The sequence below is a fragment of the Homalodisca vitripennis genome, chromosome X (genome assembly GCF_021130785.1).
Source record: "Homalodisca vitripennis isolate AUS2020 chromosome X, UT_GWSS_2.1, whole genome shotgun sequence".
In the NCBI taxonomy this organism is placed as follows: domain Eukaryota; kingdom Metazoa; phylum Arthropoda; class Insecta; order Hemiptera; family Cicadellidae; genus Homalodisca; species Homalodisca vitripennis.
The window spans coordinates 107,977,922-108,050,010 of NC_060215.1; the positions used below are offsets into that span (position 1 = coordinate 107,977,922).

The following is a 72,089-nucleotide window of genomic DNA, read 5'->3' on the forward strand; positions in this document are numbered from 1 at the left end:
CAATTTGTAGCTCTATTTGTTTGTTTGTTTGAATTTTGTTGTTGATTATGGTCCAGGCAGTTTTTGAAACGTTCTTCGACGTGAGCAATGCTTTATTGACATCGTAAGCTTTCGCAGCTTTGATGACTTTTCTATATATACGTTTGTAATTTTTGAAAAAGATTTTGAACTCTTCATTAGTAGTGTGCTTCTTGATTTCGGAGTAAAATAATAATTTTGCTCTCGAGACCAGGATACCTTTGGTAATCCATTGGCACTTCTGTTGCTTCGGTTTTTGTTTAACTGTTTTAAGGGGACAGCTCACGTCTAAATGGAATTTGAAAGTCTCTTCGAATTTCTTGAACTGTACATCAACAGGATCCTTAAAATTTAGAAAACTCCAACTTTCTTGCGAAAGCAGATAGTTAAGGAGCGTTATGTTTGTGGGCCTGGTGTCTCTAATTGTTTTTTTGATAACTGGATCCATCTTTGGCTCATGATCACTAATAGTAACCTGTTGGCCGTAGTGATCAGATATGGCGGTGTTGATCACCTTCACCCTTACGTCAGTCATATTCGTAACATCGTTGTCAATGGCCGTTGCTGAATGGTGGGTGACTCTCGTTGGCGAGTTCACCGACCAATCAAGACCAAACGACCTGAGTAAGTCGTCAAACCGTTTTACCATGGGGCTGTTTACGTCTAAAACGTCTATGTTGAAGTCACCCATAATAATGAAGTACTGACTTTTTCTAGTCAGATTTGACAACAGTTATTCAAATTTGGAAAAAAAGAGGTTTCGTTTCCACTGGGAGCTCGATACAATCCGATGATTGTAAGGTGTAGTCGGGTCATTTGGAGTTTTACCGCGGTAATTTCGAAATCTGTGTCAGTAGAAGCAGTGAGTATGTCAGAAATGTAAGATAGATTGTTGTTTACGAGGATTGCTGTGCCTCCTCCTTTGGTGGAGGCCCGGCAGTGGGAGTTAGCCAACTGATAATTTTGAATTTGGAACTGGTTGATATTGCCGTTGTTGAACCCGTGTTCGGTAACAACAAGCACGTCGGGATTGAGTTCCTCGCACATGAGAGTTAGCTCATCCCGCTTGTTCGTGGCCATTTGTGCATTTTGATGCATTATTGTCACTTTTTTGTCAGATATGTTTTTCAGATTTTGAATTTTTGAGGTTTTGTTTTTGTTGGCTAGTTTTGTGTCATGGTTGAGAGTGGATTCCCTAAAAAAGTATTTATGTCATTTGTCTGTAATGAGTTAGTCTGTCGTGTAGGTGAGGCAGCTGTGTTGGTTTTCACGGCGTCTGCAAAGGTCTCGTGAGGCAGTGTTCTCGGTGAATCTTGGGTCGGAGGAGACTCACAATCAGCAGCAGGCTCGGGACCGCGAGGTGGAGTCCGGACCCTGGGCGCTGCCGGAGCCGGGGGGCGACGTGGTAGAGACATACCGGCCAGCCCTCTCACTATGGCGTCAGCAAGCAGAATCTTTCCGGAAGCTCTCAGGTGAAGTCCGTGCTGTGTGAAATGGTTGCGTCTTAAGTGTCTGATGTCAACAAGCTCCGCACCCTTGTAGCGAACACACAGCTCTTCTAGGTAGTGATTTACAAGGGATACGGCGTCATGAATGTGGCTGGAGGGAGGCAGATCGTGTCTATGAGGCAAAGGCGTTACCAGAATCCTGGAGGTCTGCTCGTGCTGTTTTATGATTTCCTCGAAGTGTTGGAAAATGTCGGTCTGTCTTCCTGCAGTCACATCATTTGTCCCCGCAAGCAGCACAAGGCATCCCTGTGGGTCCGGTGGTGGGATGGAGGTGGAGGAGACAGTGAGAAGGCCGTCTCCCGGCCTGCAGACCCCGTTGACTCTGGTCCGGTGAGATGTTCTCTCGGAGATGAGAGGCGCCAGGTGACGGGCATGACTGTCTCCTACCACTGACACGTTAAGGAATGGGATTTTTGTTGGGTAAATTGTAGATTTTGTTGTAGATTTTTTTTTTGTTGGGTAAATTATAGTTTCATAATACAGCCCTAGGATCTAAAATTTACTGGACATTAACAGGTACGTTCGATGAAGTTGAATAAAAGACTGATTTATTTATATAAAATTATAACTTTTCTCTTTTTTTTCTGTTCAACAATGTACTTTTTACCAATAGAATATTTTTAGTTATTTTTTTTACTTACTTTTGCAACAATTAAAAGAATTATATATTTTATTTAAGTTATTTAGTTATTTATCTTACACAACTATCGTTTAAACTGTTGTCATTTCAGTTAAGTTAGATTCGTTTATATGCAGTTTTATTTTTCTATGACAAGATTTCTTTTCTCTTTTATAATTTGATATATAAGACAATTAATTGATATTAAATTCTTTGCATTAATCTTAAAAATGGCCAGGTTAATATACACTTTAGTATAAACCAGCATAAGAAGTAGAACTTTTGAATACGTTTGTTGCCTAAGCAATACTTTATAATTACCTTTTCATATTTAAATTGTATTTATGCTTTACTATTAGATTCCAAGTGTGTTTTTGATTGTGTATGTATATGGATAAAATGTACTTTAACAAGTGTAAACCATGAGTGTTAGTTTTATTTTTGAGCAAAGGGGCTGAATTTTTCAATGACAATGATACATTTGACGTACAAAAATGAATTGATTGTGTTTGAGTATTGTATGTGTGTGTGTGTGTGCGCGCTATTCTGTCCTCTGGGGTCTGCTCCTCGCTGGCTCGTCGCTGCGTCGTGGGCTGAGGGGCCAGTATGACTGACCCTCACAGTGATGGTTGTAACACGGTGATGGCTCCTTCCTCTCCCTCCACAGCTGACATTCTCTCTGCCGCCGCGATCCCTATCCAAAACATCTCAAAATTGGTCACATAAATTCCCAATCCCTTCTAGGACATATTGATGAGGTCAATTCAATATTCCGGTATAAATATTAATAGGTAATAGGACTTAATAGGTATTTCAGAGACTTGGCTTAAGCCCGGTAGTTTTGTCTCATGAAGTAGCGCTCCCTGGTTTTTTCACTCTTGCGGAATGACAGGATTAATTAAAAAAAGGGCGGTGGAGTTGCGGTTTATGTGCGGGTGGGTTTGAAAATACAAAGTTTTATATTGTTCACCTTCTGAGTATTCAGCTAAGCCTGAATTTATGCTAGTTGAAATTTTATTTCCAGGTTATGAGCACCTCCTGTTAGGGATCTGCTACCGGCCCTCCGAAGGTAGGATTCGTGGTCGATTTCGAAAAATGCTCTCTTGCACTACATGCCGACCTACACTCGTGTCTTGGTGATGGGGGACCTGAACACAGACCTTCTAATGACTAGACGCACTATGACTACAATCAACTGACTACTATGTTTGACTCGAGCAATTTGACTATACTGCTATTGAATCCCACACATCACACTGCTACTTCCCATACCCTACTCGACCTTATGGTGGTCAGTGATCCTTCCGAGGTCCTCCTTTATGGGCAGCTTCCAGTCCCTGGCATCTCACATCATGACCTCATAATACTGTGTTCTAAAAACTAGTGGTTAAACTCCTAGTGTTAAGTCTTTGTTTATAACCTACAGAGATTTATAAAATATTGATGAATGTTCTTTTGCTTGTGATGTTGAAAAATACGCCTTGGGAATCCATTACCCACCTTGAAACAGTCGATGAAATGGTTGACAGGTTTAATTCCTTTGTTCTGGGTCTATATGATAAGCACGCTCCATTAATTTTAGGCATGGGCAAGCAGAAAACGGATATTCACTGCAATATACCATTAAACGAACTTAATGATTTTTTTTTATTACTGCATCACAATCAACTAATCCAAATGCTATTGAATCATTTCTGCAAGAACTAGACAACCAACCTCCACACCCATCTTCCCATATGAGAAATTCACTTTTCAACTCTCCAGGTTGACACTCTACGAGCTATAAACAGGATTAAAATAATATAAAAGGCCACCGGAACTGATAAAATATCTATTAAGATGCCGAAAAAGGTCCTTTATGCCGTGCTTCCTGTGGTGACTGTTATATATAACAAATCTTTAACCACTGAGTTTTTCCTGAACATTGGAAGTCTGCCCTTATCCGTCCAACAAATAAAATGTCTTCTCCCACTGAAGCAAAAGATTTCAGGCCAATCAGCATTCTCCCTGCTCTTTCAAAGGGTTTGGAAAGAATAGTGCACTGTCAAATTTTCAATATTCCCTAAAAGAAAATAATATTTTGAACAAGTTTAAATCAGGATTTCGATCAAATCATAGCACTGAAACGGCGCTTCTCAGTGTTACTGATGACATTCGCCAAGCGATGGATAGAAGTCAGTGCACTATTATGGCAATGTTTGATTTCTCCAAGGCATTTGACTGTGTTATATTCGGTTTGTTGTTGAGAAAGCTTTGTGCTTTAGGATTTTCCGAGGTTAGTATTACCTGGATTAAATCTTATCACTCAAATCGGCGGCAGTGTGTAAGTGTAGCTGACACAGTATCTGACTACAGGATACTCACTGGTTCAATACTGGGACCTCTTTTATTTATACTCTACGTAACTGACATTTGTACAGTACTTAAATTCAATAGATATCACATGTACGCTGACGATTTACAAATTTACGCCCCACTGTGGGGTCCGTGATGTACAAACGACAATACGCAACATAAACTTTGACATTCAAAAACTTGTGCAATGAACAACGAAACACGGACGGAAGCTTACCGAAAACAAAACCCAAACGATTATCATCTCTCACTCACGACTATAGAACTATAGAGACACAAATAATATGCCCAAAATTACTGTAAACAACGTTTCTCTTCCGTACTGTGACAAAGTGAAAAATTTGGGTCTAACTTTGAACACAACTCTTGGATGGTGTGATGCTGTTTTGCTTCAGTTCACTCACTAAAGAGGATGCAGCACTTCCACGTGGGAAACTTTTACTGGTAAAAAACACAGATTTTTTCCTCATTTTTCATATTGTAACTCTATAATCAATGATATGACTGTGGATCTGGCTAACAAATTTGCAGCGATGCCAAATTACTGTTTACGTTTTTGTATTTGATCTAAGACGTGACAACCATATAACGCATATCTATATTCAAAATTCCATTCTAAAATTGGCAGATACAAGATTATTAAAAATTATTATTTTGGTGGATTCTAGTCTTAACTGTGGAGAGCCTATATATCTGGCTGACAAATTCAAATTGATTTCTGAAACAAGCGCAAGAGAGACAAGAATGGCCTGATCAATTCTTCTTATTCCCCGCCACCGAACCTTAACTTACAACAATCATATTTGTCGTTACTGCTTGTCGAGCTTTGGAATTCCCTTCCTAACCATATTAAGTCAGTTGGGAGTCGAAACCGGTTTGCAGCCTTACTGAAAGCTAAATTGCTAGAAACTATGTCAGCGATGGGTTAGTTGGAGTAGGTTTTTGAGGACGGGTAGGGTGCTAGTGAATGTGTGTATGAATTTATTGTATGAATGTATGTGTACTAAATTCTTAAAGATACCTTTATTATATAATTTTGTTTTATTTTAAATGTAGTAGTTTTATTTTACTTAAGTTCTATATTATTATATTAGGGTTAATTGTAAGACAGGGCCTTATGGCCCTAAATTCGCCCTTTTGTATATATAATACAAATAAAGTCATTTGAATTTGAATCACATTACTCTCCCTCTCCCATTCACGTATATATGGTCGTGAAACTTGAGACTTACGTTGACACAATAGCCATCAACGAAATTGAAAATGAAAACGGACGACGCCCTACCGACCCAAAAAACTAAATTTTTTAGGCAGGTTTGGAGAAACTTTGGATCCAGTTTTAAATTTAAAAATACACCAAACTCAAAAATTTGCTAATTATCAAAAGTTTTCACATTTTAATTTAATTGAAAAAATTTATATTGGTTTATCTAAACTCCTAATGTACAACGAATAATTACATGCGCTAATAATAATGTGATGTGAGCTCAATCCGGACGTGTTTTTTGTCTCGAAGCACGGTTTCAGATTAAAAAAAATCTTTTTATTTAATTCAAAATTTTTGGCAAAATGAATAGGCATTACATTTTTGTCGAACACATCTTAAAGGGGGTGGTGTGGCAAATTTTTTCAAAAACACCATTGAAGATAGAAGCATTTAAAATCAATCACATTACCGATCTAGACTTTGAAGCCAGTAGTATCAAGATCCTATCTAACACTTTAAAAACATAAGAATCGTATGGTTGAATAAATAACCCAATGGATGTGCCGATTCTTTTTGTACGAAACTTAATAAATCTTATAAATTATTTTTACTAAAACTCAATTAAATTTACTACAATTGGTGATCTAAATACCACCTTGTTGATCCCACTAACCTCTCCGATCCAGCGGCTGCGGGATGTTTATGATCATTTAATCTAAATTGGTCCATGAACTCCTATGACGAATACTACCATCTGTAATGTTGTTACAAACAACCACAGCGTCATGGTTTCTGTCTTTAATACTGTTATCTCCGTTCACTTAGTGCCAGAGATACATGGATGTAAAATAAAAACTGAAACATCATCTTCGAAATTACAAGAGGTCTCTATTTTCACAACACTTTCCATTCAGACAAATTATTAAAATGGAAAACTAGAACTTTTGAAACAGCTTTGATAATATCAATGATATGTATCAAGCTTTTAATGACAGTTTCACTTATTATTTAGACGTTTCGTGTCTTTTTTCAAAAACCAAAAGCTATTTTAGACAACAATAATTCCTGGTTAACTAAAGGGATTGTCACTTCCATAGAAAATCTAAAATTGTAACACTCAATATTTGTCCAAACACAAAATGGAAATGGAAATTCTTAAAACACTGTATAGACTATATCTAAGGATCTATATAACTCATTGGAGCTGATAACGCTCATGTCGTCAATTGAGCCCTGAGAAATTGTAAAAGCTGTTCTAAAACTTTTTGGAAAATAATCTATGAATCGGAACAAAAATCAGGCTTGAACGATTAATGACCAGTTATAGTTTGCCAACAAATTCAATCATTATTTTTCTTCTGCATCCTCAACTAATTCCCGATTTCATGCAACTCGCATTAGGGCACCGGTTGCATCCATGTCTCTGGCCCCTGTGTACTGTGAAGGAGGTAGCCCGTGTCGTACAGAGGCTGAACTCTTGTGATATTAACGGGATAGTGTGGTTACTCAAACGTTACTTCTGCCAAATGTTGAGGCCACTCGCAAAATTGATGTTTTCATTTCTGCAAATTCTCGATGTCAACTTAAAAAAAACTAAGGTCATTCCGTTTTTTTTAAATAGATGATTCTTGCATAACTAGCAATTATCGTCTAACTTCAATTCTGCCAGTATTCAGTAAAATTTTGGTAAAATTTTTCTATAAAAGACTTGAAAGCTTTATAAAAAGAAATGAAATTATAAATCCTGAGCAATTTGGCTTGAGGGAATAAGATAAAAAATTGACGCTGTAAACAATCTTTTGAATAATGTTAATGGTGGCTTGAAAAGGCGAGAACAAGTGCTCAGCATATTTCTTGGCCTATTTAACGCATTTGACTGTGTGCATCATGAAACACCGTTGTACCAATTACAAAAATGTTGGAAACCTAAGTCTGTCAAACGTGTGGCCTGCTTCTTATCTTAAGAATCGACTGCAATGCGTACAGATTTCGATTGTCATTTCTAGTAAAATAAAAATGGCCCACGTTGTCCCTCAGGGTTCTATTCTTGGGTCTATTCTGTTTTAGATTACGTCTTCAAACTCAACTCAGTGATCCAGCAGCATCGTGATCTGATTCATTATGCCGACGACACGTGCATTCTGTATTTTACTGACATGAATTTCAAAACGTACCAATCAAAATTAATTGTTATCAGTTTCTGCTTAAAACCGCGGGAATTTGCAAAGCAACCGGCTGTATTTGTGGATGATGTAAGAGCAAACTAGATCCACTAAACTCCTGGGATGTAAATTGATCGAGGTCTGACCTGGAACGATCACGTTGATGATATATGTACCAGAGTTACATCTGGCACATTTGCCTAGCGAAGTCTAGCAAGATACTGTTTTCCTGAAGTCGTCTTCTCGACGGCATACTTTGGCCTCATATATCCGCACTTTGCGTATTCAAAATATTATGGGGGCTGTGTCAATCACAAGATAGGACGCATTTTCAGACTTTAAAAAATTCGATTCGAATTATTGTAAAGTTGAATTACAAAGAGTTGTCAAGGGATTCTTTTAGGGAGGTGATGACATTGCCTGTCTCTATATGTTTGACGTGATCCTCTACTGCCAATCGAAGTACGCTTTGGTTCGGAACAGGGACTTTCATCAGTGTGGAACTAGAAGCAAGGACAACTTTAGAGTAAATAACAATAGAGTGGTAGCTCAGCACTGAACCGCATCAGGTCGGCGCGGGGTCAGTTTAATCAACGAGCTCCCTGAAAGTGTAAAAAAGGCAAAAAATCCAAACCCGTTCTAAACTTGTCTCTAAACTTGTTCTAAAAGGCTTATTGAAATCAAAAAGATATTATTCGCTGGAAGGGTTTATGATGAGTAGCCGGGATATCTAAGAGTATATATGAAATTATCAAAATTTATAAGCTTATATATATATATATATATATATAAACCAAAGACAGTGTGAATGAGCGAAATATAAGTCTAGCTGTGTGTGAATGTGTAGAGTGTTTGCTGTTTGAATATTCATATATTGAGGACTGCTATGCAATGTAATATATTGTCAAAAATCAACAAAAGATTATTATTATTATGTGATGAATTAGATTTTTCTGTCCATCTACTTTATTCCAATTCTTGTGGGTCTATTTTAAATCTTTTCCAAAATATTTAACAGTTCCGTGACATTTTGGATACTCTGTATATAAATGAATAAATATCAATTTATTCATATTTCTTTAAAAAAAATACCTACTAATATTATGATGAATGTAATAATGTAAATTAAATTGTAATATTAAAGTAAATTTTGTAACATTAAAGTAGGTACTTTATGTGATTTTCAAAATATTATTTAAGTTAATCACAGCCTAAAATGCCTAACAAACATAAAATGTAGAATTTTGATACTACTACAGAAGCTAAAATTAATTAGGCACTGTTACATTTTCCTGTTTATTTTTTATAGGTAGACACGAATATTTTTCATGCTAACATGACATATAAATTTAGCCTACATTAACTCTATTTAGAAGATTATTTATTCCTAATGCAGCTTTTAGCAGCAAGGAATCCTTCGTGTTTTAAACTTCTTATCGATGTAGAATTATTTAGAAATGAAATTTATTTTAGAACTCGTTATTCTTGTATCCTACATTTATAAGTTTTATATAAATTACTCTATGTAATTCATGTTTTCCCTTGCATGTATTTCAATTAAATTGCTTTTCTAATTTATATACAGTTATATACGAATTAATATTAAAACAATTTATAGTAATAATTATATAAATAAAAACTATAACAAAAATACATTACTATAATGGAAACACGATGAATCGTTTTACATACACACGCTCCTTTTTAATAATATCCCACATGTAATGAATGAAGTAATTTTTTATGTGCACTTAAAGATTACACATAATTTATGCTTACAAACAGATATGTTATAATATGCAGAAAATATTATATCAAAACATATTATGAGTACCTATGTCACTAGTCAAAATTTCTTTGGAAATATTCCACTTGTAGACAAAAGTTACAATACAACCATCACTGTAAAAAACCTACTTTTAATGCATACTGTCAAATATATTTATGGTATATTATCATTGAATAAAAATTAATATACTTACGATTTAATTATGTTATTGAACCACTGTGATACAGAATGCCTTGTCCTGTTGTTGCCTTTGCAGACTCCACTTTTTATCACAAATCCGATTCGACACTAAACCGATGTTACAGTACAGTTTATGTATTGTTTCGACGATATTCTAATTTGACACTACACTCGAGAAGTCTTTAATTCAATAATTTTAGACACTAAACACGAAAAATACGTTTGAACACTAAGGAAATTCGGCACTATTATACACCTCCCCCTTATATTTCTCCGTAAAGTTATAAAATGTATTATCACTGTCCTCAGGAAGGTTATTTCAAAGAGCTGTACCTTAAAAATAAAAAATAAAACGCAAACAAGAATTAAAATTAGAGTTCAAAAATCACATAAAAACTATTAACAATTAAGTAGTTAAGAAGCTGGTGGATTAGTTTAGTAATTGTTGTTTTTAATCGTAAAAGTATTTAAACATTATTATTACAAGATTTTCGATACTGTTCAATACTGCAGTGACACTCCAGGCAACGAAAATAACTCACTAAGGATATCTCACCTTAGTATTGAAACACTAAAAATACGAGCCAGTAATATCCAACGTGTAACTAAAACATAGTTCAGAGGATAGAGTACAAAAGAGAGGTAACCTTAACTGAATACTACCGAGGGAGGGCGCCCGTGCGACTGAATATGTTACTTGTTACTATAGACAACTAGGCGCGTACTGCTTCGGTAGTTCGAAACCGAAGATAGCCGAGAGGTACCGAAATTTAACGAAGTGTTGTCCAGTAGCACATGCATTCAAACACTTGCTTACAGTAACTTAATGATCAAGTTCTGTTAAAACTATTCATTTTTCTATTTATTTATCTTTATTCCTTAACTATTACTTTTTTTTATTTATACTTGTAAATTATCAAACCGAGTAATGAAATACGATTGGGATGGCTCACAATGCAGTTAGCTAAGAAGCCAGTTATAATGTAATCATAGTATAATTATTTACTTCCCATATGATACTAAATACAAATCATTCAAACCATGTATTTAATTCTTGTTGGATCAGATTTTATAACAAAATCAGTTCTTTATTCATGACTTAAGAATATGTCGATTTGACGCAGGTAAACCTGAAGGTTCTTATAGTTATATACACCGATGATTGCAAGGCTATCTATTGGGTTATATATCATAGCACATAAATAATTCATAACACGACATGTAAAATATTATTATACGTTGATCAGTGCAGAACCTCAAATATTTTTCTAATACAAAATTTTATTCAATACAAAAATAAACGTTGTCAGAATTTACTGTATATACAGAAATAAAATAATTGATTTTTTTAAATACAATCTTATACTACTTCGTGCAACGTAAAAATGTACTTTATTCTTTCACAAAACACACTTTACAAGTACAATAAATCAAACTTTTAGAAAATGACTCAACATTAATTGTTTCTTCCTCGAACTAGTATAACTTATATGAATAGAGAAAATTAACTAAAATAATGATAACTATAATTATTATGCCTTTTTATGTGTAGGGAACATATTCTAATCAATACTTATTAATTATATGTTGAAGATTGTATTACTAAGTTCGTCAATAGAAGAGGTCCTTCTTAAATTACATAGTATTCGTTAAAGTAAATATAAAAATCATTGACAGGAAAGTCAGTTTTGTGACATTGTTTTGCTATTAAAATGTATTATGAATAATAGCAATGAATCGTATCTTATAAATAAACAAAAACAAAACATTACAGCAATCTCATTAGAACTTTTGCATATAATACTAGCTCACATTTATTTATATTCAAAACTAAACTATGAACGATTACACCCTTACCCGTATGTAATAGCGAGATTACATTTAATCCCAGTATTTTGGATGTTAAAGAGAAATACTTTAATGAAAATTTATTATTTGGAAATTTATTACTACATTTAAACTCAATTGTATATACTGTATTGACGCAATCAAAATAATTTTTAATTACAATAAAAAATTATACAAATAAAAATATATTGATTAAAAATATATAAAATAATGTTATATATAATTATTTAGTAAATATTACATTACTCACTCTTAGTGGAGTTATGTTTATAATTTAATCATATTTTATGAAATACACGTGTATAGAGATTCTCATATATTTACGATTTGTACCTCATCGGAAACAAATCATGTGTATGGAAATGAGGTGCAAGGCAAAGGTTAAGAAAATGAGGTCCGCATACTTGGTCCCCAGACAAGAAGGGTTAATACATGGGTGATCAATTAATCCACAGTCACAGTATGGTTTCGAAAGAGTCATCTAGATCAAACTGTTAAAAACGCCCACCACGTTCGTTACAAATCTGACAGACATGGAGGTTTTAGTGATTGATACCGTCTAGTCAAATAAACAAAAATAAGATACACAAGGCGAGACAACACGTGGGTTCTACAGCAAGGAATCCTAGTGCGAGAAATCTCATAGCGAGAAATCCCATGACGAGGAATCTCATGACGGGGAATCTCATCATGACGAGGAATCTCATGACGAGGAATCTCATGGCGAGAAATCTCATGACGAGGAATCTCATGGCGAGGAATCTCATGACGAGGAATCTCATGGCGAGGAATCTCATTGCGAGGAATCTCATGGCAGGTGTCTCACAACGAAGAATCCCATAGTGAAGAATGTCATAGGTCGGCGTCCCATAGCAAGGGGCCTATTGTAAAAAATAATATCCAATAACCGATTTCATAAGGGTTTACAAATAATTTAATAACACGTTTAAATATTAACTTAGAACTCTCAATTTTTGGTATGTTGTTCTTCAAGAGACATTCAACTAAGGTATGAGAATTTATTTGCGGTCATTACATTTGGAATACTGATGAGTTAAAGTGGAGAAAGCATAAATTTCAAACAGAAAAACCTTGTTTTTTCCATATTTTTGGTAACAATAATTCACAATAACACATACATTTTATTTTTACTCGAATACAAGGGTGAATACCACACAATCAGTAAAAAATGTTACAAGAATTTTGGAGGTAATATAGGTGTATATTTCAATGTGGTAGACGTTTGAAGTTATATGTGTAGTGTGTGAGTGAGGTCGCCGGGACACGGCTCTGTTAGAAATCTTCTGAAAAAAACTATGGCTGTAGGAATCTTTCGTGAGATGACTCACTATGAGACTGATTGCAGTTAGACTCCTAGCTATGGAACTGATTTTTCCCTTAAGAAAGAAAATTGGTGGGGAGAATAAGAATTGAGGGCAAGGCTAGATTAGCTTTGTCAACTTGGGGAGTTTCTCTCTTATGGGAGGGAAATTGTTTACTCGTGGAATGAGGACGAGCTACTATGGTGTAAATATTATTACATTTCCTGATATTTAGTGCAGTTTCTTTGTTGAACAACTTAATTTACCCATAATAAATTTTATTCATCCCTAATAAAAATCAATTTGGATTTTTATTGTGATAAGTTCTTGTTCTTTGTCTCCATTTTGATGAAACGTCTTATTTTTATCTGGTCTGGGATATTAGTATTAGCTTGATACATGTATGTAAGATATGTAATTTAATCTAATTCAGGTGCGACGATCTGCGAACCACTAAGTGGACTGGAGTATTGCTAATATTTCGCAAGTTGAGCAAGCGTATATGAGGAAGGTGGTGCCTACACTACCTTAGTAACCGTAAAGGTTGGCGGGTTCCTTTGTTAAGCGGAGGAAAGCAAGATGTCTTTCAACAAAACCGAACCACTAAGTGTACTGGAGTATTGCTAATATTTCGCAAGGTGAGCAAACGTATATGAGGAAGATGGTGCCTACACTACCTTAGTAAGCGCCAAGGTTGGCGGCTCCCTTTGTAAAGCGGAGGAAGGCAAGTTGACTTTCAACCAAACCGAACGCTTATTCTTACAATTAATTTGTTATATTTAATCCCGTAAGTCCTAATAAGTTTCTTGAACCAAGTGTTTATATGAAATTTATATATATACAGATTTTGTGATACTTTCCTTAACATGTACAGAGTTTGTAAAGTTTCTAGTTAATGGAATTTTCTTATTAAGGATATCTTAGCGTCGAGAATCTATCCCAAAGTAATATCGCTTGCGAACATATCGGCGTATACTACTGCGCAATTCAAATTATATCGCTCATTTATTTTGGTAATTGCACAGTCGCAAGGAGTATATTAAGACATAAAGCAGACTGCTGTAACGTCATAAAGTTATAGTAACCCGTTTAGTTGCACAACCGGGCCTAGCTGCAGTTCGTGCCGCGAGGTGAGCCAACCGTAGGCTCGATGCACACTTGCGTATTTGCAAGTAGCGTGCACGCCGCGGGCAAGCTGCGTATGACCGCCGGCGGTTTAGCAGTAGTGAGTTGTTAGTTAGGTAGTGCACACTCGAGCGGAGCCGCAGCGTGCACGCGACTAACAAGCGACTTGCAAGCAGCGTGAGCTCGGAAGGACGCCACTACTGCTACGCCGCGGCGTGCACGCGGCTTGCACAACAAGTCTGGCGACTTGGTAGTCTTTGCTAGGCAATCAGCGAGTACACATTGACCGCGCGATGGATATCAACGTCGATACTGAACTGTTTATTGCTGCTGTCAAAAACCAGCCTGTCATATGGGATACGACATCAGAACATTACCATGACAGGATTAAAAAGAGAGGAGCCTGGTTCATCGTTTGTAAGGAGTTCTTCGAGGGATTTAATGAGAAATCCGACAAATAAAAAACTGAAATAGATAAGTTTTACAAATTTATCCTTAAAAAATTTAATGTACAAAAACTTATGTCATATTTATGGTTTGGATCAATATTCTATTTTTACAGTTTTCTACAGAAATATCAAAATTGGGCTGGGCGCCGAGCAGTTAATATGGTGGCACTAGGGTTAAACAGATAAAGTGACTATTTATCCCATCGTGGTATTTGTTCATGCCACGTAAGGCAGGTCTTAATGTAATATACACGTACACCGTAAGCTGTTGTAATTAGTTTATTTATGAATATGCTAATGCTAAATTTACAAAGTGAAGACTTAACAAAATATTTTTCAAAAATATTAGTTACCCCTTATAAAAACAGGGATACATAAAAAAACCCCTTATGTAAACTTATATGTACATATCTTGCCATGGTAGACTTCCAACACTGCTAACAAAATAATCTGCTAAAACGTTTCTTCTAGCATTTAGTGATTTACCCCTTTGTACAGCCGGAACATCATTGTTTATATCAAACACGCCTTGCAAGCTTAATGTGTCTTCAAAAATGACACCATCTCTCTGACGCACAAAATTATGAAGCACGCAACAACACTTGACAATGAGTATTGTCAGACTCAAGTCAACATTCATGGGTCTGTGAAATATTCTCCATTTATTGGTGAGAATGCCGAATGCGCATTCCACAAAACGTCTACCTCGACAAAGACGATAATTGAAAACCCGCTTCTTGTGAGAAAGAGAAGTACCAGTAAATGGTCTCATGATGTGTTCAGACAGACTAAATGCCTCATCACCAAGGAAAGTGAAAGGCATTACTGGTTCCGCTGTATCAGGCAGACTAGGTCTTCCTTTCGGAATGCAAGCTCCATTGTTATTCAACAAAATGTTTAATTTAGACTTTTCAAATATTGTGCTGTCTGATTTCCGTCCACAACATCCAACGTCAACGTAACTGAACTGGTAGTAAGCATCACCTACAACAAATAGTACTATCGAGTGAAAATTTTTGCAGTTGAAAAATTGTGATCCAGATAAGTCTGGTTTCACGATACGTACGTGCTTCCCATCTAACGCGCCCAAGCAATTTGGGAAATTCACCTCCTTTTGAAATCCTTCGGCAGTTACCAACCATCTTTGCTCTGAGAGTTCCGGAATACACTATTTCACCAAGACTTTCCACACTGCCCCACACATTTTCTGACAATTTTGCAAATCGTTGAGTGTCCAAGCCTGTACTGATAGTGAAGGTCAATCATTGTGCACCCACTGCCTAAGTATCTGAAAATAAAAGAAACCGTATCAATTATGAAAACCCCAAATTATATATCGCATGATTAAAACTAACAATCTGAGTAGCCATAATACTATTTTTCAAAAGTATAATGACATTTTCAGTATAGGGTAATATAGTCTAAGGAATTTTAAAACACCAATGTATAAACACAGGGCCCCTAACGAACCAAATGTAATTGTATTTTTTTTATTGTGTTTGTTTTAGGCAAAAAGCTAATGAAGCGCTGGAAGAATATTATCGACAACTACAAGAAAACAGAGAGAAAGAAAGATAAATCTGGACAGGGAGCTTTGTCCGGAAGACGTTATCTGTATGCACGACAGCTGTCTTTTCTACAACAGATAATAGAAGCGGTACCAACTGAAAACAGCATAGTGGAGGAGGAGGAAAATGAAAATGACAATAACGATGACAGTATTTCTCCACACAAAAATTCTTCTGACCAAGCGACAAGTGAGACACCTACAGATGATCCTTCAGATAATTTAGAAAAAATACCAGCAGTTAAACGACGGAAAATAATTGAAAAAACCTTAATTAAGTTTATGAATAAGGCACCAACTCCTACTGTAGAAGTACCTGATGATGACAAGTCATTTTTTGATTCCATCATTCCTGCCGTTAAAAGTCTGTCCCTGGATCACAAACTGGAATTTAGATGTGAAGTCATGAAATTGATAAGTCGTTATAGATTACTTAAGCGTACAGGAGCCTATCAAAATCATCCACCATTTTCTGCAGCTCCAACAAGTTGTTCTTCTATATCTCATTTGTCAGGTACAGGATATGGCAGCAATCCATCTGGTTCTCCGTCAGGTCCCTCTTACACCACACTTTCACCTTACGGGTCTTCGTCAGTGAACTCAAATTATGGAGACTCCATGGACATTTTTGGTAGCGATTATTCAACAAATTAGCCTCGATAGAATATTTACAGGCTAACTCATTTGTAAAACATGTTGTAAGTAAGTGCAGTATTATTTAGTTTAACAAATACTAAATTTTTGTTTTTACAATTTTCAATAAAAGAAATATTTCTTCACGATTCTACCAATTTATGTCCATTCATTTTTAAGTCCCTTAAGTTATATATTTTTACCAGGAAATGCGTAGTAGTTCTCCATTTTCCATTTATACATCAATAAAGTGTGACAACTTAATTAAAAGTAATTTCACTTATAAAATGAATTGAATAGTTCCGAATTGAATAGCAGACGACGTAGACTCTTTATCAATCTATTGCTTTAGCTTATCGAGTTACATGACAGTATTACTACTCCAGTTTGAATAGTATATTCAATAAAATGCTTGGTTCTACAATCGCCTATTAAATTAAGTCTTTCTTAAAAAACAACAATGTTAATTTTGAAATAAAAAGTAGTTTTTGAACATTTTCTGTTTAGAGTAATTTGTAGCTTAAAATGACAGTTACACATATTTTAATCATACGGTAATGCAGTACAACCTGTCACATCCGATATTATATTATATGCCTAAAACATCATAAACGTAAATAAAAGACTTAAAACCAACAACCGTTAGCTATTTCAGGCCTCTAACAGGTATTTTTAGATGGTCTGGTGATGTACGGATTTATTCACACCCGGATCGGTCTGTCGCCACGTTGATCCGGATGTGACAGGTCGTGCTGTAGTTGTTATAATATTTATTGTTATGCTTACCTGAGAGTAACAGCTAACATTTCAATAGGAGGTATTGATAGTCTGCATCTAGTATTTGTATCTAGTATCTTTACTTTTGATTGTGTCGTTTAGTTTTGCTTCAAGTTCATCAAATGATACTACACTCATCCTAAAATAATTGAAAAATTTTTTCTCATCTCGACGAAGATCTTGGAAAAGCGTAACAAACGCCTCTTTTAACAAACGAGCACTAACTAAGGGATGCACCCACATACTTCGCTTTTTGTCATTGTATAAATAATCATACACAGCAAACGCAAATGCAACACGTTGTCTGTGACCATCCATGCTGCTTGGGAGGTGCAAAGAGACTGAAGACGCCGAAAAACCGCTGTAGTGGAAAAAAAACAAGCCAAGCGCACGCAGCTTGCCCGCGGCGTGCACGCTACTTGCAAATACGCAAGTGTGCATCGAGCCTACCTAACGGAGAAATACCGAACTAAAATACACACAGTTCCTCCCATCACTGGTAGGTGGTGCGTGCATTGGCCTGTACTTAAACATATGCTAATTAAAGAAATATTCCACACAAATAAATCTAGTTACTGGTGACTTATTAAATACTAATAAGTTTATAAGATTATACTATTATTTATGCTCCGCGCCATTTATAATTCGCGAGAAATACACGGTATATGATAACCCACATGAAATTTTAAAATAGTAAAACTGCAATATTGTTCCAAAATAATTATATTACTATATTAATTATTAGAAGAATTGTTAAATTTCACTTAACTTTAAGTTGTTAGTAATACAAAGAAAAAGTAATGCATTAATTTTAAAATGCAAATTCAAATTCCACAAATAATTTAGTTTTAGCTGACACTTTAATTACTAGAATACAGCATTATTTATGCTTATATATATATGTATGCACCATGCCATTTATAAAGCACGAGAAATACACGGTATATAATAACCCACATGAAATTTTAAAATAGTAAAACTGCAATGCTGTTCCGAAATAATTACATCACTATATTAATTTTTCATTAGAAGAATTGATAAATTTTACTTAATATAATAACCTACATGAAAATTAAAAAATCGAAAAACCGCTGTACTATTTTAGTAGAACTACATCATTATAATAATAGTTCATTACAAAAATTAATGAATTTTACATAAATTAAATTTATTAGTAGAATATTAACAGTGTAAATATACAAACGCAAAGGTAATGAATTTATTTTACAATTCAAATGTAAAATACCCCTCAGCGTATTTCAAGCACCCTACCTTTTGGAGAAATACTGAACTAAATACACAGTTCCTATTATCACTGGTAGATGGTGCATCACTACCATCACAAAAATAGTAAATCCGCAATACTGTTCCAAAATAATTACATCACTATATCAATTGTACACTTCAAAAATTGATAAATTTTACTTAACCCTATTAGTGCCAGATAGTTTTTAAAAGTTCTTTCGAAAATGCCAGGCCAATTTTGCAAGTCCGTGTTGCTACATTCACTTCAATGCTTTATTGCATAAAAGACGATTTAAATTGCACCCCAATCATCATAACATGTAAAAATTAAAATTTTGCATTCATCAATAAAGTGGCTCTCATTCAGACTTACAGTTTTTAATTCACCCAAATTCTCATTTATTACATAATTTTCCCACTCTAATCACATGGGCAGCCAATCAGGGGTCCCGCAATCGTTTGCCATGAACTCTGCACTATAAAAAGCTTTCGAGATCAGCGTGGTTATCAGATGAGTTTTAAATGCCTTAGGCATTGTAGCATTTTTATATAATTTGACAATTTGTTGACGAACTGAACTCATGCCTGCGAAGGCAATCGTCCATAAGCTACCGTCCTGTGTCTTCCAGTACGGTAGTTATTGACGCCTCTAGTGTCATAAGAGTGTACGTCACTCCCTCTTATGACCTCGCATTTTGATTTGAAAAAAGAGATGTTTCCAAAATATAGAAGCGATGAAGCGTCAACAGTCTGAGATTTTTGATTACTGGTCTGCACAAATCTCTCTGTTGAAGTTTTGAAATTATTCTCGCTGCTTTTTTCTGTAGAATGAACATTTTATGAAAATGTTTGTTTGCACAACCTCCCCACAAGATCACTCCGTACTAGAGATGAGGGTATATTATTCCTTAATACGCAGTCATCAGTACCTGAATTGGGCAGCTACCACAGATATCCACATGTAGGTGACTAGACAAAGTTGAAGTAAGATGGATACTAAGGTCCCTTTATTAACCACACCTTACCAGAAAGACTCCATTGGTTGTTTAGTTGTTAAAAAATGTGTAGTTACTTCTGCTGAACGGTATTAATTTACACGTATCAACATTTAGAGACATTCGGTTGACTTCACAACGATGTGCAATAAAATCAAGAGACCGTTGAAGAAAACCTCAGTCTAATGGATTTATTTGGGTAAAACAGTTTAATATCATCGGTATATAACAAGAATATAGATTCAATCTTCTCAGTGATATCATTAATGAAAACATTGAAGAGATAAGGCCAAGTAGGGAACTCTGAGAGACACCAGATATCATAGAGAAGGGGTCTGAGTTACCAGAGTTAAATTTCAATATAAAGAATCTGTCACTCAAATAGCTCTGGATCCATGCTACAAGAGGGTCGCACACGTTATGGGATTTCACCTTTATGATCAATTGTTTATGGCATACTTTGCCAAATGCCTTACTGTAAACTAAGTAGATAGCATCAGGCTGAATGCCCTGTTAGAGGCAAGTGTTAATATAATTACTGTACAATGTCAGGTTAGTAATAGTTAAACAACCAGGCATGAATCAATGTTGCTTACCAACAATGATGTTACCAAAATTGGATTTCAGCCTCTCCCAAACAATAGCTTCAAAAACTTTAGAAGTTGGGGGTTGGATAGTGATGGACCTATGATTCAGAGCATTGCTTTTTTCTCCAGTTTTGAAGATGGGTATTACATAGGTTATATTAAACATTGATCTACTACATTAGAAAGATTTGGTAGTGTTCAATGAGCAACAAGAAAGAGAGTGGTCAGACGACATAAAAAAGCTTGATGAGTTTTTTATGGTTTGTGTCTAAAGGATCTCCGTAGACTTGCTTTTAAATTTTGCTGAAGGCTATAAAATTAAGCATACATTTAAGCAAGAATCTAAACTTTCCGTAAGAACTGAAAAAGACATAAGCTATCCCTAAGAGCTCCCTTTAGTACAATCCTTACCCGCGTAATGTGCTTTAACACCCAAGTAGACCTGTTTTTTCAAAAATATACAGGATCTGATGACTAAATACAAATTTTCACCCTCACAAATTTGTAATATAGAAGAAACAGGCATCAGTACAGTACCTAATAAAGCACCTAAGGTAGTGTCTTTAACTTCTTAAATGCTATGATCTGATTCTGGTTATAGTAACTCAAATATATTTCCTATCTGGCTTCAGCACTTCCAGACACATATCCAATCATCCGAAAGAAATCGTTTTGATACTTGACAACGATAGTGCCCACATTAGCATTGAAGCTATTAAGTTTTGTAGGGAGAACAGTATCTATTTGTTGTCACTGTCACCTCAAATTAGTCACAAATTGCAGCCACTACAGATATGTTTTTTCAACCCCTTAAAGAGTACCATTCTCATAAACCTATGATTCGACTGTCACATATGGTTAGTTAGAAGGTGCCTTTACTTGTGAAAGGTCAGCTAATTAAAGTAAAAAAGTTACACGTAGAAAAACAAAAGCTACATCTACAAAGTGGACATGTAAAGACATTGTTCGTTTTCCTAAAAATAAGCCCACATGAAAGAATAAGTAAAATCAAAAAGTTTTCTATTCAAAGTACAGTTGTTGGAAGTTACAAGCTAAAAATGAATGTCTAAAGAAACAATTGGCTAAGTTCTTGGCATCTGAAGGGATTCCAGCTTAGGAAGAGAAAAAATAAGGCTTTGAAAAAACTCTCCATAAAAACTGAATAAATAAATTTATTTCAAATCAATATAAACATAATAATAAACATTATCATTTTTATAAATTGACTGACCACTTTTACAAGTAGTGTGGCCTGTTAGTAAATTGAAAAAACAATAAGTACACATTTGCGAGAGTCTAGCATCTTATATTTCATTGAGCCGCCATATGGGTATCTACAAAAAATATTTATGCAATAAAACAATTCAGAAAATAAATTAAATAAATAAAAAAATACACAAAATATATAAATTATGTACCACAATACATACACAAATATAATTATCAATAAATACTAATAAATTTTAATACATTACCAATAAACAATGATAAGAAGCAATATACAATATATACATAGACCATGAAACTATAAAAATACTTTACACCTTATCACATCACAGTACTCAAATAGCCAATGTCTTGCTGAAAAGTAAGCAATTACTTGATGACAATTTTTTTTAATTTGGAATATTTTAAATGTGTAATGGAATGTGATTAATTGCTTTGGTCCCAAATACTGAAAAGAATGGCGAAAATGGATTTATTTACTTTGGGTAGTCTACAATTATTTCTATTTACATTCTAGTATAATAATGTATATTATCATTGCCTACATTCCCAATTTTTTCATATAAAAAACAATCTTAGGACTTTGTACACAAAAATATGTCGAATAGGTTTAGTACTTATTTCTTTGTAGAGGGGAAAGGAACTTTCCATTTTTAGTTTTTTTAACATGACACGTAAAAATAGTCTTGGTGGTTTTTAATTTATATATCAGATACTTATTGTCCCGCCCCAACATATTATACCATTTTGCAATCTAGAATTTATCAAGCTAAAATAGAGGGAACGTAGAAGATCGCTATTACAAAAATTTCTTAAAAAGTAAAAAGGAATTTACCTATAATAGAAGAATTTAATTATTTTATTTAAACTATTAATATGTTTATCGTACTATCACTAGTATAAACAAATTCAACATTTTCCAATATATAATTTTTATTCTGTGCAAGGCCTTTCTGAATCAAAGATTCCATCATCAGGCACTTCACAAATTATCAAATGTTTACATTTTTAAATAATAATTAATTTTATAATAACATATGGTTAACAATTTGGATGTATGGTTAGCCAGTATAAAATATTTAATCAGAATTACATTTTTAATTTCTTTATAAATTGAGATGAGAGTAAAACTGAATTTTGAATTGGTCCGTCTTCATTGTTGATAAGTTTTTCTTGATTTGTGTTAATGTAAAATGTTTCCCAAGCATTTAAGTGTATTGTGTTAGTAACTTCTTTTAATAATCGTAAATTTTTATTAGAGATGGTGTGTCCAGATTCAATACAGTGATTAATATGTTGTTTAAAATTCATTTTTTCATCCAAAATATTCCCCAGATACTTAAAATTGTTTACTCTTTCTAAAGGTAGACAATCACACACTGTTAAATTACATAAAACAGAATGGTAGGTGAGAGGAAGTGGTATTTCTAAACCATGAAGATCAAAATTGAGAAATTTTGTTTTGTTTACATTTACTTGCATTTTGTTTTGGAGGCACCATTGTCTTAGCAGGAAGAGATCTTGATTGATTAATCACCAAGTAAAATAGAATCCTTATTTGAATAAAATAACGCTATGTCGTCTGCAAAAGCACTGATTTTTCCATGAAAATTAAGTTCCAATAAATCATTTACGAATATCAGGAAGAGAACTGCAGATGCCACTGAGCCCTGTGGAACACCAGATTCAACTACTTTAGGAGAGCTGCAATTACTTAAAACTATTAACTTTTTTTGTCTGCCTACCAAGAAACATCTAAACCAACACAATGCTGTTCCCCTAATACCTATTACCTCCAGGTTACCTAAGAGAATCTCATGATCAACTAAATTGAATGCTATTTTAAAATCTATAAAGAGTGCCGATGTTTTACAGTTAGAGTTAAGGCTGTTGTAAATATTTTCTGTAACATTTAATAAAGCATCTTTGGATTTACCCTTTACATATCCAAATTGATTACTGCTAAGAACATTTATTTTGTTTCAATATCTATGCAATCGTATAACCATTAGTTTTTCAAATAATTTGGAAAAATTAGAAAGTAAACTAATTGGACGTATATTGTCCAATTTTGAGGAAGTTTACTTTTAAGAATTGGTACAGCAGAACTCAATTTTAGGCTTTCTGGAAATATACCCTGACTAAAACTGTTATTTATAATATAAGTCAGTACTGGCGCTACATCATCAACAATAAATTTTAATAATTTCGCAGGAATAGTATCATATCCAGGAGATCTTTTATTTATTAGACTTCTTACGACAGACTTTATCTCGTCCTCTGTAGTTGGCGCAATAAAAAAGGATTGTTGGGAAGTGCGTATTGTAAGTAGGTTGGCAGTTGGGACTGTACTAGGACGGTCAGACTTTACTGAGGTAAGGTAGTCATTTACCTCCTCCCCGATAACGCAAGGATCTGTTACAATAGTATCGTCCGCCAATTCAATATTGTCAATACTTTTGTCCGAGGCTTGACCTGTTAAACTATTCATTATTTTCCACTGCCGAGATACGTCTTTATCAAAGTGTAATAATAATTTAAGATAATATTAGTTTTTTACAAAAGCAATTTTCAGATTTAAGTCGGTGCAAAACTTATTGAAATATTTTTAAACAGTGTGTCATACAATCTTCTTTTACTAATCTTGTAAAGCCTCTTACGCCTATTAATACCATTCAAAATATCAAAGGTCATCCGTGGACTTAATGATTTGGATTTCTGTAATTTATTACCCCTGCTTATCTTTTTACAACTTAAAGCTACAATTGTACACAGAATATCATTACATTTACTATAACAACTATTTAAATCATTATCACTGTAGACTATAATTGAATAATCAGACAATCCTTCGTCGCAACAACATAATATGTCCATCATGTGAGGAGGACTACAAGGACACTCGGATAAAGATTGGATTCAGTGTTTAACGTGTGAGGAGAGGTGGCATGAAGTATGTTCCGGTTACGAAGGAAAGGGCAAATTTACTTATGACTACTGTACAATTTTTATATTTTATGTAATTTTCCTCATGAACAAAATTTTTGGACTCATTAAATGACAAAAATTATTTGTATTTGCTAATGCAGTTTAAATGCACATTGCAAACTTTTGCCCCATAGTATTTGTTCTTCTATCCCACCTTGATGCCCCACTTTCATGCAAAAGATCACTTTTGCATGAAAAAAGTTTCTTTGAAATGGAAAATTCTTTAAGCGTTAAATTAAACCTAAAGGTCCAGTAGTTGTTCTGAGAAAAATTAAAAAGTTTAACAAACTACTTTTTTTGTTATTTGTGTACCTTAAGTGTATACTCTTGCCCCACTTTACTCTACCTAATTTATCCTTATGTTTTACTGTGTTACGATTAATAGTATAATCGAAACAGTAGCTCATACTGTCTTTTTAAAGTTTATTAGGAACTTCCTTATAAAATTGTTATATACAAATCCTTTCATTTGTAATAAATATTTATCAAAATCCAAACATACAATAAACAATTAATTAAATAGCACTGGGATGAATAAAAGCCTGCATTGGCTTCAAACTGACACAATCTCTTTTACAGGCATGTGAAACATTAAAATATTACTTCTAATTTTTTATGTTTATAATAACCGTATTGTGGATTAAAATGTATATTTTATACATAGGATGAGTCTTTTTACTGTTATTCAGATTAATAAAATAACAATGACGCAAACGTCTAGATAGCTACGATAATACTGGACCTTAAACTAGTTAGAATCAGGTTAAGTACTTCTATTACTGACACTTTCTGGACTAAAACAACATATATCAACATTTACCAACTCAAACATAGCAAACTCTTGTACAGGTGCGGTAATAGTAGAGTCCAGACAGGATTGTAGAATTGAGAACTGACGTTAATTTTAGGGAGAGGTCTACTTTGAGCATAACACAACTCCCATTCCAAAAGTAATTCGTCTCTGTCCTTTTTTAAACCTTAGAGTGTTCTTTAGCGTTCATACTTTCTTAAGTGTAAGTTGTATTCTGTTAAGCAAATATGGTTGGGTTTGCCTTAAATGGTCGAGTACACTTTTAACAAAAGCTATACACACTGTTGATCGGTTATCTTATGGAACAAGGAGAATTTATCTTCCAAAACTTTTCATAATTTGTATATTTTACTATCAAATGTTCTCTTTATTTCACGAAAATTTTTTTAGGATGAGTTTTGAATAGTTATTTCAGGATTATAAAAATATAATCTTTTACTTTAGTGTTGACTGTAATGAATAAGATGTGGATTTAATCCCATTAATCTAGATCCAATTGCAAAAATCATTAAGTGTTATGGAACTTAAACCTCTAGAATTTATTTGTTATTATTATCAATGCGTGAATTCAGTTATGTGTGTTTAAGATCTGAAAATTTCTTGCTTTATGCGATATTATAGCCAACAAATAATATGTTATGTTACAGTATCAGGGATTAACTTCTATTCCTATTCTTAAGCATGGAAATGTTTAGTCCCAAAGATCATAAGTAGCAGCTTTCTCAATTGATGAGTTTCAAAGCCGTTAATAAATATTGATATTTTATGCTCAAATACGTCTAATAACCATTTTTCATAAGTTTATATATACTAATTGTCATAGGATATTTTTTAGTTGTATATACATTCAGACCAATGTTTAAAAATAATAAAGAAAAATAACTATATACAAGGTAAATAAAAACATACTACAAACATTATGGTATTGTTCAATGAACCTTGGGGACTCGAAACCTAAATGCAAGAATGTTTCTTTGAAAACTTACATAAGTATGAATAACAATAATAACTTATATTATATGTAGTTTTACTGAACATACATTTGTAGTCCTAGAAACTAATGTTCAACGAAAATGTTTTAATGTTACATTTTCAGTCAAAATATCTTTGAGTTTTTAACTTCTAATGATTTTTAAAACAGTAGTGCAATAAGTCAAAAGCACGGGTCAAAAGCACTATCTATGCTATCTCTGATACTGATTTGGCAAAAATGAGAGTGCCTAGATAAGCACGTATGTAAATGTGATTTCCATCCTCGTATACGAGAATAACATCTGTAGGCATTAAACAACCTTATTTTACAATCCTAAATTTACAGTCCTCCTCTTTATAAATTCCTAACTTTATATTATCTGTTGAGTCCTACTACCGTCTTTCTGAGTAAAACACCTTTGCAATTATCATAACTCGGATTGAGGATAATTATGGTATATAGGAATGGAAATTATATGTTGAAAGGAAACCGGTAACCACAACGTTATCCCTGTTTAAAATTGACCTCTGCAGGTAAATTTAGTTCAAATGCTGCAGTTGAGATAACTGCCTCGTTGAACACTAGTTTGTCATATCTGAAGCAGCTAAGAAGTTAGAATCAAACAAATTAAAATCCATGCTTTCTAGGAAGCTACAAGAGTTCTCTGATACAAATCCATCAGCACAGTTATTCTTTCCTCAAGTGTAGATAAAGTATATGACATCACCTATACTCTTCTCATCTTAGATACATGCTCCTATACCTTGATACTGTATACTGTAGTAGTGACACAACAATACAGTGACTCAGTAAGTGTTTTGTTATATATAGTGCTCCTACATGTCAGACGCAGAGTATGAACACAGTTATCCTTTCCTCAAGTGTAGATAAAGTATAGGACATTACCTATACTTCTTTCGTCTTAGATTACTGCTCCTATACCTTGTTACTATATAATGTGGTAGTGAAACAACAATACAATGACTCAGTGTGTGTTTTGTTACATCTAGTGCTCCTACATATTAGATTGGAGTATGAGCACAGTTTGTATGTACAGAATATAACATTGTTTGACTTCATTATTAATATTCAAAAGAACCTTATAAACTATTGCCTTAAAACTATTATCATTACTGTAATGAAAGAAATGTGCACTAATATATTCATATAGTGTATTGTGTTACGATTAATACAGTAACCCCACTCTAAAGCAGAATGTATGGCCTCCTCTACTTTACTTTATTACAAGTGCCTACAATAGCTTAAGCATTTCATACTTGTTATACCTTGTACGTATTGCTGCAATATTTTCTTTGTTTCAATGTTCACCATAGCGAGGAGTTATGTAAGGAGTCAACAGTAAACTCCAGTTCTCATATGTTTGACTGGACCACAGCTACTGCGGAGTTACTAATAACAGCTGTTCTCGTCAGTAGTTAATTGTTATTATTACGGGTAATTTTTAAAAACAGTTCAAATTCACTGAAAATGCGGTTGTGGAATTTGCAAGGGATGTCGGCCTACACATTAGTTTAATGTGTGCCAGTAAACGTACTACAGTAACACAAATAAATTTGCATAGTATAAATATCAGTTTTAATTTCAATTCTTGTATAAACTTTCATTTTGCTTGTTTGTTTATGAATAAAGAAAGCAATAGAGTGTATTTTTATATGCTAGACAGTGTAGTCAACTGCAAGATATTTCTGATCCAAACAATCTTAAATGTAAGTAAACCATAATTTATTTATAGTTCCAGTAACAAAATATATTTTATTGGCATTGTTAAATATATTTGTAATAATATGCACTTTAAAAATATATTTATGTATAGCAGTTGTAGATTCTAGATAGGTTTTGTCGAAATTAAATACAATTAAAAATATTCACATATAAGTTTATTTTATTAAATATTTGTTTTTGGATTTATATTAACATTTATCTTTTTATTTGGTAGATTACATTGTTTGCTTAAAATATAAATACTAGGTCAATACCTTGCTACTTTATGTTGATATGAATGTTCAAGTAAACCTCTACAAAACTGTCCGTTTAGCTTAGCACTTTTGGGATACAATCTGCCACGAAACCCTATCACTTTACAAATGCAATATCAAAAGATACTTAGCACCAAAAGAGTAAAGGCAAATCGACAATTATTAGCCTTGTTAAGTATACCATAGACCAAATACATGAATAGCAATTTATTTCTGACCTCTTTCTAGGTTTCAGCAATGTGTTATTTTGCCTTGGTCATGAGCTGATTGTAAAATGACATGAACATGTTGGGATGAATGGCTTAGCAAATAAATGTTTTGCAAGTTACCTTACTGGACAATCTAAGTGACATCATTTACACTACCAATGGAATAACCATATTTTGCCATTGTAAACCACTACCAATGGAATAAACATATTTTGCCATTCTCTAACCACTACCAGTGGAATAACCATATTTTGCCATTCTCTAACCACTACCAGTACTAAATGTGCCTCAGGGATCTGTTTTGGGCCCAATACTGTTCACGATGTTCACCAACAATTGCAGATTACATTCGAAATTCTAGTGCCAATACTAACAGATTGATGTATAAGGAAGGCACAGTTACTTAGAAACAGCAACACACCAGATGGTCTTCTTACAAGTACATCAAACAGCTTAAAAGCAGTTTCAGATATTGTAGAACTAGTGACTTAGTAGTAAATCATTCCCCCTACACTGTAAATTAATTTGGTTAACTTTGCATTCAGAGCATAAATATATGTGTACGCTGGGTACATGTGTGCCATTTAATGTGAATGTTGTGAAACACTTAAAACACAATTCGTTGCAATTAGTTTGTACTTTTCAATTAATTTAACTACTGAAGTAAATATTTATTCTTGTTGTCAAAAGCCTCCCTTTGAGGCTACCTAGTTTGTATATATGGGTAATTATGGTACAGTATATTGTCTGTATTAGGCAAAATTTATACTATTCTTTTAATAAGATGAGATAAAGGAATTTAGTTGATTAAATGCTGCTGCAAAATGACTTTGAAAATCATATTTTGGCTTAAACATGCTAAGAGGATATTGTTAGAAAATAAAATATTATTGTTTCTTGTATGGTTAACATGATGTAAAATGGTGGTTTGTGATTAATTAATTTATTTTATAATTTTAACAATAAGAAAATAAAATTTTCCTTTATAACATTACAGTAGATCTATTATTAACAGCTTCAATAATGACGAGACCTGTACTAAAACCAATGTAATAGAAGTAAAAAACAGTGTTGAAATAGTGTTAAATGAACTGATACATATTCAGAAAATGTGATATAACGTTTTCTTTACTCTTTTTTTGTTAAGGTTATAAAATGAATTTTCATATTTCAATAACAAGCACTTACGTTATAATGATATATCAAGAGGTGGTACTGGAAGAAAAATCATACTTACTAACTAAAGAATTCACACAGAAACGTAGAAGATGTACTACTATTTTAAACAGTAGTCTATTAATAAGATAATGTCATAGAAAATACAAGCAAACAAATTAAAACTCAAATTATTTCAACTTATTTTTAATTTTCTTTCTCGGGTTGCAACTCTGCCTTGATGCAGGTCTCGACTGTTTGAGTGTTGGACTGTTTTTGAGTTGACATTGAGGCAGAACAACAATGGAGCACATCCTGTGAACAAGTAATGAGTTGAATCTTAGACTAATTATAAAAACAGTGGAGTATTGATTTGATTATGGAACATTGAAAACAACTGTCTATTTTTTATCACAAGTGTTGTAAAGAACTTTGTTAGTAGTCAAGGATTTTAGTAACAATATTTCTTGGTTTTCTAAATGCCTACTTACTTCTAGTGAAAAGCTGACTGTTATCTCATAAATGTCTAAAACATTGGTTAATATTAATTGCTTTTCACTCAAAATGGATAATGAACCGTATGCTCATATTTAGTCTGATAGTCTAATTCAAATATCTATTAATACTTTGTCATATCAATACTGCATTACAAAATGTTGTGAATTACCATAGTGAAAAGGATTGGGACGTCTCCCAAACCAAATCCGACAATACTTTACACTAGTATACACTGATGTTAGTGAAGGAGAAGTACGAGTCATCAATGATGTTGTCCCCTCTCGTGACCTTAAGCCTGTCTGATTTATCCTACTCGTTGTATATATTAACAGTAATTGAAGTCACTGAACAAAGTTTTATTAAAGGTAATAGATTAGAGATGTTTTCTAGTAAACAATGTAATGTTCATGATAAAGTGTATGTATATATATATATATATATATATTTCTAGTAAACAATGTAATGTTCATGATAAAGTGTATGTATATATATATATATATATATATATATATATATATATATATATATAACTTTATTAAACTTTGAATCAAAAAAGTACTTGCTCTGCCAGGACTCAAACCCAGGAACCTGGGGATCTCTCACTTGTCAGGTGAGTGCACTACCACTACACCACAGACCCATTACCTTTTTATGATTCAACTATTTTGTGTTTTTTTTTTACAAAAGAATTAATAAAAGCAAATACACGGTCCTGTGGATTACTTCTCACAATCTGTTACAGACCCAAAGCGAGAGAGGGGAGGTGGTGGTACTCAATGGTGAAAGTTTGGCCGATTTAATAGAGTTAAGACTCTTGGTGTCATGTTGGATCGTGGTCTCACTTATTCCGATCACATTTCGCTTCTTACCCAGCGTGCAATCAGCAGATTGAAAGGTTCGTGCAGATTCAGATTTTTACTGCCAGAGACTGCGAAATTGAGGCTTATGAAGACGTTATTCCTCAGCCTTGTACTACTGTCTACTTGCTTATGGGAACATCATTTTGAGAGAGGTCATTGGCAAAATCCAAAAGCTGCAGAACTCAGCCCTCAGGATCATTTTTAACCTGATACAGGTTGATAATATCTCTCCTTACTGGGATGCTGTCAAGTTACTTCCCGTAGAGGCAGTGTGCTGACGTGTTACACGGTCGACAAAGTTCACAAATTTAGTCTAAAGCATTCATTGATTTTCTACAGCAGTTGGAGGGATGGGGGAAACTGTCACCAAATGTGCACCGATGGGGGGATAATTTAAAAATAATCGATTGCCTAATATTCCTAATTTAAATACTCTTTTCGAATAATCATACCATTTATTTTTAAACTTTATAATTAATATTATAATTAATTTATAATAATTATTATAATTATAATAATATTCAAATATAACTACATAATTATTTAAATTTACAAAGTACAAGGCATTGTATATATAATAATTAAACTTTGTTCAAGTTCTAAATATTTTAATTTCACCGTCATGCAGTGAGGTTAATTCTTACTATTACTTGTGGCTACTACCTGTACCCAGTACTTTCAGTATCCGAGTACATAAAGTGCTAGTACTGATTTAGGATCATATGTTACAAAATACTCATAAACTGCTACAGGTTCTATTTACTGTTACTGTTGCGGGGACGGTTAGCGGGCTACCCGAGTGGCAAGATAACCCGTAACAATGTTCCCCTTGAATAGTAGGAACTCAAGAGATGACTTGGTACATCGGGTTAAAATAAGTTTAGTGAAAATAGTCACTTGGCACAACTCTGTTCACAACATGTAAAATGAAAACACCTGTATAAAATTACTACTGAGAATAAACTATTAACACTATACTTTGTGGTACTTATGTTTCACAATTCCAACATCTAACTATTCTGCCTACTACCGCGACCGGTTCCTCGCTGTGCAGTCTGCGGAGACTGATGACTACTGCTGTGCCTCGCAGGGCTTAAATAACACAACCCATTAAGAGCGATTATCGCTCTGTACATATCATTGTCCAAAGTGCTAATGATCTGTAGATTGCTGTGTGAGCAGTGACAATTTGTTAATGATAATGTTGTATATCTATTACTTATCTAACGTCTACTCTTCTCACGCTAACATTATTCCAGTTATTGGTACACATTAAATAATACATACAATCATGGCTACATGTTCTTACATACTAATATGATTACAAAATAATGTTACTATACAACATTACTGGTAAACGGGTAGGAGTGGTTTGTAACATAAACAGCAGTAAATGTGTAAAGTATCTGTGTCATAAAAGAACCTGTAACAGTAATATGTAACGGGTACTTTTAGTTTGAGGTAACTTATACTCTCAGGACAGACAAGCACTCGGTACAAAGCATGTTTTGCAGTAGCTGTTGCAAAGCAACGTGATCAGTTGTAACAGTAGTGAGTGAGTTGCAGAACTCGGAGCAATTCTGCATTGTGTGAGTGGGGGACTTAATAGTCGATGTCTAGATGTCAAACCCAATAAATCACAAAAGCACGATTGTCTGTCAAGCTTATTCTAGTCAGAAAGACTGTAGACAATTTGTACTTGCATTCACAAACACTGATTATCAACCAAAACTGTAGTGAGAGAGGATATTGTTACTCCTACAAACACCAGTCTTTTGTAGTAGGGTTGTACCACTCTACACAATTATGGTAGTTTTTTGAAGATGTGATATTGTTAATGGCATGTGTTAATTTTCCTCAATATTTAATGAACCTGCGTCCAATTAGCTTGATTAGTGTCTTCTCTAAAGTGTTAGAGAAAATTGTAAGAAATCAACTCACGGATTATATTGAAAGACTAAATATTCTGACAGACCGCCAGTTCGGGTTCAGGAGATCTAAAAATGTGGCCGATGCGCTGTTCTCAGTAACGAAAGATATCAATTTGGCATTAAGCAAAGGTAACCGATGTTTATTAATATTTCTAGATCTAGCAAAAGCATTTGATACGGTAGACAGGAAAAAATTACTTCAGAAACTTCATTTGATTGGCGTACGTGGAACATCATTTAACTGGTTCCAAACATACTTGGCTAACAGAGAGCAGTTTACAACTATCAATGGTGTTAATAGTAACCTGAAACCCGTCAACTATGGTGTAATCCAGGGGAGTACTCTTGGACCATTATTATTTTTAATTTACATGAATAATATTTCAAAAATCAATATTTCTGGTAGCTTGTATCTTTTTGCTGATGACACTGCAATTTTATTCCAAGCGGAAACGTGGGACGATATTTTCGTAAAAGCAGCTCAAAGTATGTCAAAAATAAAAAAATGGTTTGATCAAAATTTGTTAACCTTGAACGTTGCTAAAACAAAATTTATGCCCTTATCATTACGTGAATCCAGCGACACTTCGATTAATAGTATTAAGCTCCACGTATGCGACGACTTCACTCGTAATACTGATTGCCCTTGTGACATAATTGACCGTGTTAATGAGTATAAATATCTTGGCGTTATGTTTGGTAATCGATTGACGTGGACTGTACACGTAAGTTATATAAATAAGAGATTAAGGAAAATGATTTTCGCTTTTCAACAATTACATGAAGTGCTGACAATTAGAGAAATTAGGATGGCATATTTCGCATATGTGCAGTCAATTATTGAGGGGGGGATTTTAGCATGGGGAGGGTGCTTACAGGACAGTTATAGATCGGCTTCTCGTCACACAGAAATCTATTATGAAGGCGGCATTGGGGAGGTGTCGAAGGTACTCTTCGGATGCTTTGTACAATGAAATGCAAGTTTTGGATGTTAGACAGCTTTACATCAAAGCACTTGTTATTTACGTTTTTAAACATCAATCAAACCTATTTGACTCTTTGCCTCATGAATATTCCACAAGATACGCTACTACAGGACAGACTAGAATTCCGAGATTAATTAAAACCTTCTCTACTACTAATACATATTACATAGCACACATTATTTTTAATAAATTGCCGGATTCCATAAAAAAATACTAATTATATAACAATGTTTTCTTTAAAAAGAAGAATTATTAATTGGCTAAATTTGGTGGGAAGAGATCGTACTGAATTCTTAATTACATCAAATTATAGACAATAGATGATGTGGGTTGGGATGGGAGGCGGAAAAATGAATATAAAGTGTTGGTGTAACAGGCATGTAAGGATGTAAGCGTGAGTATGTTTGAAATATACTGGAAGCATTTGGGTTTGTTTGGAAGTATATAGCTAATAAGATTGTATGTATGTTGGCTTGTAAGTAAATATTAGAAAATAAGTAATATAGTGTGAGCGAGTTTTTAGTTTTTGTGTAAATATGTGTGTGCGAATGTGTGTGTGTGTGTGTGTGTGTGTGTGTGTGTGTGTGTGTGTGTGTGTGTGTGTGTGTGTGTGTGCTGCACGCGAGCGTTTGCGCGCGCGCGCGCGCGCGCGTTTGTGAACTTGAGTGTGTGTGTCTTCTGGGGGAGGTCATGCGAGACTAATACGTTGATGCCATAAATATAGATAACAACCCTCGATGATAAGGAATGGTGAATTTTTGTACGCAGTTTTTCCGATGTCCGTCTGTTAACTAAGAGTTGCACCAAGGCCTGTCCGTGGTCTTGATCTCCGACAGTTGGTCGTTTGTCCTTCTAATAATTATTTCTATTCACTTACTTCATCTAGATACATTCTCACTTTAGTTTTATTTTTCATTCTACAAAACATTATTTTTACTTTATTTTATTTAATTTTTTTACTTAATAAGATATAACAACATTTTTAAGGTTTGAAATACCAATCAAGTACTTTGTGGTGACTCGTTCTCACGCACAGGCTTTAATAGCCCATGTGAGAATATTTCTCAAATAATTAAATTAGAAAAATATAAATTTATTTTACACAATATACGTTAAAACCCAAATATTTATGGTAATTGTATATTTTTAGACAATGAATATATTAATATAATTATATCATTTGTAATTTTTTGGAGAATAAACGATTTTTGATTTTTTTTTTTTTTTTGATGTACCTATAGACTATAAAACATGTGCTCTGTAGTATGACTGTATCCGGTATACTATATTAGTGGTACTTAAAATTCAACATCTAATTTAAAAATGATGTATGTATTAAACCAAGACCTACAAGAATATAATTATTTGTTTAGTATATATTAAATACCTCCGATAATGTTGAGAATTCATCTTCAGCAACATTGTTGTCAGGCAGGTGAATTTCCTCAAGCGACGGTTTTGCCTCTTCATCCATATGTTATAAAAGAGTTAAAATGACAAAAAGTACCTAACTGTAGATTATTGCAATAGTTAGGATACATAATTCATCTAATAATTACTACAGGTTATGTGTAATTGTGGGATCGACTCTTCAATTCATAGAAAGTATAAACTAAATAATAATGGAAAGTATATATGTTTGTTAAAGTTGTATACATGTTATGAAATGCTTGAAGTAATGAGACAACCTATCACGTCTTATACCATGGATGCATCTTATAATACTTATGATGTCCAAGCACTGCTGCATGATTTGATAATTTCAAGTAATATTGGATATCATAGAAACCATGTTTACGTCGAAAGAATATACCGTATTGTTTTCTATAATAGTGGGATGATGGGAAAACTATCCCACCTCACCTTATACATAACAAAAATTTAAACTATTTCAAAATCAGATTCTAAAGTAAATAAATAAGTAATAATAAACTATAATGCATTTTTTTATCTGTTTTTGACTGCATATTAAATTGTTGGTGTTTGTCCTCTGTTGTGTTAATGGCTATGAAATGGAAATGTATTTCAGTTGAAATAAATTAATCTGTATCTCATTTGGACAAGATATAAACTTCTTTTATCAAAATAGATAAATACTGTTGATTAACAATTTAAGATTGTTGACACTAATTTAAACAGGAAATACCGTAACTAAAGCATTATTTAAATGAAACAATCAGGAAAGCAGGATTTCGGATGTTTGCCATCCTTATGGTTACAAAAGGTACAAAAAAACTTTTGAAGATTGGAATCTATCCTCAAACGTTGTGTTATAGGCTACCTTTTGTAACCATAACGAGGTGAAATATCTGAAATCCTGTTATCCTCTCAAACCTTCCATTGTAACAAACAAACTTTAAACAAAGATTAAAGAAAGTACAATTATCAATAAATACAAATATTTCTGTCATAGAAAAAATATACAGAGTATAAAGGAGTTTACTGGTTATCTATTGTAGATACTGTTGATTTAGAAACTACAGTTCATAAATATAATGTGACTTTTTATAGAAAAAAAATAGTTGAGCTCAATATTAAAGATAACAATTTTTGTATTTATAGGAAACATATTAACTATGCCAACCATGTAACAAGGATAAAGATATAGGTAATATATTTTATGATACATTGCCTAACCATGTAACAAGGATAAAGATATAGGTAATATATTTTATGATACATTGCCTGTCTGTCTGCCTAGATTTTCTGGAAGATCATAAAAACTTTGTTCTTGCATATAAATATATTTATTTTCTGCAAACATTGGTGTGAGGGGGAGGTTGTAATCCTGAAAACATCAGTGTTATCTAGGAGGCTTATATTATTCCACACAAAAATGGACGTTCATAGAATCCATACAGTTTTCAAGTTGATTTTCTACTACAGATAGAGTTTTTGGGAAAACTATCACTCCTAAAATAAAAGGTGTACTGTAAAATGATTTTATTACAAATATAGTATATTATTGGCATTGCTTTTTGAAATTTATTTAGTTATCAAATTACGAAATACAGGATTATATATTCATTCTATTGTATATATTGCATACCTGTTGAATATCATCAGAACCTATGACTTTGTGTATTTCTTCTTCAGGAGCACTCTTGTTCAGAGGAACCTCTTCACCTGACAGTGTTGCCACTTCACTAGTCTGTTGCAAAGAGTTTAAATTAGAACAGATCCGAAGCAGTAGATCATTTTAGTAGGCAGAACAATAAACAAGTAGTAATTAGAGTATTTAGTAAGGTTAGTTCATTATTTTTTATATTTATTGGATTGATTCATTATTTTCCTACAACATATAAATTAAATCCAAATGGAAAGTATAAATTCTTGCTCTAGATGTATCATATATTTTCTAAAATGCAGTGAAGAGACAACATACATCTCTAAAACTGTTAAAATATATTAGTGCATTAATGTATCACATAACAAATGCTGTAAAAATTAATTTCCTCTGTGAACTGAATATAATATCCTACAAACACAAAGTATTTGTGGTGTGATAGGATTGTTAAAGTTGGGTTGTTTCTAAATATAATCTGTACAGCAGTTGATGAAATAGTAAACAACAGATTTTCATAAAAGGTAAGTTTTGTATATTACTGAGAGCATGTAAGTCAAATAACTTTTAATACAACTCTTGTAATTATTAATATATTATATACAGAATATACACATAGGTTATGTATATTTTTATAAATAGTAGTGGTTATCTAACATAAGACAATCTAGACGGTACATTAGTGTATCACTAGGACATCACACCATTGTGTCAACAAAAAAATAATCAATGTAATCTGCTAAACTGATGAGCAGATGTCCCCTTTTCCACCATAAACAAATATGCAAGTTTGTGTTTATCTTTTAATTTGTTTAGTTTAAAAAATATGTCTTCCTTAAAAATATTTATACATTTTAATATCACTTAAAATGTTTGACCGTTGGTAAGGATGGTTTCAAATGTTTAGCTGGCTGATCCTATTGGCCAGATTTGCCTTACAGTAACAAAACAAAATCATTTATCATTTCACATTCTTAGTTTAAAACACTACAGGATTCTGCATCGATTCAGAATCAAAACTTTTATATTTTTCTAACCTACTTTACATATGACGTTCTGAGGAAAGTGTACAAAGGGGGACCTTGATATAATGGAGTGCACGGTAAGAAAGAGGCCTTTCACAGCATGGCGCACACTGCAAAAACAAAATTGCAAAATTCTAAAACAGTTTTAAACAGTGTCTTAATTCGTTGTGATATTGGTTACAAAGCCCTCTTTGACTTTAATTCCCAGATTTAAACTCCAACTAAATCTATCTCGGTATGCAAGCAACAGTGAAACAACTATCTATAGCACATGGGGAAAAGGAGGAACATGTTTCAACACATATAAACAAACTGTTCAAATTTCTATTACAACAGCCTCTAACACCACAGATTCAACATCAGAAATAACTGTAAACAAGACCCAGGCCTTAATTCAAGCAGCAATGAAAGAACAATAGTAGTTGTGGAGACAAACAGAGGGATTCTTTGCTAAAGAAGTTTTCTGAGCTGTACAAAACAAACTCCCTAAAATAAAACTCACTATCCAATCAAGAGCTGAAGGACAGATTTCACATTAAAACATAACTATGATGTAATCGACCTCACTACTAGGAAACTTCTGTTACATTGTAATACCAAATAACAGAACAGTTATATCTTTGATGGGATGCGATTTGTAGTGCTTACCTATGTCAAGCTAAAGACTAAATTTGAAACCAATACAGAGACTGCAAATACAATTATTCTACTGTCAGAGGAAACGGAGGTAATGAATTAATTAATGCTACACAACAGCATAAAAAGTCGATATTGAAAAATTCCTGACACCCAACTCCAGCTAGTGCAAGGTGTACCTGAATGTGGCAAAACAATATTTATTATCTCTAACCTCTCCAACAATAACCTGGTTCTCTTTCCAACAAAAGAAAGCAGCAATTGATTTCCGATGCTGATTAAAGCAGAAGGACCAGGATGATAGCCACAAGTCACTTAAGGGCTCTTGTAGAATAATGAATTCCTTCTTATTAATAAACTCGACAAACCCTATAAAGGAAGAGGATAATTATAGTAGGCTCATAATAAATGAAGCTTAAATGCTACATGCTGGGGAAATCCTTTTTGTCTGTGTTCTTTCTGGAGTACAAAAGCTTTGTTGGTCGGAGACAAGCACCAAATGTACTACATAAACAGAACAACCTATCCCATGTCACATTTCGATATCACAAAACTAGCTACAGTAACAAAACCCCCACAGTTTCTCTTGCTGATTCACAAATAGTAGTGTTGCCCTTCTCTCACCCAAAATATGAGCAAGTTATGGTAACCTGTAACTCATTGAAAAATTAAGCCCGCCTGATTCTTTTGAATGACATAAATTAGTTGCAGCTAGACAGGGGCCTGTTCAAAGTCCTTGTCTCAAACAAGCTGGAAAACATGTTCACAGTAATTTGGGTTTACAATGCATCTAAAATCCATGAATACCAGTGAACAAGCAAGCCATGTAGCAGTTGTGCGAATATCAAAGACCAATGGAAATCGAGATATACTGACAGTCATCTACTACTTTGCTGTGGTGGATGATACTCTGAGTAAGTGGTTTTACTAGGTCTCAATATCAGTGAGTTTAGTAGATCACTAGTAACATGAGTTTCTGTGGTTCATGTGGTATCATGGAGTTATATATGTTAACATTTGTACGTTAGTGGCAGTTACAAACATATAATTAGTTTTATATATAAAAGTTTAAATAACGTTTTCCATATTTAGATCACACAGGTAGCTTTGATATGATTTTATACAATGAAATAATCTTAACCAACTTTAAGAAGTAAATACTTACTCTCTCAGTAAATGGAATCACACGTTTTCTTTATACAGTGAAATTTTTTTATTTAATAAAGAAGTACTAATAATTACGAGAAATTAGATTAAGTTCTTGACCTGGATAGTTTAGTATTTTTTACTTGATGAACAATGCGGTTAAACATTTGTGATCAACAGCTGTAACTCATTATGATTTAATACAAACTTTACCCATATGCAGAATTCCAGTAACTCAACACAACTACACCAATCCTTGGAACAAGTAAACATTATCAACGCTTGAATGTTTGTGACTAAAGTTATAGTATTAACTTCTTGAGTCCTGAGAGCTACTGTTATTAATACCCCTCTTGGTCCTGGTAATTTCCTGCAATAGTATTTTTAGCAGTGCAATTATATAACTTTACAATGGCAAAATACTTGTTCCTAGTCACCATCACTTTCACTTTTGAACTTGCTTCTGATGTGAGAATAAAAAATATCAAATGGTGAAAGCTTAAAAACATTGAACTATTAAAAAGTTCCCTGGAGACAGAAATAAGCAACTTCATAATGAAAATGTGCGATTCTTCATGAACAGTTACAAATGTGATATATTCCAATATTCCATAGAGGATTAAATCTATTGTTTTACTGATCATCAGGATGTGCTGATGTGTCAAAGTACCACTAGCAAGTACAATGCACACAATGGCACACCCATTGGACCTAAAGAGTTGACAGCGTCACAATTGTAAACAGTGATATTACTAAGTGTGGGTTTAAAGATGAACCATGTATACAGTATTGAATCTTGTGGTGGTAGTTATGGTTCAATTGCTGAAAATTAATAGTTCCAACTTTACAGATGAGCAACTTACCAATACATCAGCAATGCATCCAACATTTTAAACTACAAGTAAATGAAAGGAAGGTCCATATCTTAATGCTAACCTAAGGAAATTGTATGGTTTCCTTGACTCAATCTATGGTTAATCATACAATCCCATGTAATAGAGTAAATTATTTAAATTCTAATTGAATATTCTCAGTGAAACAATATAAACAGATATTTTTAAAATAATTACCTTATCTTCTAAAGGATTTAAACATACTATCTGTTTGCAATTTTCTGTCACAAAGTGTAGATCTGATTACAAGACAGATTTATATGGTTTTACTAATAAAATTTAACACGTTACACAATTAAGTGCCTTGGACACATCATAAAACACAACTGGAGCACTCTGTGACCTGTCATGGTCTCCACAACTTTGTTTGTGAGATTTGAGTCTGTTGTATTAGTACTATGGCCCAATGTGAAGCTCTGCTGATCATATAATTATATTCTTGGTTTCAACAAAGTTCATAATTAGGATGTATGCAACTTTTTAAAACATTTTGGAGAACAAACTAAAATTTAATCACAATTTAACACTCTTCCTATCTCTTCAATCTCTTGGTATAGGTTTTCCTTAATAATAGGCTTTACTTTAGCAAACTTAAGCTAGGAAGAGAATCTACTTTCAACAAAGCAGTGATTAATTATACTGATTAATAGTTTACATATATCACAGCCTAGTTTCTTCGTTGTATATACAGGGTGTTCAAAAAAGTATGTCAAAAACTTCTGTGGCTGATAATACTTATGATTTCAAGCAAAACATGTCTCATAAACATAGGTTGAGAAATTAGTTCTTTAGCCTCTGGCCACCATGTCAACATTTCAAAACAGCTGTAACCTCAACCGACAAAATATTTGTTATTACCGGCTTGTGCAAGCATCCCTTCACAGTGGTCTTGTTCTCAGGGGCGCATCAACGGGGGGGGGGACGACCGAGTCCTGTCGCCCTCAGGGAGCATTTGATTAAAATAATCAAAATAACCGATTGACTAATAGTGTCTTTTCAACAGAAAAAAACTTAGGTTGGAACTTGTAAATAAATCATAATCTAACATACCTGTATAAATAAAACATAAATTTGATAGAAAGAAGGAGGATGCTTCACTACAAGCAACTTGCTTTGCTTATGTTTATTGACTTGAATTGCCTGACTTACATTGGATGCCCCAATGTTGAAAGAATCTGATGGTCCATTCTTAGGTCGACTCATGCGATCGCCTCTAGGATTTCTCTTCATCCTTCGTTTACTCTGATTTTTTCTGATTTTTCGTTTCATCACTCTTTTGTTATCTCTTGGCATTTTGGCAGGAGTTATAAATTCTGAAATGCATAACTTTATTTAATTCAAAACAGCATGAACAACAGTGGATGAAAGGCTATATTATGGTATCAAGTGATTTCTAAAAATATTTTTACCATGTGAACTGTATGTAGAAGATAGTTTAATCAAATTCACTTTGCATATTTACAAGGAATTAACGTTTTCCCACAAACTCTTTATGTCATAGTATACGATGAGTATCAAAACAGACTTTAGGGGATGCATGTAGTGACTATAACATTCCTTCCCCATTAAGTCAATCTTTACACTGGATAAAGTAGTTACATTATAATATTGTATTATAACTACAGAGTAAACACTAAATGACATTCGGAACCAGTCAGGTCTACTTGCGACTCTTCAGTGGCATTGTTTTAGTTATTGTGGGATAGTTTGAAAAATTTATCTAAACTACACAGAAAATAAATAAAGTTTTTGTGACTGATGAACTAAAAAAAGATTAGATGGTTTTTAAGGGATAAGACATTATTAAAAAAATCAAAACTCATATGACTAAAGAGAACAGAAGTGGGAGTAAACAAAAAGACGGGTGTGTGTGTGCGGGAGTGTGATTCGTGTGCGTGAAAAAGAATTAAGGCGTAAAAGTGTCTTGTGTTAGTGCCCAATAATTATGTAAGTTAAGAATTTTGTATATAAATATTAAGAAAATAACATTAGTATCAGTGAATAATCACTTCATATTAAATCTGTTATCTAAAGTTTCAAAGTATGTAACGTTTATGTTTTATGGACCTCATTTTCGGAAGTTGGATTGATCACCCAACTAGACATTTTCACTGCGGTAGCTAGCCGCAAAGTTGGCCGATGCATTCCCTAAAGCTGAGCGTGCAGTATTTGCTTATCAAAGTTATGTAGGCGCTGAGAAATTGCCGTAAGCGCTGTCGCCTAGCCAGAGCCACCACTTTGGACCTTAGACCGGTGGTGCGCCGGCAAGTTTAATCCTGAGCGGGTGATATGGAATTGTCTCGACAATTAGGCTTGTTGTGGATGAGCTGCCGACCTGTTCACTTGGATTGTGGAAGCCCTCTTCACGTCGTGGATTTTCAGCATTTTCTTCAGGGAAAATTTGCTTAGAGGTAAGGCAGACCGTCATTTTCTATAATTCAAATCTTTGTCAAAAGCAACATTTAAAAGCTTCAAAATTTAAATCATTATTAGACTTTTGCAATCATTAAAATAGGTTCTCTTTATTCATGCTTGGACAATCCTAAGTAAGGCACGTGGCACATTAGGAACGATGTTTAATGTATGATTACTTATTTTACAAGTAATTAGGGTTTCGTTTATTGTGTTGTCAATATTCTATGTTGTGTGATAAACTGCCCAATTTGCATTTTATTGGGGAAAGAGCTGAATATGAAAATAGTTACTGTCTGTTTAATGTGTATAGCGATATAAAATTCACTCATATAAATCTAACTGTGGCTTAAAATGAATACGAGCCAATTATGCAATATTAATTTTGATGGAAGAAACTTGGAGTAGAATTTAGGTAGTTAAAATTTGTTTCAGTAATATTTTGTAGCCTTAAAATGTCTAATGTTAAAGTAAATGTATATTTATATAAAAAAATCAAGTACGTTCTTATTTGTGAATATAAATGTCTCATTTGTTTTGTATGTTTAAAGAACGGTGTTAATTTGTAAAATGTAAAGTTGTAAATTTGTCAATTTTGAGACAACGATTGTGGTTTGTACACAATTGTTCGATGACAATGAATATTGCAGTAACCTTATTGAATATTGCCAGTAACTTGATTTTATTTGTGCCACAGAATATGAGTGTGTTGTTATCAATATATTTATCTTGAAAAATATTTACCTTTCGTCGTTAAGAACAGGTTATTAGCTGCTCTACTAGCTAACTGTCCGTATATAATATTTAATTATTGCCCACTAAATAGTGGGCAATAATACAGAGCCAAATTTATTAATGTTTCATATCTCGTAAATTTATTAATGTTTCATATCTCTGATATATCTCGTAGTAATGATTTTTAAATGACAATTAATGATTTTGTTTAGTAAAGTTCTAATGTGTCTAAATAATAACCTTATTTTATACTTGTGATTTTGTACAAACTCTGTCCAATACTAGATTATCATTTATCTTTTACATGTTATTTTGTGAGCTCGGGAGATATGATGCAGTTAAGCTGCACAAGTATTATTTTATATAAAAGGATTAAAATGTTTTGAAGTTACTGAAAACAATAATATACTGTATATGTGTGTATATATATATATATATATTTATATATATATAATATATATATATCGATATTATAAAATTAAACACATAAAAAAAATGCTTTAGTAAATAGATTTATTAAAATGTTTAATATGAATCTGCAAAATTATTTGTTTTATACCATTGTAGTTTAATTATTTGCCTACCAAAAATACTATATATTATTGAATATGTAGGGTTTATTTTTACGTTCCGGACATCGTCAAGCGAACGGAAAACGGTTGGTTGACAGCCACAGCCATCAGCATCACGTCGCATCGCCGCTCCCGTGTCGTCGCCGCTGACCGGTGGCCGTGGTGACATTGGCCCTCCCCACCCCCGCACCGCACTGCCTCTGCCGCGTGCCTACTCACTGGGACTTCTATTCACTCACCGTATCGCCTGTCATGAACCGATAAGTGATAGAATAGTCATTCTTTTCCACTTGGTGAACTTGAATCAATATTATTTTGGATTTGGCTGGCCCAGCACGGACTTAGAGACTGTGATAGTCAAAGTTAAATACAACGATTCTATTTCATATTGGTGCGGTTATGAGACTTCTGGACATTTTCAGGGGACATTTCTGGACTCTGCCAGTGATGCAATTCGTCGCTTCATTTGTCAATTATGTTAGTTATTAAATGTCTCACTGTTCATTTTAATGTTTAATGTTTGTTTTCATGAGTACTCTTTTCAGCGGTGGCCACCTGCTTTGTTGTTTATTGTCATAATTGAATATTGATTATAGCTTTTAAGTACTGATCATTGATTATTGTGATAGATTTTTATTATTGTCCGCCATGGTGATTTCTGATATATTTCTGGGGATTTATCATACTCTATTGAAATTAATTGTTGTGAATACTTGTGAATTTGACCTAAGGTCACTGATGAAGAATATTTACTTCCTCTCATTGAGTTTATTAGAAAGTTGAACTGATACTTATCAGGTTGATGAGCTGAATATGTTTCCTGTTTTTTTTTTTTTTTTTTTTTTTTTTTTTGGAATTTTGAAATGGGTTCTTAATTTGATCATGTTTAAATAAATCCAAGATTTTGTGATATATATACAGTATTTTAATTTTCCTTGATAATTTAGTATATGTTTTGTGGAATTTAAAAAATATAAAAAGCACAATTAGATTGAATAAATTGATATATGCCAATTCAATTTAAATAATTATGCTGGGTAAATTAGAGTCCCCTCAGGACTTGATTACAATTAGTTATCAGCACTTCACACTTAAGGATGGAGTTGTGCCGAGATACACAAAACATAGTGGTTTAGTAAAATTTGAGTTTATCAAGGTGAAATAACTTTAGATGCTATTAGTGGATTTCCAGGAAACTAATAGTGTAGTATTGGGGTTCATATCATAGCTTGTGAACCGAGCATGAATAAATGTTAGGGCTTTGGGTCTGCCTTACTGTGTGCTTTTGGAAGGGTTTCTTCCCCGTCGTTACCTCAGCAACCTTACCAACGGAGGGGTGGCGCCCATTAAACAAATAAATTTTCAACAACAACTCGAAGAACACAGTTAGGTTAGAGCCTTAGTACCTGGGACACAAGTATTATCAGAACCTACCCTTCTCCCTGAGTCTGAGTCGGAGCAATGTTGCCTCATGCTTTTGTGGCATGGCAAGTACTTATATTTAAAAGTAATGAATATAAGGATTATTTGCATAGATAAAATTGATACGTTTTTTATAGAAAAGAAATGTTTAAAATTTCTTTATAAGATATGTACATTGTTCCTAATTTGCACAAGAAATGCATACCAATTAATTTTGTTAAGACAAAATGTAACCGTTGATATATTTAGAGAGAACACTCTCACCTTCATAGTTTTATAATTGTAATCGTTTAGATATTTAAACAAAAAAATCTCTCTTCGAGTAGTTTGTAAAATATAATTGTTTGAAATATTAAAATAAAGACATTTCTGTGCTTAATATGTTACGGAATTTATCTGAAAATTAACAGTTTGAAGCATAATATTCAAGTACAAATTTAATCATTAGAATCATTGGAATCTAATTTGTTATTAAAAACGATTATAAAAGTTTTTGTTTAAAATCAATGGTTACGTAACCAAGATACTTCTGATTTTTAATAATGTTAAAAACTATCCAAAGAAATTAGATTTTGAAATTAAATAAAAAATATGTGTTACTTCATGTGAGTGTCTTGAATTACTTATCGAACCTACTAATAAATTCTCACACTATAGCTCATCATATATATATATATATATATATATATATATATATATATATACATATATATATATATATACATATATATATATATATATATATATATAAATTTCTTTATTGCCGTAATAACAATTTTTACAACATTGCATGGCATGCGTCAAGTCGTGTAGGTATTTAAATAAAATAATATTGTAATGTTTTACAAAGTTATATGTAAAACTAAACAAATAAAAGAAAGCACTTAAAATTGTATTTCTCAAATAAAACAAAATTAAATAGAGAGAACATTATGGTTTATCGTGTAGGCCTAAAGCCTGGCACCCCCCACTCAACGGTTGTACCATCTAACCTCCCCGGTCCACGAACTCGCCGACGGAGTAAAAGGCCCCTTGCACCAATAGGTTCCTTAGCTTCCTCTTAAACAGTGGTTGCCCATTTTCAGCCTGTAGCTCAAGAGGCAACTTGTTGATAAGTTTGGCCCCGACCTCAGATGGCAGGGCTTCGAAAGCCCGGAGCCTGTGCTGCGCTGGTCTTAATTCATCCCTCCCTCTAGTGTTGTAGTCATGGACGTCTCTGCCCCGCGGTACTTCACATTTGTAACGACAGTACAGGACAGTCTCGTACATGTAGAGGGATGGGAGCGTTAACAAATCGAGACTTTTGAAGTGCTCCCTGCAGGATTCCCTCATTCCTATTTTCGAGATGATTCGGATTGCTTTCTTCTGCAGGACAAAGCACCTTTGGAAGTGGGTGTTTGCGCATCCTCCCCACAACGTTATGCCATAAGACATGTGTGGGTACACAAGGCCATAATAGGCCATTTTTAGAATAGGAATTGCACAAAATTCTGCTAACTTTCTCAGAGCAACGATGCCCGAGGACATTTTGGCGCAGACTGCGTCTACATGATTGTCCCACGTTAGAATTTTGTCAATGTGGATTCCTAAGAATTTAATGCTGTTTAGTTCCTCAATGACTATGTCATTTAGCACAACTGATGGACCACAATCATGGGACACTCTCCGCCCTAAGAAATAGATGAAATTGGATTTTTAATCATTTGTCTGCAGATTGACCTTAGATAAGAACTGCAGACAAGAATTTGCACTTACAAAACATTCCACTACCAATGAGGCTCTGCATTTACTCTGAAAACAGAGAGTTGTGTCATCTGCATACTTAATCATTTGGCCAGATGATGTAGATGACCTGAGGTCATTAACATAAATTAATAAAAGGGGCTGGGCCGAGAATTGATCCCTGTGGGACCCCATATTTTACGAGGGCGTTGTTTGATGAAACGCCATTTATATGGACTTGTTGCAGGCGGGAACTCAGGTACGAATCAAGCCATAAGAGTGGTGTACCTCGTATCCCACAATCATGTAGTTTTGAAATGAGAGTCTGGTGGTCCACACAGTCAAACGACTTAGACAGGTCAAGAAATACGCTAAGCGTAGCTATTTGCCTGACCAAGCCCTACACAACAATGTCGATCAGTTTAGTGACTGCATCAATTGTCGATATTCCCTTCCGGAAACCAAACTATTCCTTACAGAGAATATCATGCACGTCCAGAAAGGAAAGCATTCTAATAAGAAATAACTTCTCAAATATTTTGCTGATTGTTGGAAGAATGGCAATGGGCCTGTAATTGCTTGGAGATTTTGAATCACCTTTTCTGAAGAGTGGAATGATTTTTGCATTTTTAGGCCGTTTGGAAATTGCCCAGTTTGGAAAGAAAAATTAATCATTCTGGCCAATGGTTTCAAGATTGTGTGGAAACACTGTTTAAGAAGCCACCCCGACAACCCATAAACATCCCTAGAATGCTTGGCCTTTAAGTCCCGGATCACCGCAGCCACCTCACCCTCTGTAACAGGTGTTAACATCATCGACACTGCTGGGCTGCATGACCCCCTGCTGCTGTTAGAACTTGACCATGGGACATTACCACTCTTCACCGCCATATCTACAAAAAATTTGTTTAGCATGTCCGCGATCAAGAAGGGGTCTCTGATGGCATTTTCTTCAAATATCAGCTCTGAAGGAGAGACTGGGTTTCTGTAATTACTTTATTTGTTTATTATATAGGCTACCAAGCGGTTTTTGATATATTATTAGAATGTCTCAGTTTTTTGTTTACATAGTAATTAAGGCCTTAGCTGCCTTAATTACTTTTTTGTAGATTTTTTTAAAATTTTTAAAGAATGTTTGGAAATGCTCATCTGTTGTTGTTCTTGAAACTTGGTAATATTCTTTTAACTTTGCTCTAGAGACTAATATTCCGGTAGTAATCCAACTACTTTGACAATTTTTATGTTTTTGAACAGTTTTTTTCTGGGGACATGCAACATCTAGGTAATAGTTTAATACCCTATAACGATATAAACATGCCGTCAGCTCCAGAACAATCATCAAGACAGTCCCAAGTTTCTTTTTCTAATAGCTTACAGAAAGCAGCAATATTCTCAGGTCGAGTAGCTCGGGAGACGACTGTCTGTAGCGAGAGAGTAGCATGAGCAAAATCCGTCAAGGTGACCAGCTGGGCATCATGGTCCGAGATGGCTCTGACAATCAGGGACACCGCCACAGATGGCATGTTGGTGATGACGTTGTCAATTGCGGTGGCAGTGGTAGCTGTCACCCTAGTCGGCGAGTTTACGGACCAATGCAGATCAAATGTTTTCAAGAGATCCCCCAATTTCCTGGTTTTCATGTCTCTTACATTGAGTACATCAACATTAAAGTCCCCAATTATGATAAATGATCTATTTTTCTGAAAAAGAATTTGCAAAAGAAAACTCATTTGGTCCATGAAAACATCGAAATTACCATCAGGGGATCTGTAAAGGCCGATCAAAAAAATTTTGTTTTTTTGCATTAAAAGTGAAATGGATGCCGCTTCAAAGTCCTTTTCAGAACAATTCACATTACGTCCACTTTCATACTGAATTCCCTTTTTGACAAACAAAGCAATACCCCCACCTTTAAAATTACTTCGAGCGAAGTAATTACTCAAGTAATAGTTTTCCAGTCGAAACTGGTGAATGTTGCATTCATTGAAGTGATGCTCAGTAATAACCATCACTTCGGGCATGACTTCGTCTGCCATCAAATTTAAACAGTCAATTTTATTTGTAGCGGCCTGAGAGTTTTGGTGCAACATTTTTAATTTTGAATTTGTTGCATTGTTTTGGCAGGGGGCGCCGAAGTCGAAAGTCTACGCCCTACTGTACAATGTTTTTTTCTAAAACTTGGCTTACTGCTAAAAAATGTCCATGGTCGGTTGGAAACTCGCTTACGCTCTCGGTGGACATTCGCCGGTCAACGATCACAGAGTCCGGGTCGCCGCTTCCCACGTCCCTGGCCGCCGCTGGTGGCGAGGATTCAGGCTGATGTCTCTCGCTGGTTAACGTCCGCCTCAAGTTGTCGCTCTTCACAGCGTCCGCGTAGGTGTCAAATGGAAGTGTGACAGGTTCTGGCTCTGGCCTCTCAACCGGTAGTGGCATCTCTCTTCCGAAGTTATTGTGTGGAACTCCATTCAGCTGAGTTAACTGCTGGTTCGCCGTTGCAGCATTGCTGGAAGACTCGCACTGTTCTCGTCTCAAGCTCTCGATCGCCAACAGTAGTTTATAACAAAGAGCTGCCTTGCCTTGCCCGTTGAGATGCTGGCCGTGTCTGGTGAAAAGACGCCGAAAAATCTGGTGACATCTACAACACACACACCTTCTTTTTCAAGTTTTAGCAGTTTATTGTTAGTTTGTTTTATTTCCTTATTGATGTGGCAGTTATAAGGTAAGTCGTGTCGGTGAAACAAATTAACCACAATGTGAGATTGATTTTCTTGTGATGTGACGTGTTTTTCAATCTTGTCTGAAAAATCAGAGTTTAATAAGTTGTTCTTTTCATCAACGATCCCCATGTCATTATTTCCAGCAATGATTACAATCGGATCTTGTCCCTCAACATTTTTTTTGTCATATCTGCGCTATTTTTAAGCACATAGTCCATACGCGCTCCTGAATTTGCACAAGCAAAAAAAACTGAGTCACCGTCTTTGATTTTTTTCTGAATAATCGACGACAGGCCTTTAGCATGGCTGTCACCGAAGATGTTAATGTTGAATCGGGTATTGCTTGTTGTTCTGGATGTCAGGCAATTCCGATGATGGAGTTTCTTCTCGTTGGTCTTCTTTTCATTGCCTCTCAGTTTTTTCCTTCGTTTGAGTAACTATTTCTTATGCTGAGGTTATCAGGATAAATTGGAAAACCAGAATTTCTGATCTGGTCATCTTCCATCGTACGTATTGTAGAAATCAACTTTTTTGTTTCATCCTGTAGTATTTCACATTCTTTACATGTAGATTGTTGAGTACATGCATCTTCTGTTTGAGTTGGTTTTATGTGAGTGACGATGTTTGTTTGAGTTTCCGCAAATTCCTTTTTTGTTTCGTATTTTTTTTTTTTTTTAGTTTCTTCTAACTGACGGGTGAGATCTTGAATTTTATCTACTAAATTTGATAGGAGAATGGTTAGTTCTTTCACTCGAGCAACTAATTTATCTTTGCTTTTTAAATGAATGTCTTCAGTCTGACATGCTATATCGTAGGGTTTCTTTGCGAGAATACTCTGTGATAGAAGAGGCGAGGCACATAGAGATGCGCTGGCGGCAGCGGACGCGGCGGCCGCGGGAGACGCGGGAGAGGCGTGACCAGCTGTGGATGGGGGGGGGGGGGGAGCTCCTGCTGCTTTACTCAGCGATCGCATGGTAGTTGGATGGTCTCCTAAATGTTTGTCGTTTAAGACTGCAATAATTTTGGACTTGCTTGCATCGGTTCTTATTGGCGCGTTACAAGAGCGGCCTAAACAGCGCCAATTAATATCTCCGTTGGCATACGTTCTCTGCTCTCTGTATTTGTAGATGTCAATAATAATAAAATCTTTTCCATTTTTATTGTTTTCTAGCGTAAAGGACATTGTTGGAATTAGTCCAAGTACAAACTCCTTCAATTCGCCGATACGCTAAATTTGCAGTACACAAAAAGGTCAAGGTTGCGTTCAGCAAAATGCAGGGGTTTCACTAATTCACAGTACCGATGGCTAGACGGCTTGCTACGGGAATAAGCCTGCGGGCAGGGAAATTTGGTGCCGGTGTTAACCAACCTGAATCCGTAGTGCGCATGCGCAAACCAGGTTTCGGTGAGCGCGACCCTGCTCCAATCTGTTATCAAAAGGGTCTTAGATAAATATGAGTCACTTTCTATTTTTAGACACCGGAAATCTCACGTCATTTCAGCTTTTGTTTACTACGCCCGGAAGTCCTGTGCACTAAACCTTTTACCCGCGGCACTTTAAACTGTGGTATGAAAACTAATTTATGTACATTACATTTAATTTTGTGGAGCACTATAATTTTTACTGTTGATCATGTAAGGCAGTTCTGCCAACCTCAATATATATATATATACTCGTATGTAGAGTGGTTCAAAATCCAACGTTACATTGTGGATGCAAACACACAGCAACCTTACGAGGTTTTTATTTAATAATACACATGGTTAGCAAGAGGCTGATTTACATATTTTTGTATGTAATCAAATTGTACATGGAAATGGATGGAACTATTTTAGGACAGCACTATCAAGAAATATGACCAAAGTATGAAGAACTTATCAAAAACTAATATTAATCTAATGCAATATGCTAGTTTTTAGATACCTTGTTTAGTATGTGTAGACAAATATGAAGTAAGTTACTGAATTTTATAAAACCATTACAAAATACACATTATATTTTGTTTGGCTACAGTATTGTGATCCAACATATACATACTCTATTACAATACTTTTTAATTGCCTTTTTAAATACATGTGAGCTAGTTTAAAGTAAGTTTCTGTGAATTTTTAAGAATACATAAGAACTACATAGAAAATAGATACAATTTTTATAATCAAAGATCAAGAACTAACAAAGATCCCTGCATTGCACTATAGTCTATAGTTTGCTAATATGAATTACTAGGAATAGACTAGCCTGACTATATTTTTAAATTGAAAAAATATACTTGGATACATATTTAATGTTTTTATGATAAACTATCAAGAAATTATGAAGGCATATATTGTACTAATTTACTGTCGGATAATAATAAGAATAAGAATGGTTCTTCAATATATGCAGGCTAGTTTGAAATTGGCAAGTATACTTTTTAATATTAACACAAAAATAATAGAACAAACAAGTAATTTTTCTTTCCTTTAGTATCATATTAGTATGGTATGCCCATTTCCTTGTAGTAAGAATGAAAATGAATAATGTCTTTATGTTGGGTGAGTTTGGTTTATAGTCAAACTGTTTTACAAATAAAATCACATCATCAACTTTACATATATCTAAACTTACACCTATGTCTAATTAAGACTGTTTTAGTATAATTCATTTGTTATATTAAAAAAAGTATTGTATTATAAACAGATTCAAAAACATATGGACTATATATAAACTGTTACAATATTTCAGCCTCATCTTACAAGACAAATTCTATGTAACTTTCAAAAGTTGGGATAAATATTGATAAATGTATAAGTAATATGTAAGTAAAATATCTTTAACAAGTTCTTTATTATAGTAATTAATGCTATGCTATGTAAGTTCTGATTTACTTTAGGCCTTTTCTCTATCATAGTTTTGTTAATAAATACTTCTAAATGCTTAAAAATGTTTTAATAACTCTAATATTACCCTATATTAAATCTATTTCTTGACTGGATTTATTTCACCGATTGTTAAAAGTTTATTTGGTATCTCAAACAGACCACAAACTAACAGATTCACAAGTATGATGTATCTTACCTGCCGGCTCTTGTGGGTGGTTAATAAATGATAGATGAAGAGGAAGAGACTGCCCTGTGTTCCGCTATCCACTGTTTCCCCCCCCCCCCCACACTTCGCTGTTGGGTATGGTGGGGCAATATCAAACATGGCTGCCTTCTCCTACCAACAATCATTTCTTTCACATTATTGAGTCAATATTAATGTGAAATTCTGTGAAATTAGACTTAATTTGTGTTCTAATAATTAATAGTATCTAATTTACTTTGCTTAGAATAAAATAAAAAAATATTCCAGCGGTCCTTAGTTAGCTGTAACACGAAAACTAGATAAAAAACATTGTGGCTGTCTCCACCACACAGTATTGGGATCTCCCAGTGAAACAGTACTCAACTTTTGAATGAAACTTTAGTTTATGCTCTAATAATTGATATTATCAAAATTTCACTGAATTAGTGGAGTATTTAAAAAAGAAGTAGACCTACCTAGGAAGCATAATACCCCCCCCCCCCCCGAAAATGTTTAATAAGTGCATACTTTTACTTACTAATATTATTATTATATCAAATTATACATTTAATTAGCTTTTTTCCAAAAAATGAAATAAAAAAAATTTTTGAGTGGTAGATTTACATAACTAACATCTTACATTGCTAATAATAATAATATAGAAATTCAAAGAAACTCTAATTAAGAAGAAATAAAATTAGTTTAGATTCAACAAGGGAAGGACAAGTGAAGACGGTATTGTTTAGGTTAGGTTACTGCTACATGCTATATGGAGGCAAATTCTAAGCAAAATGAAATAGAAACTGAAAGAAACTTTTTTACAGGCTTAAACAGTTTACCATTTATCTAAATTTTGCTTCATATACTCTAATCAGACTGTATTTTAAGTAATATTCTACATAACATTTTCTCTCTCTCCCACCTTTAATACTAAAAATTCAAATAATACATACATATAACTAATCAAATATTAAATGAGAGGTTTAGGCTCCCTAGAGTCACATTCTAGATTCACCACTGCAATAGTCTTGCTGTTTAGTCTGGAACCCAGAGTCACGTACAATTTGTTATCAGTTTGGTGAGCAGCAAAGTTCTGAGAACTCAGCAGCTGAAGATTGTGTTAGGCCTACTATCTCACTTATGTCTAAACAGGAAGCAGAGGACAGTAACAACTGCCAGGCTATCTGTAGACTGTTACTCTTCATTCTTGCATCACAGTGCCAGTATTCTTATTTCTTCCCATCAACCAGGGTCTTTGTTCTTTATACTAAAAATCATGTTAGAATTTAACATATAACTGTATAAACAATTTACATATCCGATATTTTATAATGTGCTTACTCAAGATAATTATACTTTCATGGAGTTCTACAAGTTAGGTTTTGTATTAATGTTGTTTATAGGTTGTTTAACTATGAGGATTACATTTATTTTGTTGTACATTATTAATATATAGTTGTCCTCTGTCACTGCTGGTGTTTGAAGTAAGAATGAATTTGTTGGTTGATTGTTCGTTGATTTATATTTGTGTAACCAGGGTTCGATGCAAAGTTTGCAGTTTGTGTGTGGTCTGGATTAGCGTCCTGTCACCTTATGAATGGCTATCCAGTGTTACACCTGTGATCTGTGATGTCTGTTCATAGCGGCGACTACATCCAATCTGACTAGAACTGTATTCAGTCAGTCAGACTTGGTTGATTTTGTCATGTAATGAAATGAATTGTTGCCTTTCAATAAGCTCAGTTAAGATTCTCATCTGCATTTTTGTATATGCAGTAAAAGAAATCTTATAAATAATTGAGTGACATAAAAAAAAAAAACTCTTGAAGTAAAAGGAGTACCTCCAGTATCTTCTAAAAATTTACCTTAACATAGGTTTCTTATATTTAGGAACAAAATATTTTTGGCAGGAATTTTAAAACAGATAAATATAGAAAACGTTAACGTAGGTACGTAACGAAGCAACTAAACGCAATTTAGTTTAGAATATACAGAATATATGTGTGTGTGTCTATATATATATCCTTATATACCTTATTATACCTTTTTGAAAACGGCAAAAAGCCGAAATATTAAAGGAACTTTATATCAAGAAGTCTTATAATTGATATAACAGAGCAATTCTGCTTTTATACACTCGAAGTGAATATATATATATATATATATATATATATGTGTATATTATATAAGGAATACATATGTAGGTTTCCAAGACGAACCACAATCAAAAAGCGTCAAATACCAGTCCTTGTAATTTTACGCCTGTCAACATTATTTCAAATGCCACAGATGCGTTTGTCTTTTCATAACAATGAATAAAATTAAACCTAAATCACTTACGACTGAAAGGTTACTGCCGCAATAAAGTGTTAATTCTGACTGTTTAAATTTCATTTACTGCCTAATTAAATTACGGTTCCACAGTTGAGTTTGTGTGGTTGTTCAGACTAAGGGAATATACTGTATTTATATTTAAGTATTGTAAACCAAACTAGATAAAAATGCCCATTTATCTTCTAAAATATTGTTGGTGCTATGACTGATATTTACTAAAATACTTCTTTAATCGAAAAACGTCCGCATCAATCACTTGTGTTCTGTTCTCGGTATATGGCGAATAGTAAAATGTCCTTGAAACTGGAAGCTCATTCAACGTTAAAAAACACTATCAGTTTGTTATAGTTATGCGTTATAGAAGTCTTGTCGATTTCTCAGACTTTAGTCTGAGGAAGAATCGCTCGCTTAGTCACAACTTTTATAATTCAGATAGGTTTCTTAACGGAATTGAAGTAATATCTCTAATGCGTTGTATGGTTTAAACTTTTCACTTGCGTAATCAGTAATACAATTTAGATAGTAGGGGAAGTGCGCTTAAGTTGCACCTGTGCCTAAAAATGCACCTCTGGTATTGTGGCAAAAATGAACAGACATATAGCACTCCACGCGGGGCCAAGGTGAAGCTCTAACAGTAAAACAGACATGCCACTCACTTGGGTTAATTAGGGAGTTGATTGTCGTTCGTATAAAAAAAACTTTAGTTTATTTCGCAGTGCGCTTTTTATTTTTGGAGATTTTGACTTTATGGTGCCACGATCCTATGAAGGGTGAGTAAAATTCTTATTATATCACTATATAGTAGGCAATTTTAGCTTTTAAATGAAACGTAGTTCGATTTAAAATATGCAACCTAACCTCAAACACGAAGTAGTTATTTTTTAATATGGCGATTCGCCTAAAATGCACCGCACCGGTTTCCCTAAATTGCACCACTTTTTTTTACTGGTGCAATTTAGGCTAATGTGATGTTGTTCATTTCAGATGGCAAATAAAAGCAGAAAATACGGTATATGGAAGGAAGAGGATATGGAAAGGGCGATTGCGTCATTCAAGAACGGTGATATGGGCATTATTGCAGTTTGTCGGGTGTACGGTGGTGCCGAAAAAAACCATTAAAACGTTCGCCTCGCGGGAACTGGCATATTTTTGGCATTTTTGCAACATCGCCGATGCAGAAAGGGGTACTCTGACCAATGGGATATTTTGTATGAGTGCAGCTGGTGTTTTTGTACCACCTATGCTTGTTTTCAAAGGTTTGAGATTCAAACCCAAATGGAAATATAGCAGCTCCTACTGGGACTATGTTTGAGAGTGGTTGGAGCCAATGCTGAGGTATTTTTGAACTGGTTAAAAACCTTTGTGTCTTTTATCAAACCAAGTAAAGATAAAAAATGTCTCATCATACTAGATGGCCATACGTCACATACAAAGAACTGGAGTTATATAGAATATGCTAGAGATCATGGGGTCATCTTCTTATCCCTACCATCACACACAAGTCACAGGCTACCAGCCGCTCGATGTCAGTTTCTTTGGACCCTTGAAAACTAATTTCCACAAGGCATGTGAGGTTTACCATAGAACTCATTTGACAAAAATTACTGTAGGGCCTAAGCCGTATAAGCCATCTACTGAACGAAAGCTTTTCCAAAATCAGCCGTCCGTAGCTACGGCTATAAATGGCTTCAGAGCCACTGGGGTTTCGCCTATAAACAAAGACCTTTTTGAAGATCGCGACTTTGCCGATCACACTAATATGCCTGTTGTCATCAGGAACGACGCTGTCACAAGAGATCAGCCAAATGATGACGTCAGACCTTCAAACCGGGAAAAATTATGAAGAACGGCTCTAACCGGCCTTTTATGCCAGAAACCCCCAGTTCTACTGCTTCTGTTGGAACCTTAGAGCTAAGAAAACTACATCTATTATTAAAGATATTTCCCCTTTACCAGAAACTAGTGTTTTGCTAAAGAAAAAAAGAAAATCAACTTCAACACAAATTGTTTGAGGTTCTTACAAGTTCATCCTATAAAGCTGAGCTGTCATTTAAAGAAAAAAGAGAAGAAAATAAAGAATCGAAGAATGAGAAAATCCTTAGCAAAGAATAACGCTAAGAAAAAAAGTGTTTCAGCAAAAAGAAAAATTAAATTCGACTCCGCAGAGGATAAAACTCGTTGCACGAAAAACGGTGAAGGTAAATAATGATAGGCCTAATTTTAATGAGTCGTCGTAGTTTTGCAAAATGTGCGAAGAGGAAAGAGAGGAAGATATGATTCAATGTCTTAATTGTAGTGATTGGTTTTCATGTCATTTGTGTAGGGGTGAAACTATCCCAGAAGATGTTTAATTGCAATGTATGTAAAGATATGGTATAATAACTAAACGCAAATTGAAATCTAGTTATTTGAGTTTAAAAATTATGTTAATTTCATTGTATAACATAGTAAAAAGTGTTCTTTTCATGTCTATGATTCATAATAAATGGTTTTTTCATGAAATTTCGTGATTTTTAGTCTCCCAAAACGTGATATTAAAAGCGGTGCAATTTAGGCATAATGGAGGTGCATTTTAGGCACATAAAGTGCAATTTAGGAAAAACTTTTTTTTCGTATTTAGCTCGCAATTTTGTTTAAATGGCTACTTATTCCAAAAATAACCATTAAATCCTCTTTGTATAGCCCTGAATAATAACATTGAAAAAACAAAATATTCAAAAAAATTTTGATTCCTGAAATATACATGAAAATGCTTAAGGGGTGCGATATAGGCGCACTTACCCTAATTTTATCTTTACAATCTGCATTACACAACTGATCAACACTGTATTATTATATTGAAGCACACATTTAATAATTTATAAAATTTAAGTGCAAAGAAATGTTTCTGCTTCTTTGGCGAAATTCGTCTGAAAGTGTGAACAGCTGATTGCTGTCATTACAATTAGGATTTTCTCGTAAATAAATATTACCATAATTTTTCGAATTTTAAATTATTCAGGAGCACTTTCCAATTTTTCTCTCCATACAAACCTCACAGAATATAACAAAACAAGAATTAGCCAAATTGATCCAGCCGTTCCCGAGATTAGCGCTTAGCAACACTTATAGTCCACAATTATTAAAATAATCTAAAATACACATATTCGTTGAATGCTGGTATCCTCTAAAAATACTACAATTTTCAAAACAGGTGAAACAATTAGGGGAGCGATGATTTGTCAGCAATCTGCATGCACGCTCGAGAGGCTGGGACTACATCGTGTTGTGGTGGTGACCCGGCTGAGGGTCATAGCTGCAATATAATCTCTCTATTGTTGTTTTTCTGCTGTCCCTGGAGGCACACGTCTCTCTCCTACCCCCCAAGATGGCGTCACTCGGCACTTCCTGCCGAACCTTGCCGACCATCTACATAGTCAATCGTGCATGTCACACACAAATTGGACTGGTCGGCGCGGGGCGTCGATCATTTCACGGTGGCCGCGCCTGTTTAATCGCAACCTAAGTAATGTTTGGATACATTACATTTATATACAATGTTTTGAGCGATTTACTCTTTAAATGACATAAAACAAATCTCACAAATAGGCAGCACAGATAACAAAATAATTGTCAGAAATATAGAATAGAAAAGTTAAAATAGAAGGTACTGTTTATATAGCGTACATTACATATAGTAATAGTTGTATAGTTTCCAAATAGTGGGCGTATTAAGTTTTAACTTCTATACAACAGTCCGTGAATATTTTGTGAACACGATAACTACAGTAGTTCTTAATATAATCAGACTGAATTAATTACATATACAGTATTTGTACATAGATTTGATAAGGTTGCTAACCAATCTTAACAACTAGGAAGTTTGAAGATGGCAGCTATTCGCATTCTAGCAAAATTTTTAACTCAACCTAGTTCTAAGCATAAGCCCAAGCCGATACGTTATTCTATGTGTTACGTAATTATAATTTATATTCATGATTTTTTTCGATGTCTTAAGGTTTCTCAACATCGCGGCCATTCAATTCCTTTTCAATTTTGATGTGAGAAAGAGGAATGTGTACTATACAAAGTGTTTTGGAATTCTCAGGTCATTTACAATAATGTTTATTCTTACATTATTTTTGATATTAAGTAAGATCAAGAGGATGTGATGTAAGAGTGGCTTTCGAGTTTAATTCGTTTCCGATTGTATCTTGATGAGATCGGAATGTTTCGGTATTTTGAAATGTTTGGGTGGGGAAGGGAGCCAGGAAGCTGAGTCCTCTTGAGAGAATAACTCATTTTATCGCGAAATGTGATTCTTATCAAACCGCAAAACCTATCTTAATTTTATAAATATCCCTTCCAGCTTAACCGGAGGTAAGGTAGGTTTTTACATGTGGGTGTCATCTCGAAATTTAAACTATAGTTGCATTATTAGTTTGGCTTTAGTTACTTTACATTAGAATAGGCTTCAATACTCAAAACTGTGTAAATTTATGATGCTCACAAGATAATTATTTTCACAAACTTCCGCCACGGGTTTTCTAATTTTGTTAGTAAATGTTACCCAACTCATGTCCCAAATATTGTTGATCTAAAGATCCAAATTCAATGTAATATTAACCTGATTACATTTGAAAATACGAAACATCTAGAGCTTTGTTTTGTTGTCACTTCTCTTTGTCACTACACTATTTAATATTAACACAAATAATATTGTGGAAGAATTATTTATTGTTAAAAATACTTGTGTATATTTAATGAGACGTTACTTGTACAAAACTGAAGATTGGTGATGAGTGTAAAGGGACATTGTAGAGATTAACTCGGTAGTAATTATAGACCATTTTTAAGAGACCGAACAATATTATCTACTTATAATAGTTGTTTTATTCCTTAGAATCTAATTTGCAGCTGATTACGAGATTATGCAGGTTGTTAAATATAAGTTATAGACTAAACATTTATCAGGAAAAATAATGTTGTTTTGCCAACAATATTGTTATTTTGCAGCAGAGACTAAATTGCTGACAAATAGAGAAAAAAGAAGAAGGTACGATAAGCTAAAGTAAGATAAATTACGTAGAAGTTCAGTTATAAGTAAGTACTGTTATTATTAATAGTGTGTTAACGTAATCAATTGTAATTTATTAATTGAACGCTGGTGAAGTATATAGCTCGGGAACTGGAAAAAGTTCTCTTCTATCAGTCCGCAGGATATCTGAAGAACGAAAATTAAAATTACGATTTAAACTTGAACTTTTTATGATTTGGATGCTTACTCCTGATACCACCTTCTATATGTTTAATAGATCCAGTAATGTCATCATCACATCATTTACCACTACTTTGTTTACTAATTTATAATACTATATCTATGTAGCGTTATATAAATATAGATGTATATATATATATATATATATATACATTTATATATATATGTGTATATATATATATATATATACTTATCTCTATATACTTACCTCTATTATATTTTATATATATATATATATCTGTTTTAGTAGATATATAGGGGGTGTCAATTAACTAAAAACTAACATTCCGCATGGACAAGGATTAAAAGCTGCTGAATATAATTTTTCGTTCACGACCAAGCAATTCTAAACCCATTACTTTTATAGTTCCTTTAATCAGAATCATACTTACTATAAACCATTTTCAGTTCAATGACCAAAATTACCTTCTAGTACTGCAATATTAACTAGAATGGCCCCATCTTATACTAATCTATTTATAGGTTTATTTGAATGAGAATTTTTAGATACACAACGCTTATAACCTTTAAAATGGTTGGCTTACCTTTGTAATGGCTACGTTATATAGATTATACTTTTCATCTGGGATCATGGAGTTAATTTATTAATACAATTTCCTAGCGATATTCAAGAAGTCTCTTCTTTAAAATTTTCATGAATCTATTCAAAGTCTAATGTTACGTTTCTAGATTTAGATGTATTTTATTGAATCCAAATTTCACCAAACTACATTGCATATAAAAGAGACTAACACGATGGATTACCTACATTTCCACAGCTGTCACCCAATGTATGTCAAAAACCCAGTTCCAAAACAATTGTCAGTAAGATCAAAGAAACTATGCAGCAGCTAATCTGATTTCTTAACTACATTGGCAAATTAGGTAAAACATTCAAGGATTTGGATTACCCTGTAAAAATTATCAAAAATCAAATTAACAAACCAAAATGTAAAAATAGTTCATATGATTATTCAAAAGAACCTACATTTATTACTCAATTCTTCCCCGGTCTACGGAACATTAATTATATTATAACAATGAAATCTCAAGAGAATTCATGAGCAGCAATACGGGAATCGTCTATCCTACAATTGACAACATTGACTTTAATTCAAAAAATCTAATACCAAATTAATTGCAAGTTTTGCTCCAAAAAATATATTGGCTAAACATCTAACCATTTAAAAATTCGTATGACAGGACCTAGGTTTGATATATTCCATCAAGATAAGGAAAACCCATTGGCGAGACATTACCTAGAACATAAATAAGACAAAACTGAGGAGTGTTTTGTATTAAAAATAATACACTAAATACCACCATGCCCTGATGAAAATTACAACAGATTAAAATTAAAGCACATGGAGCAAGCTCATCAAATCATATTGAAGACAAAAACTCCATTTGGTCTGAATTTAAGATAACTTTTTAAATAATTTTTATAGATTCAAAAATTGTCAAATTATTATTCAATCCTTTTCAAAAATCATAATAAAACAAGCTGTTTCGATTCCAGTATATACAAGTAGATAAAACAATGACCAATAAAATCAGACCTATAGCTCTTCTTTCAACATTTGCCAAAATTTATGAACAATTAGCAAGAAACTGATATAAAATTTACTTGAAATTGAAATTTATTTAGTGTAACAAAACTTGGGATTCAAAACAGGAAAACATACTTAATAATCACTACAAAATTTAATGGATACTGTCTGTAATTTTATAGTTTAAACGCAAATAAGAAGTAAGTGGATTTTTGGACGCAAAGCTTTTGACATTGTTACGTCGTTGATAGTTAATTTAACTCGTTTAAATTAGCTACACTATTGTGGTATTAGTAGCAATGTTTAAGATGGGCTTAAAACGCATTTCTCGTTAGTAAATTCTTCTTATTAGAAATTGGTTTGTGTTGAATTTTGACACCATCCAGAAGAGCTATTTTCTTTCTTATACAAATAGATATATGAATTACGTAGAAGGAATATTAAGGCCAGTTTGACTTCTTTTGCAAATGACACATGCATTATGTCAACGATGACTGGAATGAATGTAGTCAACACATTAACGAAGTTTCAAATGTCTCAAATATCTGTCATGTCAAAATATCGCAAATAATATTCTATATAAATGTGCTGATTGTTTGTTTCAACAGACACATTTCAGTTTCCAATGTACTAAGGTTGACCAGAAAAATTAAATTAAATTTTATGCAATTATTGTTGATCTTGGAATAAATAGCAAAAACACAAAATAAAAAAAAACTATTGTCTTAAGGTTTTTTATTTTTGTAAAGGTTTCTGCAATGAAAAACCTCAATATTTTGAAACAGTAGTATATCTATAGTAAATATTTCGTGCTAACAATAACTATTAAAGGAAATTAAGATAGCAAGAATATTTACATAATCTAACAAAATATCTAATATTTATAGACACGTTTTTGCTTTTTGGGACAAAAACTTAATAACCTGATTTTTTGCTGAATAACAACTAAAAAATTAATATTTTGAATTAAAATTTGGTTAAGAAATATTAATGATGTTGATTTTCTTTACAATGTATAAAGATAGCTATTAGGTCAATTTTTCTTTTACTATAACGTACATATTATTTTTCAAGTATGATATGTGTTAATCTTAGACATTCATGCTCATTTAGTTTTAAGATCAGTTTAAAATCAGGTTGTATATTTTGGTTTATTTTGATTTGTTTTTTATTAACTAACACTTATTATAAAGTGGAAAAGGTGTATTCGATTTAATTTGTTCGTAGGCTCAAGATACAGTCTAATTGCAAGAATGTAACCTGTAACCAGGTATTTCTCTTGTGCACTGCAGAGTAGCTCAGTGCTACAGTGTTGTCTTGTCGCAGAGTAACAGCCAGACTCTGTGGTGACACAATTACTGAGCGCAGTTAAAGGCAAGTCTCTCCTCTGGTGCCTTGTTATTGAAGGTCTCTTAATTAGACTCTATAACTCTAGAGTGGACCAGTGCTACCATGTTGTCTTGTCGCAGAGTAACAGCCATGCTCTGTGGTGACACAATTACTGAGCGCAGTTAAAGGAAAGTCCCTCCTATGGTGCCTAGTTATTGAAGGTCTCTTGATTAGACTTTATAACTCTAGAGTGGACCAATGCTACCATGTTGTCTTGTCGCAGAGTAGCAGCCATGCTCTGTGGTGACACAATTACTGAGCGCAGTTAAAGGAAAAGTCCCTCCTCTGGTGCCTAGTTATTGAAGGTCTCTTGATTAGACTCTATAACTCTAGAGTGGACCAATGCTACCATGTTGTCTTGTCGCAGAGTAACAGCCATGCTCTGTGGTGACACAATTACTAAGCGCAGTTAAAGGAAAGTCCCTCCTCTGGTGCCTAGTTATTGAAGGTCTCTTGATTAGACTCTATAACTCTAGAGTGGACCAATGCTACCATGTTGTCTTGTCGCAGAGTAACAGCCATGCTCTGTGGTGACACAACTACTGAGCGCAGTTAAAGGAAAGTCCCTCCTCTGGTGCCTAGTTATTGAAGGTCTCTTGATTATACTCTATAACGAAGTCTCTTCCTCAGTTACGTAGGTGACCTTACGAGGAAACCTAAGGGAGCCAACTTTACATCCTATCAGTCATTAGACAACAATAATTTAAATCGTAAACTTTTTGAAATTAGTAAAGACTTTATCTAAGTTTCATCGGTAACAATAATTAATTTATTTTATTTATACTTATTACTAACAGTTTTTTAAATACGAGGTTATTTATTACAATATATATAGATTGTTTGTTCTTACATAATTTAATTTATTTATCCATGAATCTGATAATCAAATCCACAGTTATCCAAGGTTTAAGTGTTTAAAGTCTACATAAATGAACGTGGTATTTTTTCAGATTGTACAGAGTTCATTCTGCTTCAATGGTTGGAACAAAAACTGAAGTTATTATTACAACAGTGAATGATTAGTGCATAGATTATATATGTTTGCACCACTGTAGCGTGGTAAATGTGAGTGTATCACTGATTGTGAGGCAGTGCTGTAACGATCTATGTGGCTTTTGTGTGAAACTGGGCGGATTTTATATGATCTAGGTCACTGAGTCAGATTGCTAAATCTCTTTGCAATAAATCGACTTTTATCAATATAAACCGGTATAAGGAAATAATATAAACTTTATTTATCCATATTTCGTAATCGTCAATGAAAAAATGAGTCAGGTAAACCACAACTAGGGGTAACGGATTTTTTCAAATTTTTAAATGGGACACAAGGCCGTAAACCGTTAATCGAATCTCTCGAACCGGCTACCGCTTCTCCCTTGCAAATTCAACACAATCAAAACACATCCATACTTAAAATATATTCAAACATTCAAATATATTGAAACTCTCCAATATTGTATTATATGTAAGAGTATAAGTATATAAAATAAACAATATGTCACCAACATTACTGTTAATATAATAATCGGTATAATCTTTACTTACCCTTATAATAATAATCACCAAAAGCAAGCTATCACAATCAGCTAAACATAGTATAGGTCGATGCCTCCCTCTGCCGTGGCGTCTGCCCTAGATCAAAATATGTTATATATGTGCCTATTTAACATTTCATAACAAACAAAAAATAAAACCAATTTTACAATTATTTCGTCAAATACGTATTTTATGAACTGTTCCTTAAACTAATACAATTTAGAGTATAACCGGCCAACGATGTTTGGTATAGCAGCAGGACAGAGGCTTTAGCACTAACAGGGTTTAAACTTGAAGCCATATTTAAAACACGTGATATAGGCCAGCAATATCATAGAGGCAGACTGAGCAAAACTACGCTGATTTGTGTCCTATAGGGAGGTGTTCATAAGGGAATAACAACGCAGCCGTATTTTAATGACCTGTGTACTCATATGTTTGTTTTATTACACAGTATAATAGATAATAATTTGTCCTATCTACATACACATTTTTAAAAGAATTACTTTTGTAAAAATAAATCAAATTGTATGACAATGAGTTTAATTTTATATTTTTATATTACATCGATCAGATCAGTTATCTTATTACAGTTGTAAAACTATTATTATATAGTTATTAATTCTTACTCAAGTTTTTCTGATATATGGTGATGACATGGGGTTATCACTATTGCATAGACGATTAGTGCAATATGTTGATGCTAAATTAAAAACCATTGTATTCAATATTTTAAACAGCGTCAATTGCAAAACAAATACATATGAACGGGGCCTTCAGCTGCCATATTGGCAGACTCCATACTGAAAGAATTGACATTTCAAAATAACTTGGTACATTTTGATCCAGGGTTGAATGACCATATGGATCATTTTTGCGCAAAATAATCCTCAATCACTTATGTTTTATAGTATTTAGTGAAATACTGCCCAGGATCTAATCACGGCGTATTATGGGCCGATTGATCCCCAAATATGGCATCGTGTATATCACATCGTGATGCACTCAGTTTGCATACCTGATGAGACAATGAGACTGCCACTTCACCTACTTATAGGCGTCTCTCATGTCGAACGATGTAAATCTATCGTTTTGACCTTTTTCGTCGTCAAATTTCTTTGGATCTGTTCAGACGAACATGACGACAGATTCCGGGAATCAAGCCTAAGAAAAAAGTCAAATACCAGACACTGCAATAAAAGGAAGGTAAACTGAAGCTAAACTCAAAATTCAATTGGTTAAACCCTTCCTGGTATAGCTACGCCTCATCACGCCAGAGGAAATTCTTAAGAATCTTAAAGAAGTTCTGTACAGGTTATCGATTCTGCTAAGGTGCGAATAGAAATAATATTAAATTTAATGAAACTTGCTATACATGCTAACCACGTCTTTGCAATAGAGTCAACTGACAATTGACTATTTTACTACCGGCCAGTGCTAGAGGATCGTTCTGTGACTAGTGACGTAGCCAGGATGTATCCCCCAGTTTACAGATAATATTAGTTTAAGAACTAATATTATCATGATTATAGTTTGTGCAGAGTATGGGCGTTACTCACAAACGCAACGTGACAAACACCATGACTTTATATTAGTCGATGCATTGTCTATTACAAGACAAAATAGAACAAACTCTACTTTTCTGAAAGTTATCGTTAAAACAAATTAAAAGTCCAATTGTAATTGTTGGTACGATATAATTGAAAACGCATGGTTAACTTAATTTGATTACATTTACAAATAATTGAAAAAAACCTTCGTTTTAAAACTTAAAAACATTATAGTCAATCTTTTAAGAAATATTAGTAGCGGTTTGTAAGTTATTTAAAATATTAGTACTGTATTAGAGTTGTAAGTTGTATTTTTAGCGGGAAGTTTGTAATATAAAGACCACGATTAAATAATTAACTATTACATGTAAAGTATAACAAATATATGTATTTCTTCATCTGGGATGAATTTTTTACTGTACGTATCAACTTATGAAAGGATATTACGTAGATAGAACCAAACCTAGTAACTAAAACAAAAATACGTTGTTATATTTTCAGTTTAAAGGTTTTAACGTTTCAACCAATGAACACCTGCAAACCTCATAAATCATTACATAGGACCTACTGTATTCGAACAAGGCCATAAAATCCTGCACGTGGTCCTGCTTTGTCCACATCACGCCGCGTCCGCCGCCTTGGGCCTGGGCTGGGTTTGGCCTTGAAATATTCACACAGTTGTGTTCAAGTCTGTAGAAATCGATCTCCTTTTTGTAAAATATAGAGAGATTATAGACTGATTCAGAATTATTCATCTGTTTTTAATCAAAGCACTAGAATTATAAATTATATGAAATTACATATTATTTCTTAATTAGAACTGACAAGATCTGTGGAAAGGTAAAATTTTACGATACCATTCTCTATTGTCTTCTTATCGTCTAATAATTGCTCGAAATGCTTTAGCCGTAACTGAAGGACTTTCAGATTATTACCACTAATGGTGTAAGTTCTCTCGTTATTTCTTATCTAAACCTCGTAATGGGTTCATATAATCGATTGATTGCTCGAGCAGCTTGCTCTATTCATACCCGAATAAGGTTTTTTCAACATAGTGTGTGTCTATTCTTACGTTGTTATCCAATCATGTTGCGATTAATAATGCTCTGAAATTTATGAATTTAACCATTATCTTGAACTTACGTAATTATATAATTGAAAAGAATCCATTTATAATTCTTTTATAAAATGTTATTACAATGTTATGCAAATTAAAAAGTAGAAATTTTTACACAGGTAGGTAGGTTCATGTGTTTTAGAATGACTAATTGCATGTTAAACTATAAGTTCTTTACTAACACTATGCACACTACTTACAATTAACTTTAAGTGTTAAATACTCATAATATTCATTCCCTTTAGGTAAGACATAATCCATCGGGGAGGAAAACCGCGGATGTCATACGTCTCTAACGTACGCAGTCAGAAACCTTAGAAAGGTAGAAAACTACTCTTAGCACACTATTCATAGCTCAAAATATAACATCTGTCCAAAATGTCGTAAGTTTATCAAGGAACAGATTTCCATATACCTAACTGAAACCTGGTAAAGTTTATATTGGTCGATAGTTAATCGTTTTACACAGATAGTACTTTGTGAAAACGGGTATAACTTTACCCGCCTTTAAGAAAAATGGAAAAAAAGGAATTTTCGATAGAGTGTTTAATTAGTATTGTATAAGGCACTAATATACGGCAGTAGGTTTTCACCAACCACACTGATATGCCAGTAATGTCACATCACATTTTGGTTTGAATTCTTGAATGATCCTGTCCACTCCGACATCGACAGCAGGAGACAGCATCAAGAAGATCTCCGGAATCCATATTTTCAAATACATATTTTGGGCTTACATATTTTTTTAATTATACGAAATAGTTTGTCTATTCATCACGTTAAAAACATGCTTTAAAATGGCTTGAAGCTTTGGCAGTGCTCTTAATTAACCTGTTCCGTTCTATTATTATAATATTACAAGTTGTCTTGAAAAAATGTTCATTGATTTTTAAGGAATCTCCAATATGCAGAGCCTTTGTATATCTTAAGACTACGGTAAATTTCTAAATAATTTATGTAATATATTTAGAACGTTTCATTATGAAGCATATGTAGAGAAAGTAAGAGTGAATAAAAACAAATTGAACAAAAGAAAACATTTTAAAATCGAAAATAACAAACAGAGAATTAATTGTAAATTAGTAGAAGATATCGACAGCACTGACAGAAAATCGGACAGGAGTTCAATACGTAGTGAATCGACAGACGGCCAGAGTCTGGATATTGAAGGTTTTGTGGTGAGTTGATATGTGAATAATGTTAAGATTCTTCACAAGTTCTCGCAAACGGTTTTGACAACATGCCAACTCTCGAGTGGCACTCTAATGGTAATTCAAGTGTCGTAACAATTGTAAATTTGATCACAGTTTTTATTAAAAGTATCACGATTTTACACGAGTTTCTCCGGCTAGGCTACGAAATTTTCTAAATAATTTATTCGAAAACGCCTATGAGGTAAGCTTTGTAACATCCATTTGTAATAAAATCTTTTAATCCGTTCTGTGGTTTCAGAGATTTCAATATGATAACAATTATCATCAACAGTTTCACGGTTTTTGCGAATTTTTGTGAACTAGTGAGAAAATGTCCTGTTATTGTAACGTTTTAAGTATTTAAACATAATATGAATTATTATTAAAAGTATCGTGGTTATTTACAAGTTTTCGTGGTTAAACTGCAAAATTGTCAAACTCGTTTCTTAGCGAGCACCGTGAGGAAGCACACACATGTGTACAAACTTCTGTGTTTTTTCGTTTAGCAGTTTCGGAGGTCTTATTACGATGAAAATAGTCTTTAAAAGTATCGTGGAGTTTCGTACATTTCTACAACTGTTTGTTAAAGAATTCTTCTTGGGCGTATCAATAGGACTTATGTGGCACTTAACAAATCTGATTGCGATAAAAATTACAATTAAAAATATCGCTAATGTCGTACATTTAGAAAAGGTGTATGTAAGGTTACTTTTACGAACCGGTAGGGATATGAAGCTTCCGATAATAAAGTTGTTGACAAACAACTCACATTTTCATAAAAGCTCCTGTTAAACAATGCTTCAGGCCACGCCTCGAGATTTCAATATAACAACACGACTGTCAAGAAAATTTACACGAACAAGTCTGACCAGATACAATTGGGCCATGTTGACTAATCGGATTGAATAAATGATATTTTAAATAGAAAAAATCCCCTAGCAAAGCCTATGAATATTGTTAGTTACAAAACATTTCTAATGCTTCAAACTACAGTCGCGTAGCTCTACGAAGTTCCGAAGAAATTATATTACACAGAAGAACTATATTACCACCAACTAGTGAAGATTGTGAAGTGGAATCTTTATGAATTTGAAGTGAAAAGAAAACTCTGCAGGATAGTAAACTTTGTTCTCCAGTGTCACAAAATATTCCACATATTATTTAACTATCTCAGTTGGAAGTTGGCCCCATAAACAACAATGCTTGCTATCGTGTAAATGTTTAGTATAAGAGGAGCTCCTGCCTACAGTTATTTGAGATAATCTGCACAAAATGTGATAAAATGTTGCTGGCTTAGGTTCTTTATTGTTTATGTATGTTTATGTATAACTTTTGTGATGTTTGGTTACCATTTTTTTCACTTAAGGTCGCATCTAAAATTTGAAGATGTAAATTTGATACCGTTTCTGTCTCATTTTCGCCTTTGAGATGCACCCTCATGTTGAAACGCACGAACAGGCCTTGGCATTTAGGCCACATGGAGGTCGGCTTTAATTTATAAAGAATAACAGCTTTGTCAAACAATGGAATTAAATTTGGTATTACAATACTATACTAAGATGCTGTTTTTGTGTTTATATAATTAAAACTTTTACTACTATCAGATGAATATAGTACTTTAAGTTAATACTTAAGGAAGACTTTTGTCAAGCAAGGATTCTTTATATCAGAATAGTTAATAAGCTATTAAACTATTTTCTTAATTACCAGTATACAATTCATGATGATTAGGTCTGAGGCTTTAACAAATCAAAACACATAACAAAAGTTAAGTTTTCACGTTTCCGTCCAGAAATAATAACCTAGAACACTAGAGCTACTTTGCACTGTAGAAACAAGGAACCTGATTTTTATTGAATAGACAGAGGGTTTTTCTAAGAATGAAATCCATTATTAACCACACCAATTGCAGTGACGGTCGAAATGTGATGGTTTGGGAAGGGTTAAATTGTTAAATTGTCATGTTTCTCATATTATATGTTTTTAGCTTGATACATTTATAACAGACCGACTGGTACATAAACAAGTCAGGAGTACGCTACACGGCTCAGTCTACAGCTCATTTCATTAGGCTACATGAGGTGTTACTGTGTCACATGTTAAAATTGTATGATTTATTTACCCTAAACAAATTTATTTACAATTTTTTCTGGCATCATCGTTACCCATAAAACCAGTGTAGGAAAGTTCGCTTGCTCTCAGTCAAATCCCATGTAGCGACAAGCACTATCACCAAACTCGATGTTGCTTACAGTATATAGAAATGAAACTTATGCCTTATTGTTGTTTCCTATTGTTATTACCTATTGCTTTTATGGCACATACACATTTTATAGCTCTTAACTCATTTCATATATATTTTTACTGTTTTATAGTTTTAATTTATAAATAACATTTTGCTTTTTCCTACTAAATATTGCAAGTTTAAGCTACTATCTAAATAGTAATTTAGATAGCACTACTAACTGTAATTTTTACGTTTAAAATTAAATTTTTGAATGTTTGCAAGCAATAACAGTTCTTTTTGGAGGGTACTTTTGTAAATATGAAGGACTTCAAAACCACAATGTAATAGTTTAATGGGTATTGATACAAAAATATCAAACAAACTTTATTGCATATTTTAAGTATAAATGTGGCAACAATTAAGCCTACGTGAAGCTTGTGGCTCCACCGAAAAATTCTGATGTACATACTAATTGTCGTGCTAAGTTTGTACTGCAAGTTAGCAGCATCAAACAAATTTGTGCTT

The 72,089-nt window shown here is 33.7% G+C and overlaps 2 protein-coding genes across 2 annotated transcripts; one reads left to right on the forward strand and one right to left on the reverse strand.

Moving 5' to 3' along the window:
• Positions 1–14,426: 14,426 nt before the first annotated feature.
• LOC124369552 lies at positions 14,427–16,803 on the forward strand. Its single transcript, XM_046827580.1, has 3 exons — positions 14,427–14,550; positions 16,091–16,339; positions 16,664–16,803. Exons 1-3 carry the CDS (start codon positions 14,427–14,429, stop codon positions 16,801–16,803), a joined length of 513 nt encoding a protein of 170 aa, XP_046683536.1.
• Positions 16,804–28,276: 11,473 nt separating this feature from the next.
• Positions 28,277–42,095, reverse strand: LOC124369788. The gene is made up of 3 exons (XM_046827887.1): positions 41,935–42,095; positions 37,071–37,172; positions 28,277–30,061 (listed from the first exon to the last, which is right to left on the reverse strand). Exons 1-3 carry the CDS (start codon positions 42,076–42,078, stop codon positions 29,954–29,956), a joined length of 354 nt encoding a protein of 117 aa, XP_046683843.1. The 5' UTR covers positions 42,079–42,095; the 3' UTR covers positions 28,277–29,953.
• Positions 42,096–72,089: the final 29,994 nt, after the last annotated feature.

What these genes read in the sequence shown, in the direction of transcription:
- LOC124369788 (XM_046827887.1), bottom strand. Translation starts at nt 42,078, where the DNA reads ATGCCAAGAGATAACAAAAGAGTGATGAAACGAAAAATCAGAAAAAAT. An exon ending in TCAACATTGGGGCATCCAAT is followed by an intron (nt 37,173 to 41,934) that starts GTAAGTCAGGCA and finishes TCTTTGCAACAG; the next exon opens with ACTAGTGAAGTGGCAACACT. An exon ending in GTTCTGATGATATTCAACAG is followed by an intron (nt 30,062 to 37,070) that starts GTATGCAATATA and finishes ACTTGTTCACAG; the next exon opens with GATGTGCTCCATTGTTGTTC.
- LOC124369552 (XM_046827580.1), top strand. Translation starts at nt 14,427, where the DNA reads ATGGATATCAACGTCGATACTGAACTGTTTATTGCTGCTGTCAAAAAC. An exon ending in AGGAGCCTGGTTCATCGTTT is followed by an intron (nt 14,551 to 16,090) that starts GTAAGGAGTTCT and finishes TGTTTGTTTTAG; the next exon opens with GCAAAAAGCTAATGAAGCGC. An exon ending in TTCTTCTGACCAAGCGACAA is followed by an intron (nt 16,340 to 16,663) that starts GTGAGACACCTA and finishes CTCATTTGTCAG; the next exon opens with GTACAGGATATGGCAGCAAT.